General features: G+C 43.0%; 3 protein-coding genes and 1 long non-coding RNA gene across 6 annotated transcripts; 2 read left to right on the forward strand and 2 right to left on the reverse strand.

The window, feature by feature from the left end:
* Positions 1-1,431: 1,431 nt before the first annotated feature.
* LOC112983287 (glioma pathogenesis-related protein 1-like) lies at positions 1,432-9,010 on the forward strand. The gene is made up of 6 exons (XM_026100297.2): positions 1,432-1,805; positions 4,111-4,356; positions 5,543-5,655; positions 6,424-6,506; positions 7,785-7,811; positions 7,899-9,010. Exons 1-6 carry the CDS (start codon positions 1,626-1,628, stop codon positions 8,153-8,155), a joined length of 906 nt encoding a protein of 301 aa, XP_025956082.1. The 5' UTR covers positions 1,432-1,625; the 3' UTR covers positions 8,156-9,010.
* Positions 9,011-10,419: 1,409 nt separating this feature from the next.
* Positions 10,420-19,936, forward strand: LOC112983288 (glioma pathogenesis-related protein 1-like). The gene is made up of 6 exons (XM_026100298.2): positions 10,420-10,773; positions 13,873-14,118; positions 15,924-16,033; positions 17,922-18,004; positions 18,915-18,941; positions 19,025-19,936. Exons 1-6 carry the CDS (start codon positions 10,594-10,596, stop codon positions 19,174-19,176), a joined length of 798 nt encoding a protein of 265 aa, XP_025956083.1. The 5' UTR covers positions 10,420-10,593; the 3' UTR covers positions 19,177-19,936.
* Positions 19,937-23,428: 3,492 nt separating this feature from the next.
* KRR1 (KRR1 small subunit processome component homolog) lies at positions 23,429-29,572 on the reverse strand. The gene is made up of 10 exons (XM_026100418.2): positions 29,415-29,572; positions 28,706-28,881; positions 28,068-28,202; positions 27,775-27,900; positions 27,603-27,686; positions 26,768-26,824; positions 26,084-26,254; positions 25,841-25,918; positions 25,637-25,730; positions 23,429-24,091 (listed from the first exon to the last, which is right to left on the reverse strand). Exons 1-10 carry the CDS (start codon positions 29,566-29,568, stop codon positions 23,949-23,951), a joined length of 1,218 nt encoding a protein of 405 aa, XP_025956203.2. The 5' UTR covers positions 29,569-29,572; the 3' UTR covers positions 23,429-23,948.
* Positions 29,573-45,500: 15,928 nt separating this feature from the next.
* LOC112983286 (uncharacterized) lies at positions 45,501-60,464 on the reverse strand. 3 transcript variants are annotated; one of them, XR_010388453.1, is made up of 4 exons: positions 57,290-60,464; positions 55,522-55,661; positions 49,276-49,423; positions 45,501-45,830 (listed from the first exon to the last, which is right to left on the reverse strand). It is a non-coding gene; the product is annotated as an uncharacterized LOC112983286 (long non-coding RNA). The 3 variants fall into 3 exon arrangements; XR_003259202.2 differs by having other exon boundaries at positions 57,079-60,464; XR_003259203.2 differs by lacking the exon at positions 55,522-55,661 and having other exon boundaries at positions 57,079-60,464.
* Positions 60,465-70,884: the final 10,420 nt, after the last annotated feature.

Consider the following 70,884-nt stretch of genomic DNA (forward strand, 5'->3'; position numbering starts at 1 on the left):
TAGATGCAGGAGAGGGGGCCATTCACCATAACGATCTAAGTCATCATAATTAGGACTGCTACATCCCCCCCCACCCCCCCAATCCTGCCGGTGGCACCTGCATGGTACCTTGCAGGCTTCTGGAGAGCACATGGTGGAGATGAGGGTCCTTGCAGCCCAGAAGCAGGCAGCTGATAGGAAAAACCCACATCCTTGGGTAGGACAGAAGGTTACATCACCTGTAGGAAGAAAACCCCCTCCAAAATACCAGCAGGTGCCCCTCCACTTTGTTTCCTTCTACAGTTGCCCCTACCTTCCTGATATCAGTCAGCGAATCATGGCAGAGCTAAGAGGAATGTGGGGAGAGCTAGCAAGTCACAGCCATCCATACACACATCCACAAAGAAATATTTGATTATATGCCTCCTATTTATAGCTCAGATATAGTTGTGATGCTGTTGGAGGGCTACAGCTCTTTCTTAGATGTCACACATCTTCATAAATTCTCTGAGGGAAATCAAATCTACCATCAGGGAGGGGAAAAAAAGTCATCACGCAACCAGGAAAAGCAACACCAGAACAATCATTTCCACAAGTGTTTAGCATGATGAGGCCTGCTCTGAAAAAATGATTGGGGAGACAGACCCATGAATGCTATTTGCAGTCTTCCACAGATTTTCTCTTTAAACCTATCTAAGTCTGAATTACAGACTTTAGTTCTCCAACTGTGCGGCTGTTCTGATGCTTTTGTGTGTTCATACAATTTGTTTTAGGTTTGAAAAATAAACAAAATTTTATCTAACTTGTAGAATCGTCAATGAGACAGTACAAATCCCAATACAGTCCATCCCTACTGTCTGAGGAAGTGATCAGCTTTGGAATTTTACGCTAGGAATGCTCATGCTGATAGCCTCTCTCTTTCTGGGAGCACAGAAAGCTCTTGCAATAATTTCAGACTACCAGACAATTACAAATGGTTCATAAAGAATAAAATCAACACATATTCATGCTTGGGATTCCTAAATCATGCTTTTGCTGCACAACAAACTAGAGGGCCATAAGGTCTGTTCCAAGTAAGCTGCTGTCCAGGAATGTGTTTTCTGCTAGTGAAGTCAAATCTCAATATATGCACTTTTCCTAATTCTGTTTATTCTTAGAGTACTTCTGAAATGGAGGAAAGGTCCTGTAAAATAATTCTAACTTACCGACCTGGTATGACTAAGTCATACTGCAAGAGAATCAACTAACAGCAGATTTGTATTTTGTCAAAGCTACTTTTTTCATGATTGACACAGATTTTAGGAAAGCTGTTCTGCAGTACCTCTTAAGATACGACCTACAGTCCCAGAATTGCTTGGCAATTAACCAGAATGGAACAGACTCAAAGAAAATGCAAAAGTTTACCTCTGTATAACTCCTTGGTGCTATGCATGACAGATGCCTGTTTCAGTTTACCCTCTGACAGTGACTTTTGATGTCAGAGAACTCCACCTTATGAAGCTATTTCACTTCCTCTTGCCTTCAAATTTTCAAGTGTTTCCACATGTAGAGGACAACCACACTGAAGAACTGCTTGCCAGTATTATCACCAGCTAAGAAATTTTTTTCTTTCAAAAACTTTAAAAAAGTGAAAGCATTGAAGAATTATGAAATTCACATTTTTCTGTGCTGTGTTGTTCTTCCTGGATCTCTTCATTTGCTGTAATGCTTCTGCACAAAATCTCTTGCCTGACATAGAAGATGCTAAGTTTATTAAAGACTGTGTGACAGCTCACAACAACTTTCGAACCAAAGTCAATCCACCAGCCAGCAATATGCTTCACATGGTAAGGAGGTGTTTGTGATCAATTTGAAAATTAATATAGATTGTGCTGCTAAACTAGTCCATCTTCTCAATTTGCTTTGTACTTTTCTTTCCCTTGCTGTCAGTGATTTCCATAGTATATATGATAGTTCTTTGAAGGAAATAGAATAGAAAAGAAATTCATTTTCACAGCATTGTTTAGTCCTACTAATTTGAAGGGAATTCTTTGTTTAGGGATAGGTTGCTGTGCTAACCTTTAGCCAGTCTTGCTGTGTTGTAAAAATATATATATTGTTCATCTCTCAGCATTTCATTTACCACTTTTTAAAAGTGATAGTAACCTTTCTTACGTTAGTTCATGTTTCACGATACAGGGAGGCTGTTTGGTGTTAAAAAGCCCCAGAATAGTCAGTCTGCATGACAGGATTCCCCGGTGTTGAAAATCTAGCATCTCCCCTTGTTTCTTCCAATCCAAAATGTGTGTTGTAGAAAGGGGTTTGCCAGGGTGTGCATACAGGCATCTGACTTCACTTGATATAACATGGTTTGGAGAATAGGGGTACTAATACTTGGGATGGAAAACAGAGCTTCCTATAAATATAATGGATATTGGAACAGGCCATGGATAGGTCTCAGCTAATTGGAATATGTAAGGAAATGTAAGGAAATGGTAGGAATATGTAAGGGGAAATGTAAGGAAAAGGTAGATCAGAGGAGGTAACCCCTGTCAGTGAATGCCATTACTTTGAGCCCTGCAGCAGTGCTGTTTAGCTGGAAAGTTAAGTGCATAACCGCAGGAACAATGTGTGTCACTTCTGTGAAAGGAAATTCATAGAAGAGATCTAAAACTCAGACTACGTGTGATTTTAATTTCTTGCCATTTTCTTAAAATCAGTGTTTAATTAAGAACGATAGAGCACAAGAACAAACTTAGCTGGTCAGACCAAAAATCCACCAAGTCTAGAATATGAGCAAGACAATATACAAGAACCTCTTGAATCAAAATTATTGCATTATATTTAAAAGCTCTTGATGATTTTTTTCCTGTATGATTTTTTTCAGCCTTGAGCTGAAAAATGCAAATTTTTACCATCCCCTCATCCTGTAGCAAATACCTGCACAACCTAGCTGCAAGTTGTGTGAAGTGATATCTCCTTGCATTTGTTTTGGACCCACTAATTCCTAGCTTCGTTTGCTACTCTTTGGTCTTTGTATTGGAAGAAGCAAGTAATCATTCCCTAGTTACATGTTTCGATCCACACAAGATGTCCAGTTGTCTCTGTTCAAAGCTACAGAGCACTCTTTGTTGCTTCATGAAAGCTGCCCACTAGGATGATCACCCTCATCTATGGTGTCTGTGCCTTTTCCAGTTCTACTGTGCCCTTTTTAAGATGAGATACTGCATACAGTATTTAGCAGGTATAACAGACTTCCACAGTGGTGTAAATTTATATTCGGTTTTATTCTCCATTCCTCTTCAAGAAATTTTTAACACTTGATTTGCTTTTTAAACTACTACTAAACATTGATTTCCAAATGGTAACAGTCATCTCCAAACTTATCATTATGAGCAAAAAGTCAAGTTTTTTTCTTTTCTCACATCCTTCAATTTACATTTTTCTACACTGAATTTCATCTGCCATTTTATTGCCTGGTCATTCAGTAACACAAACATTTTCAGCAAGTCCTGCAGACCAATTTCTCAAATTATCATTTGTGTCACTCAGGATGTGAATAGTTCTTCCTCAGCTCAGTAGAACTGAGTGAGCTTTCATTTGCTTTGGACATGCAGAAGGCCCTTAGGAGTAGCTCTTTCAGTAGCTCTTTCACCTGCTGAGGAGGTAGAAGAGCAAAGTGGTAGAAAGAGGTAGAGAAGGGAGCAACTGTGACTCTGCTCTTTTCCATCCTGGCCAGCAGAATAGGACTCCTATCCAGTCTAGTGATACCTATGAAGTACAAATCTCTGGACAGCCAACAACTCCTAGGCAAAAAGTTCCTCAAGCCCCTCTACAGCCAGTGGTTTCACCTACTTACTTGCTCTCAGGCCTAGCCGCTTCAACACTGCAATCCAGCTCCAAATATTTTACAAGTCAAATACCACAGGACAGTGGATAGATACTACTGGTCCTGCAATACCTAAGGGAGAAAGAACTTTTCTTTTTGCTATGGGTGTAGAAATGACAGGACAGAGAAAGAAACTTCTTACAAGGATGGGAAGCAGAAAGGGAAAAAAGAATTCTTGAATGAAAAGCGTTTGCTTAAAGGTGTTTGAATTCAACTAAATCACTGCAGTGCAGGTTATATTATGCCTTCTTCCCATTCCACAGTCCTGGGACCCTGCTTTAGCTAAGACTGCCAAAGCATGGGCAAAGAAGTGCAAGTTTAAGCACAATATCTACCTTAAAAAGCCAGGGAAGGTGCACCCTACCTTTACACCCGTTGGAGAAAACATCTGGACTGGCACGGCCACCATCTTTTCTGTGGATGCAGCTCTCAGTGACTGGTTTAACGAGGTTGGAAGCTACAATTTCAACACCAATATCTGTACTGAGATGTGTGGTCACTATACCCAGGTGAGTCGTACTTGTCCAGTGGTTTATAACCTATCAGGATCAAAGTATAGGCTTGGAACAGACTGCTTTGGAACAGAAATTATGACAGGGATTTCTTTTCCCCATTTTAGTACTGGATGAGATTGGAAATAGAATATTCTGAGGAGCAGGGCTGCCTGGGCCCCATTCTCATGATGGAAAGGGATTATCCCCCCTGACAATTTCATAGTGATGTCATCTTTGAACTTTACAATTTAACAAAAATCTCGACACAATTATTTGCACCTCATTCCTTATCTCAAGACATGTCTGTGCCACAGCACCCACCCAGACACCTGGTGAAAATGGTATTTTCTGGTGTAGCTGTATTTCAGGCCAGATGCCCTTGACATATCTCTCCAGAAGTTCTCATCCTCTGGTGCATAGCCCAGAGGAGCCGTTAGAAAATGCTATAGCAACATCTTTGGTATGCACAAGTGGGGAAGGAGAAGTACATACCAGGGCCTTGCCCCCGGGTGAAGCTGGGATGTGGCCAGCAGTGTGTGCCAAGCTGGGACGCGTTTTTGGGTCCTACCACATACACTGAAGCTTCTGTGACTCTGTGCTTCTGTAGGCATCAAGACCAGGTACCTTTCAGAGGAAAAGTGCCTGCCAGAGAAAACAGGAGGCACACTTGAAGCTCACCACTAGGGATTCTTAACTTATGTTTTTTCTTTTTGATTAAACAGAACATTTATCTGAAAGATTTTTAAACTGTCAAAGAGATCCCCAGGAGACAATTGCCTCCTGATGGTATCGCCTGCTCAGTGGCATGCAGCACGGCTGGACAGCACTTACCCTGGAGGCAGGATGCTCATTACCAAGCATGCTCAACATTACATGGTTTTGGCTGTTCAAAACATATACATATGTATTGCCAGATATTAAAAGTTGAGAAAGCAAAATAATGCGTCTTTTCTTTTAATGAGGCTGTCAAAACAGCATCTATTTTCATGTTTCCAGGGGAACCAGACAGTAAGTGCAAAAAAATCAATCAATCGTTGTCTCAGCTTCCCTTCAGGCTGCTGATGTTGTTTCTGTGTTGGCTGTTTTAAACTACCACAGGAGCCGTTCACTTCAGTCACTGGTTCCTCCCCTAACCCTGTGAATTCTAGTAGCTTTTTCAGTCTTCCAACAGGCACATTACATATCTCGCTTTGCCTTTCAGGTTGTCTGGGCCACAAGTTACAAAGTTGGCTGTGCAGTTCACTTCTGCAATGCAGTTGAATATTTTCCAGGACTCTTCAGAGCAGCACATTTTGTTTGTAACTACGGACCAGCGTAAGCCAATTATGGCCTTTGGGGTTTTTTATTATTTTTAAAATATCTTCTAACTGATCTGGTATCAGATGTTACCGATAGTGGGAGCAGTCAAATTCCATAAAAAGTGACACCCAGATGTCACTGGTAGAGAGGAAGTTCCCCCAGCCACTTAAAACAGAGGCTGCTGCCCATGGCCTGAGCTGCAGAAAATCCCTTTCTGAAAAAAGCAGGAGAGCAGATCCTCACTCAGAGCACTCACCATAAGCAAGAGTGGTGGAATCATATCTATTTTGACTTCAGCCTCTGCAGGAAAAGAAGGAAAAGTGCAAACTTTCCATTTGACGAATACTCCACCCCTCTACAGCCCCTTCTAGACTCAAAACAAGGTATTTTAAATGAAGAAATGAAAGGAAGACAGTCTCTCTAGTTTATCCCATGCCTTGCAATTTCTGGACGTACATTTTACAGATTTTTTTTTAATACAGGTGGGTAATGAGGGACTAGAGGCAGATTGCTGTACCCTTATGCAGAATGGTACAGCGTTCCCCACAAAGTCTGATTAATATCAGTGGCAAGAGTCACCAGGTAGCTGCTCCGCATGTGAGTGAGAGCTTCAGTCTGACCCAAAAGCAATTTCAAACTACTGCAATGATCAGTTTTTTGATAAAGGTATTTTTCCTCCATAATAGCTTCCCATGATGAGTTATTCTAAGTTTGATGAAATAGTGTATTTAACTTGCTCTTCAAAAGATTGAGCTAACAAAATATGGTTCTTCTGCTTTTCAGGGGAAATTACCCAACAAAACCTTATAAAGCAGGACAGCCATGCAGCGGATGCAGTAACGACAAGTGTGTAGACAATCTCTGTGGTAAGACTAAAGCAATCAACTAAGGAAATTAAATATAAACAAAAGTGCCAAAATTATCAATGGAAATACAGTTATGAGTTAATTTGCACTAAGTACATAGCGGGTCTGTAGCCCACCAAAAATGCAACAGTACCAAACACTGGTAAGAACAGTATAAGAAAAAGCAATTGGAATACTCTGCTATTTAAGGTCCTCAATTACAGAAACTAGTTTCCAGTGAAGAGATATATCAGTTCAGCCACTTTCCACCTCTTTATCTGATCAAAAAGTCAAATTTAAAACATTATCCCCAACAAATATTCCTCCCTGGTTCTCTTCTCCTAGGAGAAACAGTATATTTAACTTTTGCTTTCTAGCTTTGTTTAATATGTCCTATCAAATTCCCAGAAAACTATAAAGTTCTGAGCAAGCAATAGACCATACTGAAGAACATGCCTATTTCTAACTTCTGTGATTTTCTGAAATACAGCAATCAGAGCCTGTTTTTGCAGAACAGTTTGCAGCTATGGACCTTCGTCATTACACTTAGTTCCAAATTAAAGTCTGAAGTAGTGTTTTAAATGAATGGAGATGAAATGACATGCAACAATGTCTTAAATTAAATATGAATATCATACGGATTTTTAGAGATGGTCCCTGCTAGCCACGCTCCAGATAGATTCAGCTGTAGAAACAAGCGAACATTTGGTATTCTTGTTTCCTTCTGTGATATCCTGGCTGAATCATTAGACTGATGCATCACAGGATAACCAGAAACACCTCAGACTGGGGAGGAGGAAGAGAGCTTTTAAATGCTACATGCTGGGTCCTGAAAGCAGTTCTACCATAAGGTCCCATAGGGCAAGTCAGTAATTCCAGCAGGGAGCACCCAGGAAGTCCTGCAAATGCATCATAGCTCTTAACAAAGGTATATTTCTGTGATAAATTTTGTACTTAGTGAGATTTGTCTGCCTGTAACTGCTTTATTGAAATTAGTTTTGTGTATCAATCTTAAAAAAAACCTATGTTTCATTTTTAATTGCTATTCCTTCCTCCGCATGATACAAATTCCTCCTAATGCAGCTGCTTCTTTTCTGCTTCTTTTCCAATTCAGTAAAATCATGTTAGACCCACCTAAGCTGGGAACCTGCTCTTGTTGACCTAGTTCCTCCCTGTGGGATGTTTTCAGCACTAACTGGCACTGAAGGTGCAATCAGCCAGGCAGCAGCAATGGCTACCCCCTTAATAAACATTAATGAAGGATACTCACAATTACTTTCTTTTCTGATCTCTCAACAGAAAACACAGAACGTGAGAAACTGATAAGTATGTATCAAGTTGTTCTTAATCACTTTCCTATAAGTCTGGATAGATTTGATGGGTTTTAACAGCTATTTCTTTGCTGTTTTTTAGGCTATACCAACTGGTACCCAGACTGGGATACACAGCCCCAGCCACCGCAGCCACGTACCCCCAGGCCTCCTGCCCCTCGCCCTCCAGTCCATCCACCCACTGTGCCTACGCACATCCCGCCTGCGGGGCATCCACATCCCTCTTGTGACAGCTACTGCCTTAGTGTTTCAATTTTAAGGCCATTATTTTTGGTACTGTGTGCTGGTACTTGTGCTCTAGTACAACAGTGGTATCCTCATACGTTTATATATGAGTAATGACCATTTAAGACACTAATAGTTATCCTACAGCCCTATCACTGTAAGAGAATTACACCCATTTAAAAACCGCTCATGGTCATCTCTCTCTGCTATCCTTGTGATGTTTATTCAGCACAGAGAAGGCTGCTTCTCTATGCAAGGCAGGATTCAAGTGGCTGTACAAGTCGCTAAAGCTAGTATAACTTCTTAGCACAGCAGTAGCTCTAGCCTGCTTCGATGTCTATAAGAGCCTCTTACCTCTGGCCTAATGGTGGATTCCCAGAGGGACCACATAGACTATGTATTACTATACTTACTAACAAGCCTCCTGGAAGCCTGGACAAAACCTGAAAACCAAAGATATGTCTGCAGTGGCATACTGGATCCAAAAGCAGCAATGACTGCTCTTCGTTAACCTTCAGTTATCCCAGACGAAAATAGTGACAAACATCTGAAAATGCAGAGAAAAGAAGACAGTCAACCTGAGATTGCAGGCAGAGGGGGAGAAAATGAAGATGATGATGAAGATGAAAGGGGCTCAGGACAGTCTTTGTCAGAAATGAAGATCTCAGCCTCTCTGAGACAGCCCAAATGATTGATGGATTGTTTGTTTACACATCCATTTAGCCCTCATCCACCTATTATCTATATATAGTTTACAGTTTATTTGTTAATGAAGGTAAACATCCCATATTTCAAGCGAAGAGATACTGGCTGAAATCAGAAATCCTTAGCTGTGTTTTCAGTACTTAAAGCTGTTTCTCCTCCTTTATCTTAGTCCTGTGTTTTGAGAACACAGTGACTCAAATCCTGAATCGCTCTGCAGCTCGGATTGAATGTAGCATTCAACAGAATAAATATGAGCCTCAAGTGTTCAGACTCTTGTTATATGCTGCAAAATGTCACCATGCAAGAAGATAAATATTTTCACCATTGTCAGTTCTTGTCTGCCACAATCTTTTACACCTATAGATAAACAAAGATTTAAAGATTTTAGATTTTAAAAATATGCATATATTTATGCAGGGGCAAGCAGTCTGTTTAAGGAAATAAAGTTCTGAAAAGCATGTATCAAGACCTTAAAAAATTATTATGTTAGCATCTAGCATGAGAAATAGTGACTCTATAATCCACTACTTTGGTGACACTGTAAATGGCAGAATTATCTATCTAAAAGAAAGGTGAAAAGAAGGGATTTAAAGTGACTGATTTACAGAAATATCTTAGATTTCATTGTATAGCTTTATTGCCTGATTCAGAGTCCATGGTTATTTTGATTCTACTCTAAAAAGTGGTCTCTAGGGGAGTTGTACACACAATATTTCTCATCCTCATGATTCCTTCTAAGGGCCTTTCAGCCTGTGACCAGTCTACCTAGGGATACCTGGAGGTGTGTGACCTGTAGGACCTACAGTCCTGGTGGAGCTGCTTTGGCAGGTTCACTGTACAAGCTGTGACCACCAACTCAAAAGTGGCCTCACCACCCACCCCAGCCTCGTGGAAGTGGTAACCATGACCAACATCCAGGTGTTCGAAGGATGCAGATTCCTAAAATGAAGCCTGGAGCAGAGAGAGAGCCAACCTCCTTCTCACGGAGATGCCCAGCTCTGGATCGCAGGAAAGTGCCTGAGCTTCAGCAAGAGGCAAAAGTTAAGGAACTGTGGAAAGGAAGGTAATGGTGGTGGTGGGGCTGGGCAGGAAGGGCTGGGTACCTGACACCACACATGTGAGAGGTCAGCTTTCGACTCACAGTCGTGAAGCCCAGTGTGGGAGCTGGGCACCCCAACACCAGGCAGCACCGAGCCTCGTGGCACCCAGCTCTGTTGGGGGTTCGAGTTGGTGGGAATGATTTACAAATTGCTAACACTAGGGAGGAGAAACTGATACTAACACATAGCACAGGGGTGTGATCACAGGAGACACTCGCCAGTTACTGCGGCATATTTGAATTGTAGTTCTCAACCAATCTTATCCCTCCAATAACTCAACATATTGCGGTTACAGTTCAGTTAAATAGATTTGTCACAGCATTTTGGCTCAGACTAACAGCCTTAGCAGTAAAGCTGTTTTCACAGAAAGCAGGAAATCTATCCAAAACTTTATTGCAACCCATAGCAACTGCAATAAGAGATGTAGCAACCCAAGTGTCAAACCACAGGAGAGAGGAAGCTTGCTCACCATAAAAAGCTTCCAAAATTAAAAAAAAAAGAAAGAAAAAAAGGAGAGAGAAAGCTTCTACAGCTCTGATGTGAACTTGAAGCTAAACTTCCCTATTCTCATAGCAACACTGCTGAAAAATGACTCATTTCCTGACACGAATACCATATTCAATTACCATGGCTCAAGATAAAGTCCAGCCCACAAGCCTTCCAAGCAAAAGCTGTCTGCAGAGCTAAAAGCACCTTATACAGCTAAACTATTCTGCTTTTAAAGCAGAAGATCAGAGACTGAGAATCATGGCAAGAAGACTTTTTACTCATGTGCTGGCTTTGCTGCATTTCTGTCCTTCTTCTGACTCCTATGAACCACCTACATTGCCTGATATTGGAGATCCAAAGTTTATTGATGAATGTGTGGTAACACATAACAGATTCCGGTCTGGAGTGAATCCGGCAGCTAGCAACATGCTTTACATGGTAAGGGGACCTTCACAGCTTACGTACAAGTGTGTAACATTGTGATGGTGCTTACAATTCTCAAAAATTATTTTTGTAATCAAATGTAAAAGAAAAAGGGGGGGGTCGTAACAGCAATTTTTTTTTAAGGCAGAAACTAAGACTGCAATTAGCAGACGAGTTTATGCAATCAGGTGTGTGTATAGTTTTGCCCTGTTTAATTATCTAATTTCATACTCAAGATTTCAACCCACTACCTTATGCTGTAGTTTTGTGCTGTGAAAAGCCTCCTCGTTCTAAGCCATTATAGTTCAGCTGCCCAGCGTGTAATTTATGTGCAGACCGAAGCATAACCTTTCATGCTCGAAGTGGCGAGGGCAGAGAAGACTGCCAAATCCCTTGAAGAGCTTTCCTTCAAGCTTTCTTTGCAAGGCTCTCATGGCCAGGGAGCCAAAAGAGAATTATTAACAGCCGCTCCTAAGAGCTGGGTCTGCAGAGAGGGCCGAAAGGAAAACGGAACAAGTGCAGCAGAAATGAGCGCTGAGATCTCAGGTCCCACACCATTCTGCCCTTCTGCTTTCTCACTTCTCACTAGTGTAGTATCTACAGATGCCATGCAAAAAAAAAAAAAAAAAAAAAAAAAAGAAAAAGAAAAAGAAAAAGATCTGTCATGGTTGAAAATATACCAAGTCCCCTGAAAGTGGCCACCTCGCACTGAAGACAACCTGCAGCACTTTTCTCCTTGCTATGTGACTCACAGCAACCATAGCAAGGTGGAAGCTGTAAATGCACAAAGTTGTTATATCTGGGGACAAGCCCACCTTTGATCTGGAAGAAGTTGGTCTGTTCCAGAAGCTTTGGGAGCTGTCTCTCATTTTCTTGCTCTGTTGGGTAATACTTGAGCCATAATGTTATTTGATGTTTCTTCTTGGGATCATCTCCACAGATCTTTCAGATGGATCGCAGCTATTGTCCAAATATTGATCTTCCTTCTTCCATTCCCTCTCTTAACATCCCACATGGTCACCCCCAGAAGAATACATAATAACATCCACAATTAGTGAGACCTCAAAGTTCCAAAAAAAGACCACTTTCTATTTCTGGTAGTCAAACTCTAACAAAGTAGCCACCATTCAAGAGGGGTAAGTGAGCAGCTAGTGAGCTCAAGTAACCCTGATGATAGGAAAAAAATTAGCTGCTCTTCTGCTGCTGCATTCCTAGCTGCATTTGTTTTTACTTCAGATTTCTTCAACTGGACATTAGGAAGTATATCCAGCGTTGATTCTGAACTGCCAGTGCATATTTTTCTAGACTCTATCGAGATTATTTTATTGGCCTTACACTAGGAAGATCTTGGTATGCTTTATTAAGAGGGTAGCATTCATCTTTTAAAATTACAGTAATTTTGTTCCTGATTTTTCCTTTTTAAAAGTTAAAGAGCTGAAATCCCTCCCAAAAAAGGCTTAAAAAAAAGAAAAAGGTAATTACAACTAATACAAGAATTAAAATCATGATAACTTTCATTTTAAACATTGCACAAATGCTAGTCTTAAGTATGAGCTCTCCCAGGAAAAAGTTAATGTGAAGAAAGCAGTACAATGCATGAAAGTAAAAGTATTGGAATTGGAATTATTGGAAGGATTGGAAACAGCATATTTATTAATTTTTGAATGGCTTTTAGCATTTTAAAAATGAGGAAAACAAGAAGATTTCTTTATTCCACAGGGAACTTCATTTTGCTGTAGATAATTGTTTGTCTAGATACATAAAAATGAAGATTGTGAACTCAAGGCATTTCTACCTCCAGAAAAGTATTTTTTTTAAAGAAAATATAAGACAGAAACTTGTTTAACTGCAAGTAACAACACACAACTAGTGACATTTGTAACACTTTTGTTATAAAATAAGAATGCTGATCTACAATTTTTTACCTCACCAATGTGACCCCTCTTTCCTGTTCACTATTTCACATTCTGCTAAAGTGTTTTTAGGTCTGTTCCAAACCTCTGCAAAATCAGCAGAAAGATTTGCACCAGTTTCACTAGGGATTCACAGTAAGGCTTTCATACTTCTCCTGTTTCTGCATATCCTGCTTTGCTGCTGCCTTGCATCACTATTCAGCAGTCAAATGATCAATTTTCCTTCCCTAAATCAGAGAACAGCTCATTCTAGCTGTGGAACCAACATTGAGAAATACATGGTGGAAAAAAAATGCAATTATTTTTTTCCTAAACAGCTGTGATATCTGTATGAAAACCTCCATGTCCTAAGCATTTTTTCCCTCATGCAGTTTAGTCCAATCTTTTTGCATAAATGCAGTTTCATAAGCAAACTAGGATTATGAGTAAAGTTAAATTAAAGATCAGTCTGGACTATAAATATTTGCACACCACTCTTTCAATAGCTGACTTGTTCAAGCACGCACACAAAAAAGGAAAGTATCTTGAAACTGAATTACCATTAATACTGTTATATCAGTGTCGTTAATACAGTTACAGAATCACAGACTCACAGAATGGTTGAGGTTGGAAGGGATCTCTGGAGATCATCTAGTCCAACCCCCCTCCTCAAGCAGGGTCACCTAGAGCACATTTCCCAGGATTGTGTTCAGACAGCTTTTGAATGTCTCCAAGGATGGAAAGACAACACCTACAGTGCAAACAAAGACACTCCTGTAACCCAGTTGCTTAAATGACAACTTTCTACAAGATTTGGATAGGCAAGTGAATGAGTGATTGCACAAATATGAACTCAGCTCTAACATTTGGAGTCACAAAACACAAAGATGCAAATCAATGGGCTGAGCTTAAATTGTTCTAAAAATCCCAACATGCTTCTGAACACTTTTTGATTGACTTACAAATCCTGGTATGCAACAGACCAGTCAACCAAGATCACCCACTACCCCAAAAACTCCCTCATGTTTAATGAGCAACTGAACTCAGATCAGAAATGAATCCATAAGACAATTTACCATGCAGTTCTGTAAGTCTCAGCAAAAGTAAAAACCGAGCAAACCTGCAACATGTGATACTGATACCTAGTTTCATCCAGAAAGTTGCTCTGAATTCCTGCTTTGCTAAGATACCTCTGTGATTTTTAGTTGTCTTTATTTTGCAGAGCTGGGATCCAGATTTGGCAAAGACTGCAAAAGCTTGGGCAAAGAAATGCCAATTTAAACATAATATCTACCTCAAAGAGCCAGGGAAAGCTCACCCCAAATTCACTCCTGTTGGAGAAAACCTGTGGACGGGCTCACTTTCAGGTTTTACTGTGAAAGGAGCCATCACTGCTTGGTATGAGGAGGTCAGCGCCTACAGTTATGCCACCAATAGCTGTAAAGGAGTGTGTGGTCATTACACGCAGGTAGGTACTGCATTTCACCATCGAAGCCATGAACCGGTGTTGCCAGACTGCCACAGAAATAATAGATTTTTATTCTAAAATCAGTGAACTGCTTTCCAAGTACTGTAGTTTTGTTTTGTGTCTGCATGCACAAGATGTTCTCACTTCACCATTTTAGGGATGAAAAGAATCACTGCATTTTGTTAAACACACCAATTTTGTTCCCAAGAAGAAAACCCTTTCCTGCAAAGGAGCCCAATGCCAATCTTCCCCCTTTTAGAACCAGCGCTTCTTGACATTTGCTTGGAAGCAGGACTAAATTAGAAAACAGCAACCAATCGCAGAGTCTTTCACTTTCGGGACAGCCCTCAAGCACTCACATTTAGCCAAATAGCGGCCAAAAAACCCACTAAGGGCAAAGAGCATGGGCTGCAGCCTGGGGTGGGATGAGGTCCCAGCTCTGTCAGACAGTCCCTGCATGGCACTGTGGGATGCTCGCACTGTAGCAGGACCATGCCAGCTCCTACGAGTGTCACGTGCATGTTTCCCAACCACTAGTCACACTAAGGACAAAGAAAGGGTGGTGAGCACCACTACCATGCAACCCCGTAATTGCTAACTAAGGGCATCAGACAGCAGGACCACTCGCAGCAGTGCTTCTAGGGATTAGTTTAAGTTTGGGGCTCTTAAACATTTCTTGCAGAGATAAAAATATCCATGTAGAATTGTGCCCCATGGAGGTGTCCACACCCCAGTGAGCATGTGGAAATGCCAGCAGGAGCTCGAAGGTGAGCCCAAGGCCAGGAGACCTGCTTTGCAATGCTACTCCTTGAGGGACCGAGCACCTTCAGTCACCCGGCACCTTCAGTCACCCAGCAGAGAAACTGTGGGTGGAGAGGTGACCTGAATTGCACGTGCAGGGGCTTCCTTGCAGAGGAGATATTTGTAGGTAGGAGTTGCCAGAGGTGACCACGTGTTGCTTTTTGACCTTGCTCATGAGGACGCAGCAAGATTCAGCATTGGGCCATTGCAGTGAAACACATCTCACCTGGTACTGGCACTGCCGTGCTGCTCCCTGTGGGGTTTGTGAAGCAGCAGCCCAGGCGGCAGCGGGGAGGGAAGGCGAGCATGAGACAGTTTATTTTTTTAAGGTCTGAAGCATTTGGCTGGATTGTAATCTTTCAGTTGGATATAGGATGTCAAGTTGAACTTAATGGCTTGTAATAGGCAGAAGTTTATATTAGATGATCTAATGCCCCGCCTCTAAATTGTGTTAGTCCTGTCCTGTGATGTTAAAAGGCAGGAGTGCAGCCAGGACACCTTCCTTCTCATTGCTTCTCCTGAAGCATGAGTGTCTTTGGGCAATTTGCCTACACAGCCCTATTGGAATTAGCGTAGGAGGCAATCAACCCTCACAGGAGCTGTAAGGGATCAGGTAGCCTTTTCTGCACATATTTGGTCTGTTAACACCCACTTCTCCAGGCAGGGAAGACAGAAGGCTGGTGGGTTACCGTAAAGCAACAGAGATAAACTTAACCTTCTCCTTTGCAAGAAAGGAAAACCACCTGTTATAGTCAGTTCTTCTTCTTTCTTTCACAGTCATTTTAACAGATAACTAGTCAATCAGGCAAAACAATTAGGCATTTTTCAGATCAACATACATTTGAGATATCTATCCATCACTACTGCTTTCCACTGTAAAGCATTTCCAGGGAGCACTCCTCAGTCAGTTTGTTAATGAGATGGAGGAGGGTACGACTTCCTCTGTAACTGCTCGGACGATAAAACAAGGACTTTATCATTGGTGTACATGTCTCTCTTTTCAGATTGTTTGGGCTAAAAGTTACAAAGTTGGCTGTGCTGTTCACTTTTGTCCGAGAGTGACGGGCTTCCCTGCAACTAATGCAGCACACTTTATTTGCAACTATGGACCAGCGTAAGTTTTTTCATTACAACTATTTTACAGCGTTTGTGTCTGGCTGCTTCCATCCCACAACTTGCAACCTTATGTTGTCCATCTCGCTAATATTCATGTGTTTTGTGGGAGGAAATGGTCTCCAAAATAGAGAAAGATGTACACCTCTGTCCACCCAGCTTTTTTTGGCTTAATGAGGACTATAAATCATAGCCAAAAACCAGTGGCACTGGCAGAAAAGGTAAATACAAGATGCTGAAATTAACATACTAAAGCGGTCATTTGAAAACTGATCTATTGCTCCTGAGTGCCAAGAGGACCCCAGATGGTTGCCAAGGCACAGGCCCAAAGTCTGCAAATATTTACACATTTGCTGGCATAACTAAGCCTGTAGCTCAATGATTTGGATAAATATTGGAACAGCAGTGTGCAGTGCTTGAACCTTCAATCTTAGCTTTAGTACAAGAATTTGGACTCATGGGGCTGGGGCTGCTCAAGGCAAAAGTTTATCCAGAAATCCTTCTGAAAGGGCAAAGATGCAGTGCCACTTGTTATTACATTAAGTATGCATCATTGGTAGGACATTTGCTGCATCTAGGATGGATTTTTTTTAACCTTCTTCAGCTAATTAATGCCACCACAGTCTAAACATAAGTTTAAAAACTTTGTGTACATACTGTTTTGGGCCAAGTCCATGACAACTCATAAACGCTGTGCTGGATTCCTTTCCATGCAGTGGCATGGACTGGTGGGGAAGGGGAGGAGCACGCTCACCCACCGCAGCCGGCAGTAGAGTAGACAGGGTGCTCAGGGAAGGCAAGAGTGAGGGTTAGCAGGAGTTGGCAGGAGCTGAGCGGGGCTTTTCAGGCTTGCAGTTTATGGCTTTGGCACTTACATCTTGCCAAGGATTGTTTTGAGTGCAACTTAAATTCTTTATTTATCTTAAATTCTTTATTTATCTAATCCTTAACTACTTTCAACTCTGCCAAGGGCCAGAGCAAGATGCATGCACTATTTCAATTTCTAAGGTGAATATACTCCACAGGATTTACTGCAGCTTACACCAAACAGTAATAATGCAATGAAATCCTGGTCTTGTCGAATGTAATGAGGTTTTTACCACGATGTTTACCAGAGCCAAGACTCCATGCACATAAAATCCCTCCGAGCGCGTTTACGGGCAGTCAGAGCTGCACTGTAAATCTTGCTTTGGCCATGCTCCAAGAAAAGCAGAAGCACAGAGTTGCAGCTGCTGTGGTATCACACACAAGCTGGTAAAACCAAACTCCTTCAGAGGAGTTCAGCTCAAGGCCAGCACCGCAGTAACCACACTGAGCACGCCAGTGTGTACCCCAGGAGCTGGGAGCACGGGCAGAGCTGCCTGCTGCCTGCTCCCTCACTGCTACACACCACCCCGCTGGCAGAAGAAGATGAGAAACGAGAGAGGAAACAGAGGAGAGAAATGCGCTGCTCTTAAAATATTTACCAAGGGGTAGATGAAATCACTACCAACCTGAGAGATTCTCTAGCACCAAGAATTCTGCTTTGTTTCAAGGCTCAAATACATACATATACACAATAACAGCATCTGCTTTTGCGTGCATAGCTAGAGCCAGCTTTGAGAGTCCATAGTCTCTGCACACCAGAAATTTTACAGCTCTAAGACTATTTTAATTCCTGAGTTTGAAATAACACTGTGTCCATGTTCCTAAACAAGAGGGTGCCCTTTTACACTTAACCTTTTCTGTTTCATTGCACATCTTGCACACAGAAAAGTGCCAGAGCTGCCTAATAAACAGTTCCATACCAACACAAGTGAAATAAAACCCAAGTTAAAAACAAATTAGCAGTTGATATTAATATTCTTCTCACAAGGGCAGTTTCAGAACAGTGTTACTTTCATTTGCAGTGGGAATTACCCAAAGCACCCATACGAGATAGGAGCAGCATGCAGCAAGTGCACGGGCGAGCAGTGTGCAGACAAGCTGTGTAGTAAGTACAAGACAACCAACCTTCCTCCATAGGAACATGTAGAAAAGCAAAGACCACAAAAAAGATACTGGCAGGAAACAGAGCTCAGCAGTCTCCAGTTCCTGAAAGCTGCAGTCAAAAGTCAAGTGAGCAGTGATGCTTAAAGAGGGGGGAGGAGGGCTGAAAGAGCCTGTTTTCTACCCCAAGGGATGGTGGGATGGGGTCTGCTCTGGGTGCTGCTGGACAATCTGGGACATACAGTGGCTACAGTTTAAGATGTTGTTGCCCTCATTTGTTCCCCCTGCCAGAAGTACTGAACTACGAGGAAAGAGCCAGGCTAACCTGCATACACACACCCATGTGGCAAGCCTTCAAGGGGACACAGGTGGTCAGCCCGAGCCCCTCGGTCCCCTCTACACACCTGTACTTGGTTTTCCAACAGCACACCAGGGCCAGGAGGGCCAGGCACCTTCCACTAGTTATGCAAAAACAGTATCATGGCAGTCAACCCTGGGTGAACTAACAGAGGAGGAACACCGTATTAAAACACCAGCATTGCAGACGAGAGCAGCACTTATCCTGTGATTCATGGGACTGATTAATACTAGCTACGAACTGAAAATATTTAACTCAAGGAGTTTGGTAAAAACAGTAATATTGAGACAGGCACTTCGGCGAGTGGGCTCTTTTTATGCCAGCTACTAGCAGGGGGGAGAAGTCAGCAAGGTATGAACCAGTTCTCCTCAGCAAAGCCCCATGAGTTAACGCTCTCCTGAAGCCAACAGGTCCTCCTTTCTTCCAGGAAGGAAACATAGCTCCCATATAAAGCTGCCTAGCCCATTACGAGGCTTAAAGTTAATTCTCTTTTGTTTAGACTCAAATTATTTCTAAGGTGAAAGTCTGCTTATGCTCATTTCTTCTCTGTCTCCAGAAAATGCAGAGCGTGACAAAGTCGTTAGTAAGTATTACCAATATTACTACTACAGTTTGTTGCCCTTGATGCAGATATACTTAAAAACAAGTAATTTGTTTTGTTTATAGGTGATTCCAGATGGTATCCAGACTGGGACAGACCTGCATGTGATGAGTACTGTATCACCGTTATAGTTTTAAGGCCGTTATTACTTGCACTGGCAATTCCAGCCACCTGGATCTTCCAGAAATATTGGTCTGTAGCACCTGCCAGTGAATAACACACATGCAGAAGACTGCAAGAGCAGTTAGGTCAATTCGTCCCTACCCTATGCATGTTACTGGTAGTGGAAAGAGCTGTAGAGACATCGATTGCATCCACAGATGATTTAGAAATACAAAAATATCATTTTCATTTCCAGCAGCAGGTAGGAAAGCTGGTAGCAGCCTTCTCATTGTTCAGAACCAATCATTGGTTTTAAATCACCCACTTTTTTTCTGAAGTGGAGCAGTCGGAGAAGGGGTTCAGTGGGTAACGGAGCATGCTGCAGAGGCAGTGAGACACAGACAGCTGCCCACAGCACTAAGACCGGTTGCAGGCTGACTCCAGCCCAGGAGCCTGTCCCTCGCCCCAGCCAAGGCCCAGGGCTGCACGCACACCTCTCCTCCTCCTGCAGCAGTAGCTCCTAGGATGCTCTTCCAGCAAGCTGCAGCGGCATGGTGTTGAGTAGCTGACAATTTTTCTTAACAACATTTATCAAACTGTTTTTGGATGCCTGTAAGCTCTTACATCTGCATCCTGCAGCAAGCAGTACGCTTCCCAGTCTCGCTGTGCACTGAGGGCGCTGGCACTTCTCTGTTTAGGATCTGTTTCCAGACATTAACTTCGTCTATGCCAGGAAGCAGAGTTTCACCTGTGTTTACATTTGGTTATGTACAACCTCAGCCTTTCTTCTCTCTCTCTTTCTCTCTTTTTTTTTTTTTCTCTAAATATGGGGATTTTGACTGATGTTTTGAAAAATAAACCATTGTTTCCTCTTTCCCCTGCATGGCAACTCTGTATTTGCAACCTTAACTTGGTTCACAAAAAGTCCACATTCAGCTCTAGCCTGCACAGTGCTGAGAAATGAGCTGGTAAAGATGGTATACATCCCCAGATAAAATCACATTGTGCTCTTAGTTATTTATGCACTTCGTTCAAGAGCTACCAAAGGCTGAGTCTGCTGGAGGTCATGCATCTGGCATAGGCAGAAAGCAGAAGGGACTTCTCTGTTCAACCTGGCACATCCTGCAGCCAGTCACAATCCCTCAGCTGGACGTGAGGATGGAAAGAGCAGAGCTGCACAAGCACAGAGCTTGGCCTCCCTGTGAAAGAGAAACTCAGTTCTTTCCTCCAAACCAGGCAGATTGGAGTGCTAAAACAAACAAACAAAAAATTCACTGAAGCAGCAAAGCCATGGGCCTATCTGTGCAAAAGGGCAGTTACTTTCCTCCCCACCTGTCTTTTTGCCGCTGGCTTTTGTGCAAGACCCAAGCCTCAAGCATCATGTATGGAATAGATATAGCAAAGTCTCGTTTGAAAATCCTGTGAGAACTACAAGCAGTGCAGTGGCAGCAGGACTTATTTTGTGCATGCTCTTGCACAGCCGGGCTCCCTCAGTGTACCAGAGCCTGATACAGCGTCCACCCCACTGAAGCAGCTGGATCCTACTGCTGCGAAGAGAAACGCAGGAGAGGGAAGAACACGCATTATTGTGTCCAGGGAGCGATGATGAGCTCAGCAGGAATCTCCCCTGCTAGGTTTAATCTCCACTCGTTCTCTGGGATTGTAAACAGAGCAAACACAGAGCCCTTAAAGTTCAAAACATTCATAGCACAGTCTCCTTAACCACATCCTTCACAAGCTCTAAGGAAATTCCATATAAAAATCTTCATTAAAAAGTGACTGTAAGTCACTGGGGCTCAGGAAAAATAAAAAACAACAACAAAAAAAAACCATCAAACCTTACAACATGGTATCTTTCAGTCAAAAAGGCCTGACAAGCCAAACAAATACTGAATCTCATTTTTAAGGACATCCAAAAAATCTAGATATTTTACTCCTGATGATCAAACCACTTCATAAGTTATCCATGCCTGTTTTAAGAAAGATATCCACATTTTGCGTTTATTATATGGAAGTTGAGGGCAAGCTGTCACTCTAAAAACAGCTTTCAGTTACTTTTTCACTAATGCATGAACTCCAAAATTACTTTGAGGAAATGATTCGCAGAAGTCCAAGCCGGTCCTGAGAATACCAAACGTACTTTTTCACCCTTCCAAACCCACATTATTTTCCATTCTTTAGCTTTTATACAAATAAATGTTAGAATTGTATAGCCACATTGTCTCTGAAAACAGAGGCAAAAAGCACTAACAGTAACAGCAAGCACTAAGGGCATGCAGTCAGTTACCATTTGGATGTAGTCACTAAGCCATCAAGTCCTTTTGTTTAACTTGTCTACAGGAATAGAAGTGGGTTTTCCTGATTTTCCAGTTTAACTAAATAAATGTCCAACAGACAATCCTTGAAACCTGTCAACCGTAACAAGTGAAAAAGATTAAACACAGTGTGAAGCTTTTTCACCCCATGCCAAGAGAAGGAAAAGACTCCCTGAAGTCTATAAGGGATTTTACTACAGAAAGGGATTTGATGCAAAATCTACATAGATGCTACAGTTGTGGGTAACAAGTCCAAAATTCAAAAGGCACAGTTCCATGGAAGTATAGTTGATTTAATGCCAGGCTGCCACCATGCCAAGATGCCTATTTCCTGCACTGCAACTCTGGCGACTATGCTGTAAGATGATCCAGCTGGAAAACAATCATTGTTTTGTAGAGTGTTTTCAGCCAGATCAGGTTCCTGAACTGAAACGCTGACCAGCAAGCCAAGTGAAGCTAGCAGTGCACTAGCACTCAAGCAGCCATTGGTGGTCATGGCGCCAGCCTTAACCTTGTTCTTAACTTTCACCTTTTAAACAGCAAACAGGAGAACATTTGTGCAGGTCCTTTGCAGTGAAAGGGGCCTCATCTGTTCCAGACTAGAACTAAGGATTCTCCCTCCCCAAATACACTCACGCTCCCTCCTTCAGCCAAGCGTCACAAAACCAGGTTACAGTCAGATTCTCCTTACTGGCTTCTGGCTCTGCATATTATCCTTTTGAAGCACCCATTTATGGGCAAGAAGCTATGGGATCACACTGTGACAACAGCTATCTAAACTGAGTAACTGCAGCACCTCCTTTGGTAGCCCACACCCTGCTGAAATTAGTCCTTTTGGAACATAAGAAGTCAGAAGTCCAGCAGAGAGAGAGTAGATTATCTGCATAGGTGAAAAAAAATCTAAGAAGAAAGAAGGGAAAAAGCAACAGGTTAAATGCCAAAGTTGTAGAACACCTGGTTGGGGACGGAGGACAGCAATCTGCTATTTCCCATGGTTAGCTCTTTCTCTTGAGAATTAGGAGCTACAGGTTTAAACTACCCTGCTGGTACTGAACTCAGGTCTCCCCCCTACACTATCCAGTGCTAAACAGCAAAATGTTTCTAGAAAAGTGTTTATACTGCTGGAATCAGTAAACTCACTTCAGCCCACTCCAATTTCTTAGATGGGTGTATGTGAATCATTGATCATATTCTCAGTGAAGTACCTGTTGTAGTATTATTTTCAAAATTAGATTGACATTGCAAGTAATTAAGCTGCTGTTTACAAACTATTAAGTAGTTAAGAGGATTTAGAGCATTCCTCCCCCCTCTCAACAAGAAGGTTCCAAGAAGCGATCACAAAACTAAAAGACACACCAAGGCTATATGTTGCTTCTCACCATAAAGGACAATTATTCTAGCTACTTCTCAATGCACATGCACTGGCTATTCAGCAATATTTATTTTATATTCTTGTTTGCAGGTGTAGAAGAGGAGGTGCCTCTGTTTTCACTTTTTAATTTCAAACAAAATGTCACCAACCTAAAAGCAGAGAGGTGCAGTGTTCTGGCAGAATCATTTTCACTGCATGTGCAGGCAATTGAAATTCCAAAACCTGGCAAAAAACAATCAGATACAATCATGAACTTGGTGTTGCTCTATGACACTTGTTTCTTTAATTGGAGACATTAAGCAACATCTGCTATTCTTGTGAACTCTGTTTCATCACGCACCACATTCCAGCAAACTAAAAACCTCTGAACTTCCTATAAAGAAGGGCCTAAGTAAAATAGAGTAACCCAGCTTCTTATAACCCAATCTATTCAAAAATAAATTAAAAATATCTCTAGAGAATGGTAACAATTTATGTTTATCCTGCAGCACATTCTACATGGAAAGACATCTGCTTTGTACCACATTCTAACAGACCATTAATCAGCTGCCATTTGTTAGCATTACCCTGGAGGCTAAGATTATAGTTGTTTAATTCTCACCTGAAGCTGAGAGATCATTTCCTGGAAACCAAGATACAGGTTTTGCAGTAGATGACTATTTAAAGGATTTAAGAACAAATGTATTAAAAATAGTTTATTAACACCAAGACAAGATACATAAAAAATAATTACCTTTTACAGAAAAAAGCATAACATAATAATAAATCTTGCCTGTTTTACAAGAGTTATCACCATAACTCAGGCTGCTTATAGTTTAGTAGTCTTTCACAAAAAAAAAAAAAATACCTTGGACTCCCACTGAGTTCTCAGAACCTGATGTTTAGCAGTTTGTGCCAAACTCCTAAAATGGTTGTATTATGAAACTCTCCCTTTAGAAAGATGAGTATTATCAAAATATACTCTTACTTTCTCAAACAATATGGCAGAGCAGGTTTTCTTCATCAGCCTTGACTATTTTACACAGCTGCTTTAGGTCCATTATTTAAGCATGCTTATGAGAAGAGAACAGTCTCTCTACCTTGTCTTTCTTTGTGTACATTATAATGACATCAATAAGTGGTTAAACTTTAAGTCTCAAATCTCCCAAGTATAAGAACATTTGTTAGCGTAGGAGAAAAGTGAGCATCTTGGGTGATGAATTATTTCTTTTTCTTTTTTTTCTTTTCATCTGCTGCAATCTTTAGTTTGACTTCTTCCACTGGAAGTGCTCCTAATTTCTTCTTCTTTGCATTCTTTACTTTTTCCTTGATGGCTTCAATATCAATTTTTTTCTCAGTGGAGGCTACACAATAAAAAACAAAAATAATGGACATGAATTTTACTTTTTCTAAGTTATAGCAGTCTGCAAGATGACTCCATATCTATAGACAGTACATTGTGTCCTGCAGTATTAGTTGAGACTCTACTCTATATTCACTAAAGATTTTACAAGCTATTCTAATAATTTTTATTGAAACTCATTCTTCACAAGCATCTTTGAGCAGAATTCAGAGAGTAATGTTAAAAAAAAAAAAACTTACACAGCTGCATTTGAACATGAGTGCCATACACTGCACATATACAAACTATTATCACCCTCCCCTTAGACATTCCACCAAAATTAACACAGTCTCTGTCTTGGAGATATATCTGTTGTCTTGGTGGGTCTCACAAAGAGAGAAGAAATTTATTACTGAGTTCTTACACTTGGAGAAGCAATCATGCCATTCTATCTTTCTGCATTTAATTAAGGTGATGAGCTCCCCCCCACACCTGTCCCATCCTTATACTCTTTCCCTGGCCTCCATTACTGCCTACTGCTGAAAACAGAATCAGTGGGGCAGGAAGGAGATAGACTTTTGATCCAACCCTGCATGATTATTTTTTATATGAAACTTTTTGCAGGGAGTGTCAAAGTACCTAAGTTAGATGTTTAATGCTGAGTAATGTGAATAACATTCTGCTAGTCTAGTTGTGGTATTTTCCCTTTCAGGCAAGAGTTATGGGTTTGGATCCAACTCTCTTCTCTCACACAATTAACTCCTACATCCAATAGCGGGTACCAGCTGTCCCTTTTGGATCTCAGTGCTTCTCTAAATTCAAAGTATTATTTTAATTTATTCTTGGAAGACTAAATTGTTTAAGTTCAAAATACAGCAGCTGGAAGAGCACAGTATTTGAGTATATTAAATAGCAGGATTGTGAAAATTTACTGTCATCACAAAAAACGCGTTGCATAATAAATCAGTGCCTCAGAACACAGATGCTTTTCAAAAAAAGTATATATACAATAATAGGTGTGTAGTATACCTAATGCAATAAATATGCAGTGTAATCAATGAATCCAGAAAGCTTTTCTTGAATTTTATGCACTAAAGAAATATCTAAGGAGGAATACAAGTTCTTACTCTGCATACAGTGTGAATTTTACTTCTAACTTTAAGAAAAGCTATTATTCTATCTTATACAGATACTTACTTGTGGCACAACTTTTCAAGTAGTATTGCTTTTGGGTTTCTTTAAATGAAAAGCACGCATTTGAGTGCAAAAAGCTATGCAGCTTCACTACAACTCAAAAGCTCAGAATTGATGTAATCAAAAGAACTAATTCAGATGGCCTTCTCTTTATTTCCACCAGGAAGCTGCTCCACAGTGAACCGTCATTTTATAGATACAGAGTTATGACCTGTTTAATCTTTCTATTCTCCTTGGAAACTCCAGGGATGGATTTAACTGCTAGGATTGCTTTGCATGACCTTTCTTACTTCCTGCAGCTACATCTCTGCATAATCACTTAGCTTAGGAATCAATTGCAGGAAGTTTTAGAAAAGGAAAAATAAAAGGTTACCTTTCTTCGCTTTCACAACTGGCTTTTCCTTAGGTGGGATAAAAGCTTTATTTCTTTCTTCTTGTCTTTTCTTGATCGCATCCGCTTGTTTTGCCTAAAGTTACCAATAAAAAGACCAAGTGTCAGCAGTGCAGGGCAAATGGGACAGAAATGAAAGTCAGAGCAGTCAAACACTTTTTAAATGAACAGCGAGAACAACTTTACCTTTATCTCTTCTACTCGCTTTCGTTTCTTCTGGTTTTCCTTCAAGAAGTATTCACCACTTGCCAATTCCTTATCAATCTGCACGAGACAAGTAAAGAGAAGCTTAAGATAATTATGTACTATCAGCCAAATGTGTAGTATCAGAAAATCAGAACTTAACAGAAGAGGGCTTCCAGCTTGTTGTTAGCAAGAACAAGATTCCAAATCATCTTATATTTCTGTATAATCAAACCTCCAACTGACCTGACTTTCTGGCTGTGGAGGTGGGAATGGTGTGTATTCCTTCTTAACATTTTTCTTCTTTGGCTCCTTGCGTTTTTTCAAGTTCTTCCGCTTGAACTTAGGCAAAAATCTTTCCCAACTTTGTGATCTCAGTTCAGGATCTTTTGATAATTCCCTTTTGATCATCAAAGTCTTCAGTAGTTTTAGAATGTCACAAAGAAGTTATTAAAAAAAAGAAAAAAGTATTACAATAGTAAACAAGAGCTCCAAACGGTAAGTTTTACTAAATTAGCATTCAATCAGCATCATCTGAACCTTCCATCTCTCACTACAGTAAGAGATTAGTGGGGGGTTAATTATGAACAGCTGAACCAGAAAGATAAAACACGTCTCAAGACAGGGGCAAAATCCACTGGAGGAGCTGCCTCAGTTTACAAGAGAATGTATCAGGCAATCAATCATGAAGGGAAGAAGGTTAATATACACTTTTCCTTTGGTGTTTTCTCAGATATTGTTAATGATATGATGGCAATACATCCTAGTGAAAAGGAAGATATCAAAATAAGTTGTTTTTTTTTTTTAAGCATAATCTAGAAGTTCTAAAAAATAAGTTACCACACAGAGACATATAATTATTAATATATAGCTCTACAATAAGAAATAGTACTTCCCTGGAAACAAAGAAGCACACTGGGCTGTACTCACTTTGATGTTATATATGGGATGTATATTCTTCATTGTGTCCAAAACAACTTTTCTAACCTATATTTAATAAAAGAAAAAAAAAAACATAGCAAGTATACCAAATTCCAATCAATTAAAATACCAAATACGCTACCATGCTTCCAAATTCCTCAGAATGAAACCTGGAAAAGAATTAAAAACAGCCCTTCCCAACCCCCCCAAAATTGTAGATTGCTTGAAAAAGCTAGCTTGCATAGATAACTTGAAGACACATTCATTCAGAAATATCACTATGTTGTCATATTTTTAATACACTCAGCACAACTACAAATAACACTTTTCTGTTACCGCACATTTTACAGAATCATGAGAAATTTTTGCTTTTCACAAGCATTTTGTACCTATATCATTACTAAAAAAAACATTAGATGTTCCCTCGGGTTACATATCATTAACACTGCAGTATTTTCACTCCTATGCCTTCTTATTTGAAAAGGCGCACAAATTCTGCATTGTACGCAACAGAAACAAAAGCAGAAGAAATAGAGGAAGACACAGATATTATTTAGAAACATCTGAAGGCATCCCCCCCACTTTGCTATATCTTTCTTTGCCAAGAAAGAAAAAAAAAGAAAAAGTATGCTACAAATTATCCTTTTACTTCCAAGGCAGAAAGAAGTCAGAGACTAAATGAAAGTCAGCAGCAAAGAGTATGGACATTCAGGTAAATGTAGCTTACTAACACATAACTGAAAGTCAACAAGATCCTCCTCAGGTTGTCAGATTCTGCCTCTAAAGTCTGCCCTAGAGCTGGGCACAGAAGTATGCTGCACAAAATGCTCATGTCTCTCCTTACCTCCTTTAGCCCACTGAAAGGTCCAAGGGCTGAAACAGTGTTGCCTTGCACCATAATATAACAGTTTGTTAACAGTTCCAGGGCCTATAAACACAAGAAAAAAAAATAAGCCAAAAATCTGACACAGATTCAGGTCTAAGAATTTCATGCTCACCACACCTATAGGAAATACCTTCAGAGTAGATCCTTTGGGCCCAAGAAGTCGTCCTCTTCTTTTTATAAAACTTTCTCTGTTTCTCACTAGAGATCCTATTTTAATGATATCACATGCAACATCATCCTGTAGGATACGAACTGCCTAAAGATACAAGAAGCAGATCTGAATATCATCTGAATACAGATGTGTTATCTAGAACAGTCTTCTCACTTCAGTTGACTCTACTGGCAAGTCCCACATTTTGAAAACTTAGTATAAGTATTTTGACATAGATAATCTGATACAAACTTCCATGACATGGTACAGACCTGTTCAAATGGAACACTTCTTGCTAGAAGTTTTATTAAATCTCTAGCCCTGATGATTGCATATGGATCAAAAGTCTTCTTAGTGGTAGTGACAGTCATGCTACCTTCAATTAGATCCAGTGTTGCACTCACATACTGCAATATTTGAAAAGAAATAGTGAATTAATCTCTAAATAAGAATCTCAGAATACCCCTTCAGTATTAAGAAGTTAGGAAACAGAACACTATATACTAAATGCAGATCCATTTTGAAGAAATCCTAAAATGACTTCCAGCTTAAGAAAATTCAAGAAAAACTGACTGAATATACACATCACAAGGCCTGAAACATTACCTCCCTCATCTCCTTCAATTTGAGTGCAATAAAGTTATCAGCTTCTGGATGACTAGATTCTTGCTACTGCAACAAGCTTCACTGAAAATTTAACAATCATAAGGAATTGTAGGTCTGGCTACACAGACTTCCACTGATATCAATGGGAATGAAAAATAACACTATGAATTCCAAATGTAAGCATATTATAAATATAAATACATGCAATAATGCAAAAGTGACCCACACTATTTTTACTAGCTTATGTACTACCTGTATGTCCCAAACAATAAAATATAACATTATAATTAGCAACTATTCATACATGTTCACTCAAGGCTTTCTGGACTAGCGGCCAGCATTCTTTCAGGTATGCTTCTCTATACTTCGGGAATAATGTTGCAAAACTGCTTTCTTCCAGAAGCCCTCTAGGATTATCTTCTCTTGTAAAGGCCGGCTCTTTCCATCCATCTGGGACTGTGAGAAGTTCAGATTCATCAACTGTCAAAAAAAACCCCAACATATTTAATTGCTTTTTGTCTTTCACTAGTGACTAATCTCCCTCCTCCCTGTTTAACTACAGAAGACTAGCAGAAAACAGGTACTCAGCCAGCTTCATTCAACACCCAGTTATCCACTTGTCCTGCCCTTGAAGAAATTATTGCTCTAAAGAGAGTTACTCAAAAGAGTTCCACAACTGACAGACATGGTATCATACGAGAATCAGGTACAACACTTTCAGACGAGCAATCAAAGTGCTTTGAGGAGGGGGGCACCACAGTAAAACCACCGCTGCCCACTTCCCGCACTGAATAACTACATCCAGCTCATCTCAAGCGACGCAGGCCCCAGGAAGCCGCCCGGCTTTCACGCGCTGCCCCGGACCCTTACAAAGCGGCTGCCGAGCTCCGAGATCTGCCGTGGCGGCTCCCTGGGGCCACCGCAGGGACCCGCGGCGAGGGCCCAGCACACGCCGGCTCCGCCGCGCCCGGCCCTCCGGCCAGGCCGCTGCCGCCCCGCACATCCGCCCCCACCTTTCGTCGCTTTCTTTTTGTGAAAGCGCTTCGGTGGCGCCACCGGCTGCTGCTGCTCCGCCGCCACCGCCACTGCGTCTGCTCCCCTCGGAGCCGCCATGCCAGTTGGCATCGGACCTTTCACCCGCCGCCGGAAGAGGGCGGTGGGGTGCATTGCATGCCGGGAACTGTAGTCCTCGGTGTGTGGCCGCGCTGCATGCCGGGATCTGCGGTCCCCGCTGGGAAGAGGGCCGCGCTGCATGCCGGGATCTGTAGTCCCCAGTGCGTGACCGCGCGCTGCATGCCGGGATCTGCGGTGCCCAGTGCATGGCCGCGCGCTGCATGCCGGGACCTGTAGTCTCGCCCGCGCCCCGCTGTGGGGCCGCGGAGGCAGCGGCGCGGGTGGCGGCCCGCGGCCTGGCGCCGGTGGCGGATCTGTCCCGCACCACCGCCCGTGGCCCCTCGCTGTAAAACTGAGGGGGTCCTCACAGCGGAGCGGATAGAAAGGGTCTTTTGGTGTGCTGTTTCAGCCCAGGGACGTGGGGCCGAGGCGTTGTCCTCGTCCCTGGCCAGGAAGGGCCTGGGGGGGAAACGGAGTGGAGCGGGGGTACCCCTGCGACGCCCCAGTTTTGTGTTTGCGGGCAGCAGATGCACAGCAAACTGATGAAGAACTCTTAAAAAAAAGAATAGATGACTGGAAGTAAAATGGAAATCTGTGTCACCCCCACTCTCCAAATATATTAACCATATATTAATACCAACCTTCATTTTGAAGATTGTTCGTTGGAAAACGCCACTAAAAATGAATGAGAAAAATGACCGTGAAATCCATGTGTTTTAGAAGGTCAAAACAGTAGGCAAACGTTTTCCATTAACAAAATTAAAAAAAGAAAAGCCCACAACTCTCGGAGACGTGATTGAGACAAGCCACATCGCGGCAGTGGGCAGGCGTTGGGCTGGAATGTGGCCAAGCGCGCTTAAGTTAATTAGCACTCCGGTTGGTCTCTGACATTTAATTATAAAGGCTAACCAAGCTTTATCTACCAGCAAAATGTTAGTGGGTGCGGGGACGCCTGTGGGACGCGGTGTCGCGCTTGGTGCAAAACTGATGTGCCGGACCTCACCTCACGGGCACGTGTGCTGCCTGCTCCGGCTGGGTAGGGCGGCTGTGTGTTGCTAAAATTGCACCTTTATTTGGTTTAAATGCATACCCGCGTGCGCACAGCACTTTCCTCTCAACAGTTAAATCTTGGGGGATATGGGTGAGGCTCAAGGGGATGCGTTTAGGAGGTGCGGACTCGCTGAAGCAGCTGAGCGATGGCTGCTAAGCCTCCAAAAGCCTTGGCGTTACAATTTGTATGCAGAGCAATACACGTTTCCCTATCGGGTTGTCCTTCCCCAAGAGCAGGAAGGTGAAAATAAAGTCAATGCAAATCAGCACAGGCGTTCTACTCTGTTTCCCAGGGATAAGCAATGCTGTTTTCCACTATTTCCACCATGGTCAACAGCCAGGTGCCAGGTATTTCAGGCCACACATCAGATTTACTTGCTATTTGTGAACACAAAAACCCCCATAGTTTTCCATTGTAATTACTTCATTCTAATGTGTGCCTGCACCTTGGTGACAGTGGTTCCTACTTCTAACAGAAAAATTAACCTTAAACTGGCTAGACTGGGTGAGTAGTCACGCTACCAGAGCACTCACCCAATTTCCCAGCATAGTTTTGTAGCCCCTTCTAAATTCTCTACCTACTCAAATTACAGTCACCGACTTTAATAAATTTAACACTGCCATTAAGATGAGAGGCATATATCAAGTGTCTTCTTCCTCCTCTTTAACGTGAAACATATTTTTATCCACGTTTTTCATCTTTGATTTTTCTATTGCATTATGCAACACAAAGGAAAAAAAAAACCCAGCATCAAAATGTGAACTGAAGAACTTTGATAAATACTTGAAGCACTTTAGTGCTCATAACTAAAGAAAATGTGTGTTCCTGATGAGATCCAATTATTCAATGAATAATGTAATTTAGATGTTCTGGCTGATTCTCTGCATCCTCATAAGTCCCCTTTCCTGTACCTGTAACTGGACATTTTCTTCACTAAGAAAGCAAGAAAAAAAAAGCAAGTACTTCACCCTCTTTTATGGAGACCATTTAAAATCAATGAAGTGAAGAGCTGGACAAGACCATTAAGCGAACACCTGCTTCTCTGAGGAAGGACGAAGCCTACCTGAGTCGTCCTTGACAAATGTTCATCAGCGTCACTCATAAAAGCCTGCACCGTGGGGTGTTTCCTAACTTGCCAGCGTGGTCTGTTCCAGTGTTTAACTATCATCATGATGAGAAAGATTTTCCTACTATCTGACCTGCATGTAAATAAAATAGTTATTCGAAAATCAGTTTTAACCCCAAAGAACTTTCCTTCTAACCTGACTGTTGAATGTAACTAGGAGCCTCAGTTTTTCTGCAAAATTCTGCTCCCTAGACCTGACTGAGGTTACTCTGCCCACAGCACCTCAGTTATATGAGCAGTGTTTGCTTTCCGCACTATTAAGGCTTTTTTAGTCAATTTAGCCAACTAGCAGAACAATTTTACTTTCAAAACAAAACTATCGTAATTCTTCCTGTATTAAGAAATACAAGTCTATTGCGTCAAGTCTCGTATTATATTGTGTCCCTCTTGGACTATATAAAAAATACTAAATATGTGTGCATGAATACTCAGTGAGATCTGAGACAAAATATGCTAATAGCAACTTGCTTTATGCAGACAGAAGACATGTGAGGAAGCGATGGCTGCGAGGAGCTTACCAAGTATCTCACTGGTTTTTGGTCAGGCCCCGGGGCGAGCTCAGGGACCCCAGCAGCTCTGGGTCGCCCTGTTCTTACTCCCTGCACTGCTGCTACTCCCTTCGCTGTCCTCCAGTCTTTCCTGGCTTGCTCCCCCCTTCCCTCTAGCTTGCTCCATTTCCCAGCTCTGCTCCAGTCTCATCTCCCAGAGCGAACAGGACCGCAGAATCACTTCCGCTTGCAAGTTTGCTGTTGACTTGATGCGTGTTTTTAGGAAATTTATTTTAATGTCTGTCTGTCCACATCCTTAAAGCAGGGATGCCAGGGTACGAGTGCTTGCAGGCCTGCTACGGATGAACTGTGGGTGTCTCCAGGGCTGCATGGGGCAGTCTCTGCCCCGAAACACGGGGCTCTGCTGCATCCCAGGCTCCCTTGAAGGAAATGACACATGAGGCTATTGCATTCTCCTCTAAGAGTAAAAGGGGGGAAAAAGAGGAAAAAGGAATCCCCGAGGGTCCCCGGAAGAGGGCTGCTGTTGGGTCCCTTCTGCATTTTAAGGCGATTTAGCTGATGGATGGTTAGTTATCCTTCCTCAATCCCGCTAGATGGCAGTGACCACTGCTCCTAAACAGAGTATCCCAAACTGAATTGTCATATGCCTCGTGGTTTCTTGTGGAGGGAGGACATGAGGAGGGATGGAGGCCACAGGGAATGTATTTGCACTGCTGGGGCAATTCCTTGCATATCTGCTCCCACGGAGCAGCTGGGCCCGCTGCGCCTCCCTCATTTAGGACCAGACTAGGGATGCTGCACATGGTTCACTGAAAGATGCAGTGCCCTGAGTGAGCGCAAGGAGGCAAATTCACCTCACCCAGCTCCCCGGCGCAGAAGTCTCCTTGTCTCCCGCAACTACTTACTGGCTGCGTTATCGCAGAGCCTAGGCGCCAGTCGGGGACTGGTGTCCCTTGCTAAGCAGCTGCAAAAACGGCACGGGAAGGGCTGCAGTCCTGGTGCCGGCACAGGTGAATATGCAGACACGGCTGGAACGGTGCCGGGGGGAAGGATCTCTCCTCGGAGAAGTAGTGCATGAACTGCGCAGTGCACCTCTGGCCTAACAACTGGCCAGGTACTGCGGAAGCACAGCAGATTTTGGAAGGGTTTGAAGGAGGGTAATTAGTTAAGTTCAGCACTTATTCATATGCCAGCTCCTCCTACACATGCACTCGTCCTACACAAAACTACACACCGGAAAATCACAGACACGGGTGAATTATGTGTTCGCCGTAACGGAGAACCGGGAGCCCAAAGGAGGGATCCAGGGAAGGAGGCACCGTGGCCAGAGCAACGGGGGAGGCAAAGGTGCGTTGCAGCCGGCTCTGACCGGCGGTGAATCGGGAAAGGCTGCGGTTTCTAAGGTCAGAGCTCTCCCTGGTGCAGCATAGCACGGACGTGGTTTTGCCCCATTCAGACAGGTCTGCTAAAAGTAATAGCGAGCACAGGCAATTGCGCTAACAGACGTGGAAGATAGTGTTCAGGGAAGTCCCTCAAATCCCCTCCAGTCTGATTCTTTGACAGAGACAGTAATTTCTCAACTCTTCTCTTACCACAGGCTCTGTGGTCTGATCGGTTATGAGGAAGCCGCTTCCCTAATTTTTCACATGCGCAGGATGTCCGCACAGACCTCCCTCCATTCCTCGGTGCGGTCTTCTGAGACTGTAAATGACAGCACATTTAAATCACTGCTGTTAGTCACCGCGCCGATGCAATAACCAGGCGTGCCTCTCCCGGTGGGTTAGGAGTGGGGAGTCACTGGCTGCAGATGGGACGGTGCGCAGGAGGCTGGTGGCCAGGGTGACCCTGCCGCTGTGCATGGTGACGGGATGCTGCAGCCCCAGGAGCACCAAGAGCTCCCCAGACCCCAAGTGAGCTCAGCAGCAGACGATGCAGCACCGAGTACCCAGCGCTGTGGCCAGGCACGGCTCTTGGCACGGCTCACAGGCCACAGTGAGGGCTGCAGCATCCTGCCAGAGCTGCAGCTCTCTGCTCCGTCCCAGCTGCGCCAGCACGGAGGAGCAACGCATTTTCCTAAAGCTGCTTGCTTTGGCAGCGCTGAGCACATACCCTATTCACTGCTACAACAGCCCAGGATACGACGGAGACATCTGGGTGCAAAACGCCCCTTGGAAGACTTTGGTGTGGATAATTCAGATTCCAGCCTAGCAAGGCTCCTGCACCCGCTGAACCAGCTGCTGGGCTTCAGTGAAAAGCTGGGGCCTTATTCAGCTCTATAGGTACACATATATGCATAAATTTTTTCTTATTAAAAACAAACCAACAAATGAAATGGCACAGCTGAGCAACCTCCCTTAAGTGCATTTTGGGATATATGATAAAAAGTGCAGATCATTGCTATTAGAACAAAGTTGCCTCTTCATTATGCAGCACAGGAGTTATTTCCCAGTCACTAGATAGGACTCCAGCCACTTGGCACTTTCTTACATGACATTTTCAAATCCAAAAGAGCAACTTGGGATTTTGAGATAATTCAGGCAATCAGATGAGCTCATGTGCATGGCATTCATTCACTAGAAACACCACACAGATCCCATTCAGCCTCACCACTCGTAAATCCATGTGACACTTTTATCTATTTATAAACTTTTAACAGCAGGTTATGATTGTTATGCAAGCCATTTTCCAGGGATTAATAAGCAGCTTGTGTTGATGGCAGAGAGAAGGGCCATTAACTGCTCTGGGACAGTCATTAATCTGTAGTAAATGCTCAGCATCTGGATCATTTCTACGTAATTAAATAATCAATACTGCCTTTAGATTCAAATAACTGGAGAACTGTATTTCAAATTTATCTTGGCTGAGAGTGTGCTTAATTCTTTTAGTTTACAACAGAGCAGGAAACAACCACATGGGCAAGTGAAAACTGCTCTCGGTGTGGCTGGCTCTTAAAATACCATCTTTCATACAAAACTTCACAGGTAATCAAGGCTAGATGCAGGAAAAAAATCAAAATTTTGTTATCTTTTTTCTGTTAATATAGAGATCTTTCTTTAACTGAATAAAATTAAGGCTCTGAGTGACCTGACGCTGAAAAACAGCCTGGCAGAATTAAAACAATGGAAGAGAAACTCCCAGCCACTTACAGAAAAGTCCCTTTGATTCATTCATCGTTCTGTTAATATGACCTTTGTACCAGTGAGCAGACAGGGATTTGGTCATATGCTAACTCCCATTCTTTGGAGCTATCTTTTCACCAGATAACAAATCTGCGCTTTACCACAAGCACACGGTGGACCAATAACAGCTCATCTTCCCTGTTAGTGGGGTTGAGCCTAGAAACAAGCAAACACTCACACAGCTGTGTATCTGTTAATATTTTGAGACCAGAAAAGCAGGAGAAAGGAAGATTGTGCACGAAATAAAGGGGACTATTACTGAGCTAGTAGCAAAACTTTCAGATGTGGCTATCCTGAAGACTTGTGAAGTTAGGCATGAAGACATAAAGAAAGGGGGACATTGGCCATCATGAGTTCAGCTCTGCTAAGGGAGAGCTGAGTTTGTGAGCGTGGACAGGGCTTCCCTTTGAAAGAGAGCAGAGAGGAAACCACATGCTAAACCTTGAGGAGGCATATGGAGGTGGGAAATGAGAGGACTAGAAACCATAAAAGCAGCTGAAGGGGTTAGATGGAGAAGCCAGACAATGAAAATTTGTGGAAGAAGGATGATGTCCAGGAAGAAACGATAGATAAAAAAGGTGATAGCCCTGTCTGGGGAAAGACTTGCTGCATTGAAACTATTGTCACTAAGAAAGGAATGAGAGCCAAACTGTGAAAGGCATTTAATATTATGAAATCAAAGCAGCAGGTTTAGATCAAAAGGTCTTTAGAGCAGGGGATGTGTACTATCATGTATTCATACAGTGATGGATAGAGTGAGGCTTTTGTCTTGACTTGTGCCTCCAGGGGTTGTCAGAAAACAAACCACCACACCATGGCAAACTGCGCCAGGACCTGGGTATACACTAGGAAACAAAAACGGGAGGGCGAAGTTCAGTACTGATCAGGGATAGATGTAGCGGAAGCCAGACAGGAGGAAGGCGGGGGGCTGAGAAAGTGAGGAAGGAGATGGAAGAAAAAGCCTAAGTCAGGATATTGACCTAAAGCCACGGAAGGGAACAGAACCAAGTGAAGGTTAGAAAGCAATCTCTCCTTTCTGCTTTAGAAGTTCTCCTGCCTAATGCAGAGAGCAACCACACGTTCCCCATGGCCCAACAGAGACTCTTAGCAAAGTTTGCTCCGGCTGGTTTACAGTGCATCCTGTTTAAGTAAAGCAGTAACTTCATTTTGCCATGGATTTTATGGAGCTGGGCTAACAGGCTGCTTGCTCCCGAGAGGAGGAGATGTCGCTCACCACCTCTCTGCTTGGCCGGTCCCGGGAGACCCCACGGCTGGCTGCCACCCGTGGTGAGGAGCGAGGCAGGAGCCGCACTGCACCGCAGCTGTTGCCTCCCGCATGCACCTCTCCAGGCTTCTCTACAGTGGGTGTTTTGGAAGGAAACACCCTCCAGAGACCCAGGGAAGGGAGCACTTGGGGCTATTTCTCTCAGCGCAGGAGCAGGGAAGGTGCCTGTGAGTCTCTGTTACTGAGCCCAGCCCGATGCCAAGGCGCTGGGGAAATGGGATGGGGTGAGTCGCTGCCCTGTTCTTTATAAAAGTGCAAAGCACTAATCCGTAATCACACTGAGCAGATCCTTTTCAAATGTGTACAGTGCCTCATGGGCTTTGGACTGAAGCTGGGATTTCCAAAACAAGGTTGCTGAGATCATTTTAGAGTCACACCTAAGCAACCAGCCTCTGGGCAGCATGACTTTTTTAAGAATTCGCAACAGTGCTCATGTGTGCTATTCTGAAACGCACAGATAAAATACTCCCTCCATCTATTTTTCTCTTATACTAGAATCTGGGCATTATTATGCAGATTTCCACTATAGCAAAATTACAGCAGAATAAATAGCTCTGCGATACACGAAGGGGAATCCTATTACATCTTCAGTAACTCTCAGTAAGCATCATCGCTATTATACCAATTGAAGAGACAGAAAACAATTTTTAATTAAAAATATTTATAGCAGGCATAATACCAACTGCCAGTTTCACTATCCAGTGAAAGCATTTTGCAGCTGGTACTAATTCTCTCTTATTTCCATGAGGTTAGCCAGTATCAGCTGTTCATTAAACAGAGGACATTTCAGGAGTATCCGTATTATATGCTGTAACTAACTGAGAAGTCCTTCTTTGACAGATTGTAGGAAATCAAGGTTGCTTTGCTACATTATTCTAGGATTTTTATAATGAAGAGGTCATTTCCCAGTCATTTGAGTTGGCTGCATCATCGGTTTTATTCAAATCAATCCTACAAACTGCTTAAGCTTTCCAGTAGATAAGAAAATTTTTATTAGTGGTATATATTTTCTCTCTTATCTGCCATGGAGTAGGGGGTGGGAAATGGATTTTAGTACATCCTTTTTTTTCCTGGGACAGCAGCATAATCAAAAGGTGTCAGCAGACTCACAGACAAATTAATTTTGAAATATATAGCTTCCTAGAGGCAAAGGCACTGCTCCTCCTTGCACTGAGATCTGCCTTGCTTTGTAGGCAAGCTCGCTGCTGCCTACAGGGCCAGGCAGTTTAAGCGGCAAAGTCTGATCCAATTTTGGGGGGCTGAGGATATAACAGCAATCAGCTGTCTCACTCTGGGACACTCTCATGCTTTTTGTGCCAGAAGGCACGTAAGACCTCCTTTCTTGTATGTATCAGTAAATGTGCTCATATGTAGTTATAGACGACAGTCAACGGGTCCTAGCAGCTGTAAGAACAGCTCTAAGCCTGTAACTCCTGCTGCAGGCATAAGTCAAACTTGCAGGAAATAAACAGGCGGTGGGTCGGACACAGAGGAGCCCTATTCCCGCATGTCTCCATTCCTCCTCGTTCTTTACGCCAAAGGACACGTGTCTGAAATCCAAAGCTGGCACAGGATCTCCACCAGCTTTATGTCCGTGGAGAACTCTCTCCCCATAAAAACAGTGATTCAATGGAGTCAGTTTATCCTTGGTTCACATCCATGTGACTCACAGGGAACTCAGCAGATTGAAGACTCCAGCCCATAAAATCTAACATGAAACTTTTTGTTCTCCATAGCCACTCCTGGAATAGCCAGCAGCTCAGCAAGTGAGAAAAATCCCCTGTGATTTATCAAAGTAGCAGCTGGGAACTGACAAACAAAGCAGCTTATCACAACCTGGCTTGTGACTTGTTAAATCCCATATGGCCATTGTTTTTTCACTTTAAAATATTAGGAGCAAGTTTCAAAAGCCACTCTTTAGCAAGATGTATTTTCTGCTTGGAAAAATATAAGCCCATTTGAATCTATAAAGTCATTTAGGAGATGCTTATCCTTTTCACCTGCAATAGATTTTACAGATGTTTCTTCTGGCAGAGACCCACAGTGACAACAGAGGAGCCCAGGGGACACAGCTGGGAAGAGAAGTGATGTGCAGTGGTGGAGAGGGGCATTTGCATGGGTAGCAGAGGCTCTACCAGGAGATGATTCAGAGCAGGAGCTTAATGTAGGTGCCCCGAGTCACTCCTGGAGAAGCTTCTCTTCCTTCGCTGCCTGCAGACAGACCTGTGAAGAGCAGCTGCTGTTGCTTAATTAGCTTTTGTGAATACTCTGCTTAAATCCATCTTAAAGCTTACAAAAGCCTGGGATGTCCATGTGCTGATCTAGCTGTAGGCCAGCATTGCGCCATTTGTCAACAGCCTCAAGAAGCCAAGCTATGTCAGCTCCATATAGGGTTGTCTGAGCTGTTAAATAGATTTTCTTCTAGCTACAGGGAAAGAAGTCTTTCAGGCAATCAAGGAGCCAACCCTTTTCTTATTTCAAAGATGGCAATAAAGGCTTTCAGAGCACTCTGGGCTGAGCATATGGAATACAGTCATCATAACAGCCCCAGAGCTGACTTTCTCAATAGTCATGCTGACCCAGGCAAACTCTGATTTTAGCTATTACCCTTGATACTCTGTATAGGTGAACAGTGTGCATTTGGGAGTTGTGTTGTTTGCTTCCTAATGGTAGCTAGTGAGATTTCACTGAAAATTTATACCAGTCAATCCCCTAGAAAGGCAGCTTCTCAATGAGTACAGCAGTGGGGCATGTAGCAGTCTTTCTCTTGCTGTTCATCTTTTGGTCGATTGTTCATGAAATAGCATATGGAAAAAGCAAACAGTTCTCCCAGATGTTGTCTCTGGGTTTAAATATGGTTCATAGGCTGAATATTACTCAGTTTATACCAGACCTGACAAAAGGGAGTCGGTATACTGAAATGTACAGTGAGCAAGGAGACCTGGGGATCCATTATCAAATCTGCTACTGAGCTTGGACAAACTGCATTCCTTGCCTAAGCTGTAAATATTCAACGGCAAAAACTTTCTCTAAGTATGTGTTTGTACACTAGGGCAATTGGAGATGATCTGGTAGAAGGTAACGCAAACTGCTAGCTGCTGCACATCAAGTTTGTCAGAAAGTCACATCCGATGTGGAAGGAAATACAGTGGAGCTGGTGGGTGGCAAAGTAGCTGTTAAAACAACCATTTCAGATAAAGTATCACAGACTGAAGTTTGATTGATAAAATTTCATTTCTGCATGCCACTGGGAGGAAGAAAAGAGACCATCTGTTCTTCAAGCATTCCACATTGTTAAGCAAACCACTTGCAGCTTGGCAGATCAGACCATTAGAAGAAAAAAAAAAAGCCAACCATAGATAAGCATGAATACAAGATGAGTCATTGAAGTTTACCCAAAAGCAACATAAAAATTATGGTTCTTGCCAGGAAGTTATGCCAGGGTATTCTCTTCGGCTTGGCTCACCCATGCTGCCAGGCAGAGAGACAGAAAGTGCCCCCGAATAGTAGCGCATTCTTCTGCCGCCGAGCCTGGCGAGGGCTTGTTTGGCTTGCTGGCCGCTGGAAGAATGCATGTGTTTGTCTTAGCAGACAAGGGACACCATTATCACATACCTCAGCAGGGTTGTAGATGTCAACCAAATAATTGGTTTTATTTAGAATATGACGTCCAAATGGTGAATGAGGCATTTCTGGTGTCCTGGAAAGATTTTATATACAAACCAGCTGGAATCCCATTGACAATAACAGCCTCTTCCTTTCCCTCTCCCCCCTCCCCACTACTTTCAGCCAGACAGAGCTTGAAATGACTGAGAGGAGCTTTAAGAAGTCTGCGCCTTTGAGCAGTAAAGTCTACTGGTGCTAAACATCTGACAGTTGTTCATTAAGAGAGACCCAGGCAGGCATTTCATCACTGAGATGAGTATTTAATACATGAATGGGTAGCAAGAAAACATATTTGTGGACATTTCAAAAGGCTGTCATATGAGGAGACTCCAAGTCTGAGCAGGTTCAGAGCTGTGCTGCAGAGCCCTTTGGAAATCTCTCAATTGAACTGGCACTCTTAAAGCAAAAAAGTTGCTGTTGCAGCTTCCAAAGAAAAGCAAAATTAGACTTAGAGGGCAGGAGGGGGGCAGGCAGAGGGTGCTGAGCTCGAGCCTTCCTTTAACGCAACTCCTAGGTTATATGGGGGGCTCAAACTACTGCAGTTTCCTATCAGCGGCATCACAGCTGCTCTCAGAGCCCCCAAAACATTACAGCTTTAGTATCACCAGTTCACAGTTGCACATGTGATGTACTGGGGCTTTCCAGACACTCAGGAAAGGACAGCCAGTCCTGGTAAGGCTAATACCTCCCCCAGCCAATGCAGGAGTAGTACATGTTCTAACTGTTGGAATTACTGTTTATTCAAGGACGGTTATCAAATGTAAATACATTCAAAACAAAACCTGAAAATGAGTGAGGACCTCCCATAGCTGACAATAGAAAAATGTTTAAAATGATACAAAAAAGGCAAGAACATTCATTCATTGATCTGCTTTTGGAAGATGCAGGATGCTGTGCTCCTGTAACAGGAGCAGAGTCATCTTGTGCACCCCAAGAGTCCCGAAAGGGTTGGTGGAGATGGTAATTTTTCAGTAGCTTCTGGAATACCAGGGGAACTCCAAAAGATTTAAGCAAGATGCTGATGCTGTAATTGAAAAGGACAAGTAGGATGTCACTAGCTGACAGCTATAGGCTAGCTGTCTGACTTCCATCCTAGGTGAAATTATAGATAAGCTTGATGTGAGATTCAGTTATTAAAAAGATGTACATTTAACTACTGGCTCCAGCATTTTATGAGAACAAATGTGCACTATTTAATGCACCTTTCACTTTTCAGGTTTACAAGTTTGACTGATAAAAGGCAATTGTGAAAACACAAGAGACTTCTAAACTATGCACTTTATAACAGGCTGCCTGTGTGATATCTCAAAAAAAAAGAAAACCTCCTCCCCACAACTACATAGTATAGGACACAGCCGGTGGGTTAAGATCTAGCTGATTAACAACAAGGAACAGTCATAAAATGAAGGATTTGCAAGATTTCTGATTCAGTCAGGATGGGACCAAGGCAACGTTTCTGTCAAGCACCTGAAAGCTTGACAGAAGAGGAACACTGCAAAGCCAATGTGTGGAAGATGCCCAGGTTGCCAAGGGGATAGACAGTGATACGACAGTCATGCGGAGTGAGCTGGGTCGCTTGCTGTACTGGAGCTACCCAAAAAAAGAAGTATTTTAACACAAACCAATGCAAAAGCATATCTGTAGGAAGAAGGAATGCTGGCCGCACTTGCACAAGGGGAAATAAGGTCCTGGAAAGGACTGGCTCTGTGTAGGATTTAGGAATTAAGAGGACAAGCCAGGCTGCTGAAGTGCTCGAAACAACGCTGTGACAAAAAAAGCTAAATGCATATATGGACAAGAAAACAGCAATCAATGCTGTGATGTGATTTTGGTGTACAGCATTGGCATGGTGATCCTGGAATGCAGTGTCAAGTTAGTGACCACATTTCTCGCAGAATTAAAATTAACTTGCAGAAGAGATCCACCAAAATAATTGGAAGACAGGAAAATTGCCAAAAGCTCCAGAAAAAATGTCATTTGCTTATCAAAATTGCCAGAGATTGCTTCTATAGGATATCTACATACCTGCTATTAGAAAGGTATTAATTCAGATAAAAGACTCGGTGATAATTGAATCAATAGCAATAATAAGAAATACAATTTTTACACAAACACATTTTCCTAAAGAAGAACGAGTATCAAATGTTTAGGATAGAAATGGATTCTCTGATTTTTGATGGCTTCTGCTGAAGACCTGGTGCCTTTCTGGATGACATGCTTTAATTTTACACAAGTTATTTAGTTCATTATATGGACACTCAAACAAAATGTAATGATCTGTTCCCTGCAGGCGATTATGCTTGATCTAATGGTCCTTTCTCACCTTCAGATCTGTGACCTTCTCAGTTCTTTCCCCACATTGTTCTGCACATTAAGGCTTGCACTGGGGAAACCACAAATAGAGTAGAAAATATCCTCCTAAATCACCCTGGTTAAGCAACACTTCTTATTCTTATTAGCATTTGGGACCTTCTCTAGATCAGGAGAGAGGAAATAAAGGGAGGCAGCAACGAAGACAAGATACGCCAATAGCCATAGTAAGCCAAGGGATTATTAGGGGCGCAGGCACTCAGCAAGGTCACCCCAGCTGACCAGGACCGAGTGACACTGCCAATCACCCAGGTCAGATGACCCCATTTCAGCAGGTGCCGGATCGAGACATTCTGCCTAAGAGCTCTCACAGCCTTTTACTGTGGGGCTGGGCTGCGTGCTGATCCCTTTATCATGTTCAAGAGCAGGAATTGCGGTCCTGCCAAAATTAGATAAGGGCTGAAAAAAAAAAAAACAAAAAACTGGGCACCAGCAGACACTGCTATCAAACAGAGTTCTCACTTGTACTCTTACACAGTTGGAAATGATCAGCAAATTAGGTATAAAGGGACCAGGCAGCATGTTTCCAGCTGAACTGCTATAAAGGTCACAGCACTTATATCGACACCACAGGCTTAAGAGGAAGGGGAAGGAAAAGGGAGGGAGGAAGGAAGGAAGGAAGATAATGCTGCAGAGATGGCTGGATGGCTGTTCAAATGAGAAAAGTCAAATGTATTTAGCAAAATCTACCCTGCAGGAATCTAATAATCAGACTGTAATTGGGTCACGGTCAAAAGCTGATCAGAGCAGAATAATGAAATAGTAACTCTACTACATTGCTGACAAAAAATACTTAACACATGTAAAATATTTTCTACCAGAAAGTAAATGGGAAATGGGATAAAGATGTGGAAGTGCTTGGACCATTTATTTAGGCCAATGCTTACTTACAATACCTACAACTGGAAGAAGGCTGTGCAAAAAAATTTTGCAATGCAGGGAAAGGTACTGAGTTAATACTCTTGCATTATTTTGAGAGTCTCCTTATTCACTGCTGGAAAACACACAACTGTTCCTTACATCCAAAAACTGCAGTTTCTCTCTTGCTGCTTCCTCAGTATCCAAAGGAGCAGTTAGGCAGCAACCGTAAGTGGCAGCTATTTCAGCTGATTATTTTTAAAGGGAACATTACATTTTGAAAGTTCCTTTTCTGTAGCTTGGCTGGCACATGGCTTTCTACAGACAGACTTATCCAAAGTGTTCACAAGCCCCCCATCCCCGCTTCCCAAATGGAGGCAAAATGCTCCTGGTTTCCCTGCATTATGAATTTAAAAGTTGGGGCAGGTTTGCAAAGCTGTCCATGCCCCAGGCCGAACACCAGGCAAGCACCATGTTTCAGGGCAGGCACTGAGTGATGCCCTGAGAGGCAGGAGTCATTCCAACTGCAAAATCAAAGGGATAAGCACCGTGGGAAATACAGGTAGGTCAGGTGAAATGGTTTGCTTGAAAACCAGCAGTATCCTGCAGTCTCTCAAAACACTGCAGGATCTTTTGGCATCTCTTCCTCTTTTGATGAACAAAAAAAGCAGGATGAGGCTGGTTTCTGTGTATAGCAGTGCAAGTCAAAAAAGGACTCCCAAGGTACTAAAAGGCTTTTACGAAATCTCTAGGAGGGAACATCTGCCCATTCCACAGAGCTCTACACGGAAGTGCTAGAAAGATTCCTACAATGTTTTGAATACCACATTGCCTCATTTATTCCTTTTCTTCTCCCCTTTCTCAGTCAGGAAAAAATATCTCTCATTATCATTTATGAGATTGCATTTGGTAACAAACAGGCTGTGACCTCTCTACTAGGAATGAGGAACCTTAGAGCAAATAGTATATCATGATTTATTCCCCTAGCACATGAGAAAGAGCAGCAAGGATGTTTTGCATAACCCTTCAACCTTCCCTTACAAAGGGACCGCAACTCTCACCTCTGCCTCCGAGAAGTAAAGCTGGAACATACGTTGCAATAGGACTACAGCTTGACAGAGAAATATCTTGATATTCCACATTAACTGGGAGATGAACGTCCAGCTGTGCCCATTCACTCCTATGGCAAGAGAGTGTTTTCTTCCCATGATGTCCAGTTTCATCCCCCTGCCTAGCTAGTGGGTCATACTTCACATTTGGTCTTCAAATTCATTCCACTTTCATCAGTGCTCATGTGCAATCATGTTTTCCTGAAAGTTTCTTTCCACCTGGGTATGTGACAGCTAGCTGTGGGAGACAATGAGACACATCTTCACTGTGCAGAGCATACGCATGCATTAATTTCAGCCAGAGTGGTTATAATAAGTGGTTTTAATTGCAATATAAACCCACCAGCAAGACACCTTCGTTTAAATAATTGATTTGAGTCTTGTTCTGCATTTCTACTCTTCAATTCTTTTGCAAGGGAAAGGGAGATCTCACCGATAAATACCATGAAGATGTGTTGATTTGAAACTGTATATTGTCTTTGCACAAAATTCGGTGTTTGTTTATGCTGACAAGGAAGATATGTGATGAACATATTTAAGCCATTACACAATTTAACATACACTGTTTGGATTCTTCATTATGTATGATAGAGAACAGTAAATGAAAACTAAAGAAAAAAATTTTGTTTTTTTATGCCTTCTTGTTTCTGGATGGAAAGTGCAAATCAGCAAAAACATAGAAATCGTAAATTTATGGTAAATTTATTTTCAATGTATCATTATTCTTCTCAAAATAAGTATTCCACTGGAAATTAGCTGCTTTGTTGCCCAAGGAAAGTCCCTTGAATTTAAGCAGTTGCTTTTAGTCACCTTCAAAATTTAAGAGCTGAGCGTCTCACACATTGTTTTTATAACGACACTAGAAAATAAACAGGTTTCCCTGCATTTTTTAAAATCACAATTCAGTTTCCCAAATTTGAGTGAGCCCATTATTGACCTGAAACTAAACAAAGCAAAACAAAGCAGATACTGTTTTTGTATTTATGGAGGAAGCTGCTGCTGTCAAAAGCTGGTACATTTCCTCGGTTGAACCTTGGTCCAAGGGGTTTAGCTGCGACTTCCTGGGGTTTACAGCTCCAGCTGTCTTCAAGACTTTGGCAGCAAACAAGTATTGCTCAAATATTATCTATCGATGTTTGTTGAATTCATGCTATTTTAATGTCCTATGGTAAATTCAAAACAGGTCGTCATAATTTTGAATTAACTTTCAAATCTACTTAAGGAAAAAATTGTTAAGTTAAAAATCATACTTTTTTCAATATTTAAATCATAAAGCTTATTTATTTAGTAAGTAATAGATAGCAAGCAATATATTATATTTAAACAAAAGTCACATTTAATATTTGTTATCTCTCCATGGTAGCTGTTCCATTGCTGTGTAGCTCCACTGCATCTGCCTGGCTTCCCGTAATGAAATTCATGACCCGGTATGATCTAAAATATGGAGGGTGCCAAACCTGGGCTAGCAGAGCATTAGATCAGTAGTTACAGTAATGACGCTGACTATGTGCATGATCCCAAATGAGAATCTAGGTATTATGTTACGGTGGGCATCGCCTTACCAGCAGCTTTCCCCAGCTGACTCAGCTCTTGTGTCGGGCACCTCTGAAGCGGGAGGAAGGTACCTTCGTCCCCTGCCCAGCTGTGGCAGCAGGCCCTCTGCTCTGGCAGGGCTGAAGGCAGCTCATGGAGTATTAGAGGCATCCAAGGCTACTACTACCCACTGAGAAGCCTGATGGCCTAGGATTTTTCTGAATTACGGTGCCAGAATATACCAATTCACATGCGTAAGAAATCCAGAGCAGATTTGCTGCTTCAGTACTGAGAAATCTGATTATGTTATCTGAATAGAGCCGTTTAGTCTCAAAATTTACAGTCCCATTTCACCAGGACTTTAGGTTACGACTGTGCTGTAGCTGCAAAAGGGGTTGTGTAATCACCACGCCATAACAGCATTTTATTCTTACAGTCATTTACTATCGGCTGTAGCCACTTTCACAGCTCACATGTAAAGTTAGACTAACACACTGCAGAAATAGACATTTTTTTTCAAGTAGTCTCAGAAATCACCTGAAATGAGCCTCCACACATTTTACACATGGTTAATATAATCTTTAATTTCTGCTTAAAAAAACAACGGCAGCAGAAGTTATTTTATTCCTTGTAAGCTCCTAATCCAAATACACGAGTAAAATAATATCTCATTATGACAAAAACCTCATCAGTAGAGATGCAGCATCAAATAGAGCCTGAGGAGATCAAAGTCCCATCCGAGACAGTTCATATGCATTGCTGTTCCCTTTGAGAAGATTTTTTTATGTTCCCCTACTTCTAACGCTGTCAGTTAGCTTTACTGCAGCATGCACTTAACCTCCCCCTGAACACCAACTTCAAAGCTTCAGTGCTTTGCAGGCTCCATCAGTCTTTCAGATACAAAAAATATTGCTTTTTGCTAAGAGATGTGCTTTGTTCCTTTTGTTGGATAAGCAGAATGAGCTGCATTACGGTTAATGATGAAGTGCTAAGACTGCCGGGGCAAACACAGCTTAGGAAAGAACTGGAGCAAAAAGAAAAATGCTTTCGCCTTCCTGCCCCTGACCCCATGCCACCTGTTATTTTTCACAAAAACTCTAAAACATTTTTGAACATAAATCAGTATCATTCCAAAAAAAAAAAAAAAGAAGAAGAAGAAGAAGAAGAAGAAAAAAAAGAAAAAAAGAAGGATCTTCAGGCAGCAAAGGAAACAATACAACTGCAACGGTTTTATGAATGAGGGGGATTGTTCTGCCCTGCTGGGCTCAGATCAATGCAAAGCTGGCAATGTAAGCCACAGCAATGAAATAAATGTTGCCATCTGCTACTCTTAAGCTCTCAGAACATTTGAAAGACACCAGTGAAGATCAGCGACTCCCCGACGCGAGGGGCTCCCGCGGCTTGCTCCCAAACACCGGCAAGGCGAAGCATGAGGCTTGTGTGGCGCCGCCGGCTCCCACGCTCGCCCTGGGGACCCCTGGCTGAGCTGCTTCACCCCAGCAGAGCCACGCGGGGAAACGTGCTGGGATGCTGGGGCCGGCCTGCCGCGGGAGCCCAGGGGCGCCCCGTGCCACGGGCTTGGCAGAGAGCTCCGCTGAGCTCACCGCACCCCAGCCTGAGGTCCACCTCTGCTGTTGCACAGTCTCTAAGGTCCCCCCACCTGAAGTCCCTTAAAGATCAGCTCCTCCAGCACAGCTGGACCTTCCTTCTGCCCCCGCGGAGGAGCCATACCCAGCACCCTGGAAGCACTGCCTGCATTTTTGGCGGCTGTATAAATAAAGGAAGCAGCTCCTCTGTGGCGGCTCACCACACATTTGAAGCTTGCTCAGGAAAGCGTGCTGTGCAAGGGGGCTGCTTCCCATCCCCACTTCCGCCCTAGGCTCACTTCTCCCCAGGGAATATCTATAAAACCTCGAACAGATGGCACATGTCTCAGGGGGGCGTTTGGGAAGCCTGCTGCACAAGGTCCCACCATCCCTCGGCGAGCATTACTCTTCATTCCTGCCCTACTGCAAGGGGAGGGAGGTGGGGGTAGGGCGAGAGCTTCCTTTTGCCTGCCAGTAATCACATCTCCAATGGTTAGTACCTGTAACTGGACGGGAGCAAACCATTTCCCACGTTCCCCCCGGGTTTCTGGATGCCTGGCTCAGCCTGTTCCAGCGGGTGGGGAGCATTCGCACTGTGTTATAGCTTCTGCAGGCATGGGCTCAGAGCATTTGGGAAAATTTACACCCAAGACATCTAAAGCTGAGCTCTAAGCACGGAGGCATGCCTCGGGGAACAGTGGCTTTTTATCTTTTTATGTGCAGATACTAATGGAGCTGCGTGACAGAAACAAAAAGGAAGGGAAGACACCCACGTATGAAAAATCTACTCCAAAACTACTGTTATTTTTAGTGTGTAGTACTACTCATATTTGCAGCAGTGTTTTTTTTTTTTTAAACACACCCTGAGTCAATGCAGAGGATGGGATAAATCTCTTTCTTTACATTTGAAGTATGTATTTTCAGGTTGAAAGACTCAATGGACAATATTGGATACACGTGCAACACTGTTGGAAATGGGACTTGTATGTGTAGCTTTGAAAATCTGGCCCTTGGGGGTGTCATAATTTCCCGCATTAGTCTAGCTGTTCCTCTCAAATGCCCTTCCCCTTCCAAGCACACAACTTCTTAAAGCTGTAACCGAATCCCTTATGAATGCATGGGGAACTACAAATTTATTATGGAGCTTCAGGAGTGACCAACTGTGCCTAACTACGGACAGTAAACCACCAGTCCCAAAGCAGGGACAAGCATACAGATGAAGCTCGCAAAAGATTTAATCATGCAGAAGTCCACATGAGATTTCTGTTTTGAAAATTAGCTACCAGAAGAATGTTTTTCCTGCCTATTCGTGTCCCTCTTATCCTCCCTCCTAGCTTGCTTTATATTTATGGAAAATGGTATGTACATCATGACATTGTAAGTATTCTGAGCAGCCTTTTTCCTCACAATAGATTCAATGATAACGATTAAACTGAGATGTGCCTGAGTTTTCCACTGAACATGAGTAAAATGCAGCTAGGTTACTTACCTTTGAGCTCACCAAACGGGGGTGGTTAACAACTTGGAGAGATGCAGCCAGCTAGAAATTTATAAGACTAAATAGAACAGTCTCATAAGCTGATTTTTAGTTTAACTGGTTTTCATCTAGCAAGAGCTTCACCAGGAGCAAAATAATGCTAATCAGAGAAAGAAAAGAAAAAGTTCATGTTAAAAAACAACCCATTAGCCAACTGGGTTTCAAAACACTATTAGAAATAACTGGCAGGTGCCTAGAAGACAGCTACATTTGATAAGTGATTAGTTATACAATTCTGTGCTCCAACACTTATTTTTTGAATGGTTTACTACATTAGCAAATAAACATGTTTGATAAGAGCTATTTACTGGTTTAGATAATATCTAACTAAACATTACACTATAGTAAGGAGCAAGCAGATTTACACTGCATTTGTTTGATTAGGGACACTGCAGTTAAAAATCACAGTGTGATAGCTGAAATATAGTATTATTTTAAATGTTGTAGACTACTGGCCATACCACAAAGATTTCAAGGGCAAAATTTTGAAATGCTGTTCTTTCCTCTCAAACTGTGGCCAAGATGATCACCAAAAGAATATAACTGAAAGACAGATGAAAAGACTTCTTATATTGAAAATTAAGAGACCCTAATTAACAGTAAAAATAGGTAATTGTGTTTTGGGGGGATGGAATGGGGAAGAGCAAAAAAGAGTTTTTTTTAAAGGAGATTTAAAATCTGAAAAAGATCAACTCTACTTCAAGCTGGAGAGCAGGGAGGTTAATTTCCCTTTGGCCCTGTGCGCCAAAACAGTTCTTCCTCCATCAAACATCATTTCTCCAGTCCTGGCTGCCATGAAATTTTCATATTTTATTGGAAAACAGCTGTATACAACTTGGGAATGAACAATCATTCCATACTGGATCTTTTAGGATTTTTTTCTGTGGCATGCGCAAGTCATTAGCTTATCTTCATCTACACACTTTGAAGGGAGCGGTGTATCCTCCTTGGGGAGGTTTTCTCACCGTGCCAAAGTGCAACAGCCCTTGGAAATCACTCACCCCCTCGGAAAGTGTTGAGGTCCATTTTTGTGTCCCACAGCAGTCAGAGTCTAGCATGGAGCCCTGCAAGGAGCAGCGTCCTCGGGCTGGAGGGGTCTCCGCAGCTGGCACCCCGCCGGGGCACGCGACCCCACGGCTGGAGGAGGGAATGCAGCACCCGTGCTCCTCACGCAACACGCAGGACCATCGGGGCAGCAGTGTCTGTCCTGCTCCTCCTGGGAGCGGAGCAGCCATGTGATGCTGCCGCCAGGATGGAGCCGTGCATCTGCACGTACAGCTCCTGGCCTAGCGCCCACCCCACTTTGGCCCTTTGTATCAGTGTGGTGGATCAATGATCAGTCCCAGTCGCATCTGAGGCGAGAGACCTGCAGACGGACAGCTGGGCAACCCCAGCCCTGGCCCCTGAGAAGGAAGAGGCTGACCACCCTCGGTTTCCTTTGCTTTTTAAGGGCTGCTGAGAGCCTTCAACACCTTGCATGTGCGGTCTGTTTAGCTTTACCTGGCCGCTTCCATGTGTGACTGTTAACACGCAGAGAAGAATAAAGAAAAGTGAAATGACCGTGTGGGGCAGATGGCGAGCGCTTGGAGCAGGTGGATGCACCCTTTCCATGTTTCAGCTTTCTGAAGTGCCGAAACAGGCAACATGGATTCACCCCGACTGCAGAGGAAAGGATGTGATACAGTGGGAGCACAGGCTAGCCTGCAGATCTGTTATGATCCTGAAGACATCTGTGCCTAACCTCTCTTGGAGATAATAACACAGGGTTATTCTAGTGAAGGAAGAGGTTAACCACAATGTTTTGTGCCTCAGAAAGCAAAGTGTGTTACATAACAACATGAAGAATAAAGACTACAGATTGTCTCCACATAGCGGCTACCTGTCTCAGGTTCCTTGAATGACTCTTGTACTGATTTCTAATGTTTATTGGGACAATCCTGTCTCACTTTTGATAGCAGATAGCAAGTCTAGATCTCAAGCTGTAGAAATCCATCAGAAGACACAGGCCTGGATAATTTTCCTGAACTCAAATGTTCTCTTTTTCCTTTTGTGCACATCCAGAAGCGGTACAGGAGAGCGGCAGATTTTTTTTAATCACAAAATGGTGATGTAGAGGCAAACTTGTGGCCAAAGGCACAAGCTGGGAACAGGCCAGAGAGCCAGATAGGCTCAGTCAGGCTAGTGGGAGCAAGGACTCGTGTTCCTGACCAGTCCTGTTTTGGATTATAGGATCATGGGATAAGGCAGGTTGGGAGGGACTGCAGGAGGTCACCTAGCCCAACCTCGGCTCAAAGCAGGATCGATGAATCTGCCATCGGTCTTTGTCCTTGGCCAGTTCTGCTCCTTCACAACTAACTGCGAAAAATATATACTCTCACAGCAGACATAGTGCCTGCAAAGGTATATCACAGTCGGTGTAGCTGCTTTCTTCTCTGGACTCCTGCTCGTACCTCTGGGCAGTGAGAGCCAGTGCGAGGCTGCTGGGGGGCCACGTTGTTTGGGGGGTGATGGCTGCCCTCAGCAACTGCCCTGAGGACTTTGCTGCAAGCATGACCTGAACTGCCTTGCCAAACCCTTGCACTTTTCATCACTGAGGTTTAAACAGTTTTAAAAATGAAGAATTTTGTTTTTATTTAAGAATTAACTTAAGAATTTTATTAAATAGTCTGAGTTAGACACAATCTAGTATCCTTACTAATTCAATCAGAAAATAGATATAGACATATTTATATTCAACATGCTGCAGAATTTTGTAAAAACATTATTGTCGTAAGTCTGCATGCAGAGGTGGGTAGGGGGACGAAGGAGGATTGCACAGGCAAAGCGGGAGCAATTGCAGTGCTTGGCTTGGGTGAGGGAATCATCCAAAACCAACAAAGGACAAAGGGCTTGGCTCTGCCTTAGTAACACTGAGTGGCTGCGACAGGAACCTGTTTTGTTACTAAGACACGTTACAAGTCAGCAGACAGCCATGTTTTTCTGACTCATCAGCTGATATTAATTAATGACTTGGGAACACAATAAAAATTCCCATCAGACTTCCTTCCTTGAAAGGTTGTGGTGGCTTTTTTTTTTTTTTCCTTCCCTCCCCTCCTGGCTTTAGAAAAATTACATTGACAAATCTATAAATTTTAAATATGGGCAATGACCAAAATAGCTTCCTTCCAGAGCAGCATCCTGCCTCCAACGGGGCCCACTTCCAGCTCCTTCTGAAGAAGGTGCAAGAACGGCAGAAGGCAGGACACACAAGCCTAATAAGGAACATAAAGGATAATACCTAGCATTTGTTTCTTTTCTTTCATTATTATGAAAATCAGCTTCACATGTTACCAAAGCTGCCTGTAACAAAGCAAATGGCTATCTCTGTGGGCTGCTAAAGCTCCCTGCCAGCCAGAACAGTAATTCTGTGTGGCAGCATTTCAGGTAGATACATTCACAGTATCTTAGTTTCTCTCCAACAAAGGAATGAGGCAACTCCACCTAACTAGCAACCGCAAAAGGAAATGGCATTGGCCCCCTTCAAAGAGGGCCGCCACGTCCCTTTGTCTCCCTCTGGGGCCCAGCCTCCTTTTCCCATTCCTAAAACCTCACTGGGGCCAGAACTGGGTAAAATCCAACCTCTGAGAATCAGGTTTCCAGGCTGAATCCCATCATCTGCATTTGTTTGTCCTAGCAAACAGGGCCACTTATCTTACAGTGCTTGGGATCCTGTATCCCTTCCTGTAATCTCCAGTTTCTCAGTTAAATAGCTACATTGATATGAAGCAAATTTTTCCCCAATCCCCTGTAAATATTAATCTTTGGAGGAGCATATTTACACAAAATGCAAATAGTTTTCTTTATATAATTTTCTTTGGACAGAACAACTGCCACCAAGATATCATGCAATCTCTAGGGCATCATGAATCATGTTTTCCTGCTTTTCTGTCACTAGGATGTAATTAAAAGAATTTTTTCTGTCTTGAGTCAATACCGGAAAAATAAAGCCTCCTTGTGAATTATCTCCACCTCCTTCAACATAAATGCTGAAACAGAACAAAGCTGTATTTCTAAATTCTGTCTGTTCTTAACAGATATAACTATGTCAGTAACAGCTTAACAAGCCTTTACAGACACAGATGGTCAACCATGTCATTACCTCAGTTCTAATGCTTGTATGCTGATTTTTCAAGCACCATGAGTATTAAATGCATTTTCCAAGATACACAGAGGCTGTGCTTTAGTGAGTGTTAGTCATTCTGATGAAATTATCCAACTTTCATCATGGATATACCTAACACCAAACAAAATATTAACATGTCTTAGGAAGTAACAGCTGAATAAAAGAGGCTGAAATACTTATTGCCTGCTGATACCCTCACAGTAAATGACAGCATCCCCAATGGAAAATTAGATAAGGACAAGTTGAGTCAACCGCGCATATGCAAAACAAAGTCATGTGCAAATCATACTTCCAAAACACATTAAGTATTACTCCTATTTTTTATATTTAGGAGTTTCTCAAAGTAGAATTTCTTGGTACGGCATTTTTGTTTGATCCTGCTGTTCTTCCTGTTTTCGCATTTCTATTTTGATCATACAAAAACCATCCCACACCCTCAGAACAGCTGAGTGCTAAGAAGCCAAGCCCAGATCTCAGGGTGAACACAGTAGAAACATATGAAAAGAGCTGCTTTACTGATTTAGTGGTCTCCATATAAGCTCACAGTAGTAGTATAAGCATAAGTAGTATTAATAGCATGGTTTGAGAAACTCTATTTTGGCCACATCTGAGAATATTGGTCTTTCCTAGAATTTCTTCAGTGGATACATAGCTTAGATATGTGGTATTTGGTTGACTGGAAATATGTGGCAACAGGGCAAAACAGAGAGACACCAGACCTAGGAAAGATGTACGGGCAGCCCAGGGCGATTCCAGGCAAATCCCTGCCTAGGCCATTGCTGCCTTCCTGAGCAGCTCGCGCACTTCCCCGTTCGGGCAGGCTGTCCAGGAGGCACGTTATTGCGCTGACGGTAGCGTGACCTCTGCCTGGCAAAATCAGTCATATTACATAAATCAGCAGATCCCGAGAATCATCTCAAGGACACTGCACTGACACCAAAACCTTGCAGCCTCAACGTGCAGAATTAAAGCCTGAGGCAGCTGTACATTGCACCTATTGTAGCTGTTCAGACAACAGATTATAACAAACATGATATGTGAGCCTAGCTGCACCCTTGTTTAGAAAATTATGTTTGGTGGCCTACAGGATTGCCAAAGAGTGACCAAGTCAAGTAAACCAGCAAAAATTCATCCCTTCTCTTCTGGGATCCCAAGATAACATCTGCTTTCACATGCAATAGTGATGATCAAATATCACTTCTACTTTTTCTCCTGAGCACCAGATGGGACATCACTAGACTCAGGTATTCCTACTTTCACGTCTGCATCTGCCTCTCCTGCGGCTACTTTTGAAGTCGCTCAGGGAAACTTGTTTTGACTTCTACATAATACCACACACACATGCCCTTTCACTGAAATACCTGGGACCCACAGAAAAAAAGCTCACTGCCGCTGCCCGTTAATGGAGGGGCCATCAGGGCATTTATTTCCTCCTCCTAACACGAGGGGCAAATACATGCGTGTATGATGTGGGCTCTTGAAGAATGACTCACATGCATTCAAATTCTAAGCAGGGCTTATCGTTGCATTATGAAGATTAGAAAAGCAGTTGACGTAAAACAATGCCTTCATAGGGAAATTTAAAAGAGCTACTAAGTGCCCAGTATCAGAAATAGGGAAATTAGCCAGAAGGAAGGCCAACTGCTTAAGCTATTCAGTACAGAGTAACTTCAGAAATTTGAATGCAGCTTCCAAGGCCAAGAACTGAATTACACCTCCTGAAGTTTTATATTTGTAATATTAACAGCTTCTCACGTGATGCTCAGAATTTAAGTCTTGACAAATGAGAGAATGAACACAGCCAGTTATTGACTTCATCCCTCATCACCGTTAATTCTGCAGTGTATTTGTTCCCTTGCTCATTCATTCAAACTCTACCCTTAATTGAGTCTTTGCATTCTTCAACTTGGCTCAAAAAAGTTTAAGTAATTAACACTAGTAAAAAGTTTTCTAGTAAGTAGTCTTGCTTATGAGTTTGCAAGAATGCATATGATTGTTTTAATTATTTTATTTTACATTCACAATGGGTCAGTCACCTCAGGGGAAATAAATTCCAGTTAAAAATTCCAGATCATTTTCCATATGCACTACAGGACAGTCACAGCTAGTCTTCTTTCTCAGGGATGACCTGTAGTGGGGAGTGTTGCTTTGAAATACAGCCATAGACATGAGTCACCTTTTATAAAAAGGAAAAAAATGAAATGAAAATAAGAAAATGGAAACAACAACAAAACTACATATGCCTTTATATGACAGGACTGGGAAATCTGTTACTGACCTAGCAAAACCAAACTGATTTGTCTTTTTCTGGCAGAAGGATCAGGGTCAGCCTCAAATATCAGTAGACCAAAGAAATAATTTGCCTCAAATTCTGATTTAGGGCGTACGTATTTTGAACACTGTCAAGATTGTAGATTTCTTAGAAGACCAGAAATGTAAATCTGAGACAAGACTTTTGGTAAATCTCTAAAACAAGTATGAAAAAGAAGTATCTAAGGGCTTTAGAGTAGAATTTCTTGTCTGTTGATGATTGGTGCCTAAAATTATTATTATTTAAACACAGGGGATTTGTATTAAGTGTGTTTGTTCATGGTGAATCAGAAAATAATGCTTGATTTTAATAACAGAGCTGATAGGACTGAAACACTGAATCTAAAACCTTCAAAATATTCAATCCTTTTGTGTGTGCGCTGAAAGCCCAGATCGTCATCCATGCTGTTTGTATTAGATTTTCCCCTCTGCTTCCTGCACTTCGAAAAAAATTATATGGTTAGCTGGTAAACAAGATGCCCGTGTGCCAGTATGGATCAGCTTCTTGGGGAAAATGCGCTCACCTGAGTTTAGTGCCATCAACCTGATCTGGGTTACGAATGTGTGTGTCTGCACATACCATACTATTTAGAAATGGAAACTAAAAGAGCTTCTAACGGCTCCACATCAGGAGTAGAAAAGTGAGCCGTACAAGTCATTCAGAAAGATATCTTAAACTAACCTAGCACCTTGGAATAAAAATGTTCTTTCCCCAATTTTTCCTTGCAGCATTTGGCAACATTTTCTCCTTAAACACAGATTCAGGTTTCTGCTTTTTAATGATTGCTTTAGTATATACATATGGTCAATTTATAAATTAATGGTGATGAAAATGCTATTTATTGTGGACACATCTGCAATGGCACTGAAAACTCTTTGACTAATATCAACAGTAGTATTTTGTAACAAGTCATTGTAATGAAACAATAACAATGATATACTAAAACTACAGAACGTTCTCACCCAGAAATTCCTCAAAAAAAGGAAATATTTTTGCTCTCTTAAACACATGGCATAGACTAGGTATGGCAAATAGTAAAATGAGTGAATCATGGTAGCTGACGAGTCCTGATTTAACCAAAAGTACCCTTCAACCCACATACTGGCCCTGCTATCCCTTCCCCAGAAAATGAATGTAAAATATCCCTCCTGCGGCTTAGTAGCATTTAACCTCCAGCTGGCATGGACTTTACAGGGTACAAGGCTTGGCAAAATGAGATGAGAGATATGTATTTCAGCAAGCACCACATTTAAACAAGGTGTCACATCACGTCAAAAAATACCTCCAGTCCTTGATGCCATCTGCAATCGCCCTGCTTCGCTGAGCCCGGGTCCTGCCACGTTTCCTCACGCGCCTCCCCAGAGCTGCTGAGTGCCTGCGACCCTCCCGGAGCCGTGGGTACCGCTGCAGCGCACGGCTTCCAATGGTCGCAGCACTGGTGCTCGAGAGAGCAAGCTGGTATCTAAAACGGCTGGTGCTATCACCACACTTACCCTCTTTAGCGCCTCTCTCTCCCGATGCCACCCCGCTGCTCACTTTGGCCTTGGCTCTTTGCAGTACCCTGTGCTGGCCTGATCCTGCGCCTTTAGAAAACAGCCTTGGGAACCTTCCAGCCTCGTAGTGACGTGGTTATTGAAACAAAGAGAGATAAAGGCCTTGAAAAACTAAAATCTCATGCACAAGCTAGTAATCGAAGATTTTTTTTTAATTATGCCATCCTAAATATACACCTACGATAAACACAACTACAAGAAAAATACTGATTGCTCGTCATAGGAGATACACTCAACCAGCTGGTTTTCTAATCGCCAGTTCACAAGTCCTTGGAGAAAGGCCCATCCGTTCTTCTTAAAGAGGGTAGGATTTTAGTGACATTCCCTCAAGATATAAAAGCAGATTCCCAGTCTAATCATTTCTTGTCACAGTTGCCTGCTATGCTGCGGAATGCTTTTGCATGTTGCGACCCAATTGGGAAACAACTCATTACACATTATCTGCCGTGGTGGCAATGTTTATGCAGAAAGGGGTAAAGACCAGCCAAAATTTCATTACAGGAAATTGAAAACACTGGAAGATAAATGCAAAAAGCATGTGGTGGAAATTAAAGGTACTGAAGTAAAACCTTCTTTTTTTCCATATTGAACTAGGAACAAAATAGGTTACAAGAATCAAAGATAAAGCTAGAAAAGATCACCAAGATCATTTGCTGTGACATTTTGTAGAACATGAGCCTCAGACTTCCACATTAACCCCTGATGGAGCCAGAGAATCTTTTTCAGGAGAAAAAAATCCAATCTAACATGGCTATTAATGCGGTTCATTATTAATTGCTTTTATTGTTGGGCATTTGCACCTTATTTTTAAACTTAGGCGTGCCAATCTTCAGGTCTTCCTGATGGATGATGCTATAACTTTATCTGTTAGGCTGAAGAATTATCTGCTAATAAATTTATGTTTCCTCTGTAGATACTCACAGACTGCATTAGCCACCTTTGTGATAAGATAAGCAGGTTGCTCTCCTTGAGTCTTCCTCATGTTTTCCAAATTTTTATCATCCCACTAGTTCTTTGTTGATTCCCTTCCAATTTTTCAATATCCTTTTTGAATTGCTGATGCTGGCAATGGACTCATTTGGCCGGTACGCTGCTGCCAAACATGGAGGTAATATATCCTACTTACTCCTACTCAATATTCCCCTGCCTTTAATCACTTGGCAGAAGGGCTGGGTTAGCGGCTAATGTTCTGTGTGGCCTCCAGCTCTTCTCCAGGCAGTCGGTGCTCCCTCCAAGCAAGCGCTGCCCTTCCCCTAAGGATGCCCCGAGCCCCATTTCCTCTGTGCCTGGAGCTGTGTTGGGCTGTGCTAAGCACGTGTTGTCTGGCTGCAACCAGGCCATGAGGTGATGGGGGCTGCTGTGTGCCACTGCCCTGGCTGTTGCCTTGCTTGCCGTTCCTCCTATTTGTACAGCTCTGTCAACCTTCAGGACGATGGCAGAGCTTTAAGACTTATTTCACAATCCTTCAAAGCAAAGACTTGTATTTTAGTTGCAGGCACAAGCACAGGTTCTTTGTTCAGGGATCTTTTCTCTCCCAATTTCTCCTCTGTCTAGCAGCAGGTACATTGCCACTCAACTGTATAATGTCACCAAATGGCAATAAGCAAACCCACCAGTTTACGTACAAATTAGGTTTAGTTCTGCAAAGAATCCACTCCAGTTAATGAGAATGCTTAATCACAAAGAAGTGTCTAGCAATCACTGGCCGGGAGGTTAAAGAATAAAAACAAATGACGCCTCATTTACATCCCACAGAAAGGCACTGCCAGCACGATGGCACCAGCGCTGCGAGGGGGAAGATGAGGCGCGGGGCGATAGCAGGCTGGTGGGGGACCCCACGCGGGACCTGGAGGCGCAGTGCGGCTCTGCAGTGAACTGGACACGCTCAGGTGTGCGCAAGGGCTCTCACAGGATCAAGAGGCTAATGGCAAGTTTAAAGCTGCTCGCTGTGGTTTGGAAAGCCAAAATGATAATGCCCACAAAAGAGTGCCAGAGGGATAGGGAGTAGCTGGAAGAAAGTAATTATTGATGAGCGTATACGTTCTCGTTTGCCGCATTCACGCTGAGGGGATTGCAGGTGCCGCCACGCCGCCTGCCCCCACGCCGGGCTCCCGGGGCTGCAGTGCCGGTGATGGGCCCTGGGGCGGGTGCTCTGCGGCGAGGGTAAATCTCACAGAGCAGGATGAACCTCAGGGGCCGCAGGTGCCGGGACAGCGGTTCAGTGTCAGCGGCAATTTGCACGATGTGTTTAGGCAGGAGGTGCTGGGGTGCCTTTGGTCTGCCCCTGCCTGCGAGTGGGGCGCGTGTGCACGGCACCGGCACTCGCTTGCGGCCACCGCTCTGCGCCAAGACTGCTCCAGCCGGTGCTGTTTGAAATGGGTTTTTTTGGCTGTTGAGAAACCCACCTTGCAACTCCGATGAGATCACAACATCCTCGACTCCTCCGGGGACCAGACATTTCAGTACGGGATGACGAATGGAGCAAAAGGCTTGTCTTCTTCGCACATGCAGACAAAACTCACGTCCCCAGAGACTACCCTTCCTGTCCCCCCACACACATCATTTTATACTGTATTTTGAACTACCGATTCTTAGGGGAAAAAACACGTCTGGCTGCAAGCTTCAGTGGGAAACAGCAAAGCATAGCTGCCCCAGGCCATAGGAAGCACCAGCACACGGGAGCACCGGCACCAAGGAGCTGCTGATACAGAAACAGCTTCCAAAGGTGGACACAAAAACGAGACAGCCACAAAAGCAGAGCGCATGTGCAGTCTGGGGAAGCGACACTACAGCAGGCAGCAGGAGACAAGGAAACGGCAATGCACCTCCGAGCAGGCTGCGGGGGTCTGCACAGCCTGCTCTCCGCCTCGTCACGTCCCACGAGCGCTGAGGCACCCCGGGGACGGGGCACCCGGCCGGAGCCGGCTCCCCGTGGAGACCCGCGTCGGCAGCGCCCCTCCGCAGACGCTGCTGAACCGGGGCTGTCCGGGGGCTGCGCTAGCGGCACCGAGATGGAGGCAGTCTGCAGCTGATCCCGAGATGAGGAGCAGGCTAAAGTGGCGTAGATGCAGTCTATGGTCTACAACATTTACATCAGGACTCAAATCACGCGGGTCAGACCCTACAAGGGAAAAAAAAAAAAACTTAGTTGGATTTGGTATGCCTGAAGTGTCTGACATAAAACCGGGCTGAATGAAGTACCCCACAGAGCTGAGCTAACAAATACACGAGCTTTCCGCTCCCTTTCTGCCAAGCCTACCAAACGCATGTGCCGCTCCAGCTCTGACCCTTTCTGCCGCCGTCCCCACGACACCAACGAACGAGCGGCTAATATCTAAAGTGACCCCTATTCTTAGGGAGCTGTAAAATTGCGTTGTAAAGCAGATTTATTCTTACTCGTGTGATAGCGACGGCATATTACAAGCCCCCTTTGTGGTACACTTGGAGATCAGTGCGTGAGGAGCACTGGGCACGCCGCACGGCCCGGCTCACCCACAGCAGGCAGGATGCCGTGGACCTGCTGCTCAGTCCGTGCCCTCACAGGACAAATACACTGCCCTTTATATATATAATATATCCTAGATATAGTAGTTTTTACTATTACCCTGCATATACTACACAGAGACACTCCTCATAAGCCTCCATTAAAAACCTGATAATTTCAAGAATTTTTTTAAGGTAATTATTCTCAGCATAAAACAAACAAACAAACAAACAAAAAAAACCCAAGAAATCAGGCTCCCCCCTGCCCCCAAGAAAACAGGCTGCCTCCTCCCCTTCTCTAGTTCTCTCCTGCACTCATTCCCTTCCTTGGGTGTAGAGAGGTTTAATACCTCCCTGGCTTAATTAGGAGAGAAAGCTGCAGGTTAAAGCAGATGAAAGTGACTGAAATATTACTAGAGCTACAGCAATTATCTTTTTTTTTTTTTAACTATCTTTCTCCTTTGCCACTGTCCTTTATTAAAAGCTTGTATTGATTTTTATTATCTGTCCCTCTGCGTGCTCTGCCCCTGGTTGCTCAGATGCTTACAGGAATTTCAACAGACTTTCAGAAACAGCGCTCTCAGTTCTGAAGGTTGTTTAAAAGGACACTGTCAAGACATCTCAGTTTTTATTTAAAAACTTGCTCTTCTAAAATTTGCAGATATTTTATTTTGACTGGTTTGATGTTTAGCCAAACATAGGTCAGATTCACATTTCACTTATTACCTGGGCTATAACTGAACTAATATTTTCCTTCATCAGAGAACTGCAACCAATATAAATATTCCTCGCACTGTAGCATAATAAATCAGGTCTTCTAAAGAAAAAAAAGGTGACATTAACTCACTGTTTTATATAGTTACAGGAATTGGTGCTAGAGTGTTGTATAATATATTTTTCTTTTTATTCCCTTCATACCAAAATGAATGGTGAGAAAGGAAAAAAAATCAGCAGCAAGAATCAAGCTTTTGTTCCCTGCACCTAAAGAAGCCACGTTTTCCTGATTATATTCAGATTAGAAAATTGTACTCTAACAAATCACAACTGAAAGCTATCTTCTCATTCTCTACTACAGAGTATGAAAATTGTTTTCCAATAAAAAAAAAAAATCAAGCATTATCTTTGACACAGCCACGCTGAATGATGCATCTTTTTCCTTTTTCATTTGTTTTTGTTTTGTTACCAGGGTAATACTGCCCACAAAGAATAACTCCTGAACAACTACAGAAGCATATGGTAATTAGATAAGAGCCATCAATGGATGCAACAGAATAGAAGGAAATTTAGAAGGAGATAACTAGATGAATAGGTTTTACACAACTGACTGATGGGTGAAGGAAATGAAATTGGACTACAGAGCTTGCAGTATGTGACCCCATTATCCAAGTTTATCTACAACATACAAGACCAGTTCCCCTTTTCTCTGTACTCATCATATATTTCTGCAGCATTCTACTTAGTTCCTCGGTGACCCATTTGCTACCGCATAGCTCAGTCATTTCAGCTTTCTGGTGGGTCCGGAAAAAAAAAAAAAAAAAACAGTAGCATGGTTTCTTCTTCCGCCTAGCCCTGTTATGTGCCCCTTTTCCTTTTGGAAACTTCTCTCCTCTGTCATTTCCGCAGTGCATGCAGCAGCCTGGTCTGACAGCAGAGATTTTAAGACACTGGTCACAGACGCTTCTTCACTGCTGCACCGTGCTCCAAGAGCACTGTGCTGCTGTGGGTTGGGAAGGAAGGTCAAACGCTGCTGACATGATCTGGAAGTATTTAATACCTTTACTGCTGTCATCTGTACAAGACTTAACCCCAACAGAGGAAGAAAAAAGCTTGCTCATTTTTTGTGGCGGGGAAGGTGGCAGTCAAGAGGACATGCCCGTGGCACGCAGAATTGATCCTGAGGGACAAGCCAACGGCAGCACCACACCGAGATGCTCCAGGCCGCGCAGAGCAGGCGGGCACCTCTGCTGGGTTCAGCGTAGAGACGCCACAAGTAACACTGCCGCACTGGGAGGGACTGTCTTGGGCCCCAGACATTCCTGTTTTCTCCAATACACTTTCCTTTTTCACCTGGAAGTTCTGTCCTTGCAGGAAGAAGAAGAATTTGGCCACTTCTCTGGGATGTCCAGGAAGTCTCCAGCCTGCTTAGAGTAGTATTTCCAACTAGCTGTCAGAAGCCTGCAAGCCTGGACAGAAAGCCTGGGCAAGCAAACTAGCGATGGGTTTGAACTCCAGTCCTATCTTCATTTCCGCAGAGAGAAGAAAGAGATAGGAAGCACAACACAATGGGTTTTATAAAATAGCTAATGGCTTTTAGAGTTAGCAATGTACTTTTCTCTCTGTGATCCAAAAGAGCTAAATGGCAAACAAATCATAAACACCCAGAGCCCATTTATGGTGTCAGGCTTTGCAGTGCCTCTTTGATGAAATACTCAGCGCAGCATGGTCAGTCAGCTTTGCCCTTGTTCATCTCCTGCTTTATCAGGGATCACATTTCCTATTTCAAAGGCCACTTAGCAGTGACAGGTCTATGACTGCACAACGCTGATTTTAAAGTGTGGCTCCTGTCCAAGGACGGACTGTAAAAATGACGACGTTGGAGTCAGTGCTTGTCTCTGTGACTTTTGATCAAAATTTATTCAGTATGCAAATAAAAAAAGCATGCATTTTTCCAGTCTTTCAATTCTGCTTCTAATGGTAAGCCCGGGCTCCCTTCTGCATGTATATCACTAGTTATAGAGAAGTGTTTTGACAGCCAAGTCCTCCATTTAATTAAGTGTTCAGAGGTAATTTGATGGTCAGATTTTTACAACCTCTTCCCTATTCTCTCCACATCCCTAACTATACCCTTCAGTTGTAAACAACTATACTCCATGAATTTAGCGAGGAGATGGAACATGAAGAATTATCCTGAATCAAGCTCAATAAAATTAAGGGCTCTCCCTGCAGCTTGCTGGCTTGGAATAGTTACCAGAGAAAAACTAGTACCAAATAGGGCTTGGCATATTTATGCTCTGGTCATCATGTCTATTGATTAAGAGGACAGTACTACTTAGGGACACACAGTCCCCTCTCTGAAAAGACAATATCCTTCAAAAGTGGCAGGTCTGCTGAAACAGTGAAATGCCATGTGCATCTGCCTCTAAGAGTAGCTTCTACAGACAGAAATGTGCAGTGGGCAGAGATTCCCCACATTTGCTGTGAACATGCAACTCTGCCTTTGAACAAGTGACAACCCCCTCCATCCTCCTACAGTGCCCCAAAAGGAAGTGAACTTATGGTGCTAGCTGCTCAAATTCAAATTCATGCAGGAATTGTCCACAGGAACTTTGGGCTGAATCATAGTTTTCATGTAAGAAATGTTTTCCTCAGGCAGCCACAGAAAGTAAAAGAGAATCCCATAAGGATCCAACCAAATTAGGCTGTAAAGAAAGCAGGGGTATTTTGGATGAAACCACGATTTTGGTCTTGGCCAGCAAGCACAAACATTAATTACATGGCAAGTGCTTGTGGATCCACTCAGCTGTCTGTCCTAGAAAATGCAATAATTAACAGAGGCAGAGTAGAAGAAACTGGGAGAAAGGAAGGAGAGCCAAAACAAGACAGTAGAGAGTGCTTTCCACTTTTAATTCGCCTGGGTCAGCAGGTTACTTGCTTGCTCCTGGAAAGCTTCGACAAGTCACAGATGATTGTCTCTGCATTTCTCCACTGATGGACTTCTTGACACATTTGTTGCTTTTATGTCTGTCCCTAAGTCACAAGGCATAAAGAGCAACATGAGGATGCTAACATTTGAGCACCATGGTCAAATAAGAGTATTTTTCTAGGACTTCACTTAGACATTGAGTGGGGGCTGCTTTGATACAAGCACTGTGCCCGCATATAGTGATCTTGCTGATTACCTCCTCGCTGCTGCAGTTTGGCTCTGAAGCACTGTCTCTGCAGAGCACATCTTTGAAGTTATCCATTTAAAGGGAACTGACAGGAAAGCGTTGATAAAATCTGTTCTTCAGAGAAATCAACAAGACTGTTGCAGCTCTTGCTTTTATAGAGCCCAATTATTTTCCTTTTGACCTGAGTCCTTTTGAACTTTCCTTCAGTAACAGTCCTTCTTGCCTCACAGTTTGAAGTAACCACAAAGATAATCTTTAAAATCACTCCTTTCCAGCTGAGAAATACTAAATTCTCCCCACTGGCTAGAATAAGGTTATTCTAAATGCTATGAAAGTAAAGTTGCTCCAGTGTCTCAACAATGGTATTTTACTACGAGCGTAGTCTCTTCTCAGGCACCCAAGAACAAAATAAAAAAAAATCAGGACAAAAAGCATTGTTAAGGTGAAATAAAAATAATTGTATAGGGTTTCACATATACGTTCATTTCCATGTATTAGCAATGTAAAGTTTAGCAGACAAGTAGAGGTGAGAGATGTTTAAGACAATAAGATTCAAGCAAATTGGGTTGCCTCCAGCTCTGCCACAGGCTTTCTGTTTAAAATGGTCTCATATCCTTAAATCTCATTTTCCCATCTGTGAAAAGGAGACAATACTAATTCTTTTATTTGTCCTAGCCCCAAAGAGTTTATAATCTGTACTCAGAAGACAGTCTCTTACACTATATGCAATGCCAAGTGCCGGGGGGGGGGGGGGGGGGGTCTTCCAGAATTGGGAACCCACAGACACTAAGCTAATACAAATAAGAGATTATCGTTGCAATGACTAAGTTTTTATTAATTCAGCTGAAGGATTACTCAGTGTAGCATAAAGCAACTATTCTGTGAGCTGTTCCAAGGTATTACATGTTTTTTAGATGTTAACAGTAAAAATTGCCATAGTCTACAGTACGCTTGAACGGCACAAGTGTTATTCAGTGCAATTGTTATTAAGCAGTTGAAAGTCAACTGAGCAAGCCCTGTCATTTTCTCACTTACTTTGAAGAGAATTTTGCCTACAGTGAACTCTGAATTAAGCCAACAAGGGGTTTCCAAATGAAAAGATACCACCAAGTGTTGATAGTTTCTAATACACAATGTCTTCCAGTAACAGCTTTGAGTTTCATTTCCACCTCACGGAGAGCTAAATGGGCCAGCAGGGATTTTAGCCAATACCAGCGTAGGTCAAACAGAGAGATGGAAAATTACAGATTACTTAAAAGAAAACAAAGGCAACATGCAGAATCTTGAGATGCTGTAGAAACACAAATAGTTGCTCACGTAACCACTGCAGAACTGGCACTGCAAAGCAGTTTCCTTGAGCAACAATTAAAAAGCCCATTTACTCTTGTGAAGAAATGTATTCAAAGATATTTTCTTCACTTCCTTCTGTGGGTCATTATCTTTTATGAAGTTTTGAATTAAAACAATGTAGAAAGTAAAACCCAGGAAATAATATGCAACTTCTAGCAATACTGAGACTAAAAACTATTTAGGGCTCTTTTAACAGAAATGACTTCCGTGAGGTTTCAATCAGTTCTGGTAAAGAAGCAGCAAAAGGAATTTTCTGAGCTCCATCTTCATTCTCAAGCACAACGCAGGACAGGCAGATGATGTACCCCAAGATGTGCACATTTATAACTTTGGATCCATTTGTGTCATCCTTCCTGACAGGCAATTTACTCTGTGACTGCAGCTATTTCAGTAAATGGAGCTACCTGCGACAGCTGAGTGCTATGAGAGCAGCACAGAGGTATAAAGACCAGATACAGACTTTGGGCAGAGCCCCCGCAGGTAGCTTTTAAGAGGACACTGGCTACTTTTATGCTACTAAAGGAAACAGGGCCACAACACAGGCTTGAGTATTATCCTATGGTTGCCCATAGTCTCTGTCTGTCTCTAATGTAAAATGGAGAGACTGTGCTCATTACAACCAACACAAATGCTTCTCCTTGTCTCTCACCTGCTCTGAAGAGAGGAGACCCCTGTCCTGGGCAGCTTGGCCCTCGTGGGCACGAGGAGCCGTGGAGGTGGCACTCAACCCTCCTGCCATGGAGGTGGCCATGACACTCTGTGCTGGGTGTGCGGGGTGGAAAAAGCTTCCCAAGAGTCTTCTGCCTTGTTCTAACACCTCTGAATGGCTTCTGAAATGTAGGGCTTTTAGCCCTGGAGAGCAGATACTGTTTTGGCTAGCTCAGGAGACTGTTCTGTAACTTCATCTCCTCCACTGAACTAGATGTACCCTGTGTGGGAGGAACTGGTATCTGAATTTCAAAGCAGTTAATAGTCTTACTTCCACTTTCGCAATATTTCGAAAATTGTAATTAACTAGCTTAGCTAATTTACGTTTTTAATATTTAAATGTTGCTTGTTACACAGAAGCTGATTGCTATAGTAGCTTCATTCTGAAAGCTCATTAGAACTGCTAAAAGGTCTAAATACACACAGCTGAAGAAATACATGCATTTTTATAAGGCAGGTATTATGGCAATACTTTGAATTTCATTGGCCTGGACAATATGCCAGCCTTCTGCAGGAGTTTTTAATCAAGTTCATTTGCATTCGCTTGGAAAGTTACATTGTTATTTTTCTCTGCTAAATACTGTGCTAAATACTTAAATGACACTAGCTAGCAGGATTTTTAGTTTTTTGTTTTTTGCTGTCATCAACCTTCTATTATGAGAGAGCCAAAGAAGATGTGAGGGGTGCCTTTTGTGCTGCTCGTGATGCGCGCATGATGTAAATGGTACGCGGAAAGGAGGCATGAGACTGGAATCTGGAATTTTCTTTTAAGCCTTACCAGTATTATTTAAATATGGTATTTCTTTACTTAAAGATATATATTATTATTCCTAAACTGGGAACAGATGAATTCCTGTGCAATGAAAAGACCAAGAGTTACCTGCCCGTTGGAGAAGGTAATGCAGATGAAAGGATAAAAAGAGGTGACTAGAGGGAGAAATTACGTGGCAGGGGACACGCTGCATGTGTTGGGTGATGTGACATGGCCTGACACAGGGTGTGGGAACAAGAAAGATGTCTGGGACAAAACAGCTTCCAGCTATTTTCACAGTCCTGTAGTCCAGGCCCATCCCAGCCAACCCAGGGTACCGGGTCACTCTGGGAGAGGGGCAGTGCTGCTTTTAAACTCTTTCACCAGCACATGTGATAGAGCAGTTAGCTAGTGCAGGCTGTAGCTTTCCCTTATCTGTGCGATTTTCAATATAGTTAGCATTTTCTTTCTATTTTTTCCACTCTGTCATATTTTCCTCTTTCATGGTTCGTCCTCCTCTCGTAGCTCCCTTTTCCTAAAATGTAACTGAATCCTGTCCATAAATATCACACAAATGTGCACAGTGCCAGACAAACGATTAGGAAACCGTCAGTGGGCACATCTCAGTGTGTAAATGCCCCTTTGTTGTTAGGGCTTTTCTGTCTGCTCAGCTATTTGGGAAAAACACCCCAGAAGCCAAAAGCTATATATACATACAGAATTCTCCAATCAGCAAATCTTGTAAAGAGACTGGCATTACCCTGCCAGCATAAACCGCGGCGCGCCCAGCGCAGTACGTCAGAGCGGTGCGAGCCTTGCTGCCCTGCTCCTCTCCCTGGCACTGCCTCGCTCGCTCCGCTGCCCCTCACGCCTTGCCCAGTTGTCCCCAAACCTTGCATCTCTAATTTCCCTGCAAGCCCTGGTACAGAGCCCGAGCTAACGAGTCCCGAAGCACTGACAAGACTGGGATTTGCTCCGTGCTTTGCTCATAGCCGCACACTCCCCGGCTGGAGCTGCTGATCTCAGCAGCTGACAAGTGATGCAGCGGAGTTCAGCTATTTATTGCAGCCTTCAGTCCCCCATCAAGCTGAAAAAGAGGGAGTAGAGATGCCCTACAGGGTCTACATCAGTCTGCCCCTTTCTTGCCATTTTGTTGGGCATATGGAGATTCCAAAACTACTGAGCTGCAGCTCCTTTTTCCAGTTTTCAAGAGGAAAAGAGAGCTGTGTTGGGATCCTGTCAAACAGCATCTTTAAGAGAAGCAAAGGCAGTTATTTTTCCTTTCTACTAATTTTCCATGAGAACCAAATGCCTTCTAAGAGCTTGAAGAACTTTGGGGGGAAACACCACAAAATCAGATGCTTTGGTCAGGGGAGATGAATGCTGCTGCCTGAGGCAATTTCATAGGGCTTAGGCACTTCTCAGATGCTGGCCCACAAAGAAGAGGTGGGAAATAGCAAATAGGCTGGAAACAACCAGAGCCCAGGCCATAAGGTCGTCCATCTGCGAAAAGCTGTACTGAAGAGCAAACAGGTTTTCAGAAGGTCAAATTCTGCAGTACTGCCTTCAGTTGTGAAAGGATCCCTCTTTCTTTTTTTTTTTCTTTCTTTTTTTTTTTTTTAAGAGCTAATTATTTGAGCAAGGTCAGAAAGGAACAAGCTGTGTCAACCCTAGGCAGAAGTCCTGGTGACTACAAATGATCCTTATTGGAAAATGGCCTGAACATGCAGTGTTGGAAGGCTGGAGATAAGAGGAAGGGAGGTCAAAGAAACCTCTCTAAGACACACGTTTTTGTAGGAAGGTGCTCTTTTCTGGACAGTTTAGTCTGGAGCAAGACCTCCTCAGCTAATTGCAGAGGGGAGAGTCCACTGCCAGACCCCCAGTTCACAACACCCTGGAGGAACCAAAGCTAAAGCTAGAAAGCAATCAATGACTCCTACTTTCCAATCCTCTGAGAAGAAGGGTGGACTTTATCTGGGTAAAACAGTTGCCATCCCCTTGCTACTTTGCTTCCACAAACTGGAGTCTCCAGTTTCACTTCTCCTTTGGATTAGAAAGAAAAGACAGCCTACAGTCCCCACAGTGCAGCTACAGGGCCCGTTTCCCGGGATCTTCGTACCTTCTAGCTTCCTCTCCCTAGATGGGAAGAAATGGCAAAGAGGCCCCTTGCTTTTCAGCAAAAAGCACTGCAGTGGCTCCTCAGCCCTGCGTCCTGTCCCTTCTTCTGTCTGAAGCCGATCAGCCCCTGGGCGCACACAAATGGGGCACTCGGCACTGCCCCACTGCTGCACCTGAGTTAGCTAGATGAAGCCCGTTGGTGATACACACAAATGCTCCATCCCGGCCCCTGACAGCCAGCATGCTTGTGGCAGGTACGGTGGAGGTGTCTCCCAGATCATCCCAAGAGAAAGTAGGCCACCATTCATTTTTTATACTGCTTATCATAGCTGCTGCAATGCTGTTGCTGAACTTGAGAAAGCCATTGGTCACCCACACTGATCATAAAGCTAGAATGAGGTTAGGAGAAAGTAGTTCAAACAAGTTTTCTCTTTTTCTGGCACACTCTCAGGGGTGCTGTTTTGCACAAGAATTGAATATAGAGCTCCTGCTTGCTGACAGTGGCACTGGGTAAGCAAAATCATGACTGTGTGGGAATCCTCTGAAGCAATTCTGCATGTGCACACAGAGAGCAGGAACACTTTCCTTCTCACAGTGCTCAAGTAGCAGGTAGTAACTCCTTAAACCAATGATATTTACGTTTAGTCCTGATATTCCCCTTCCTGGTCTCCTGCTTTGGCGCGAAGAAGATCAAATTGCTCATCAGGGGGTTCTCAGTACTTCCCGTATCGATACTGTCTTTCCCACTGGGAAGATCTCCTCTCATCTAGCCAGCAACTTGCTGGTACCTTCCTCACACTTAGTAACGGGGAAATCAGACAGGGGATGAAGCCTCTTGATGGGTTCTTTGGTTGAGAGACGTTCTGCTGTAATAGATACCTTGGGATCAGAGAGGCGCAAATCTTAACAGAATACGCACTGTAAGAAATATTGGTGAGAAACCCAGAGTTCCCAACACACAATTTCATACTTTTCAGTAGCCAAAAAGATCTAAGGATAGGGCCTTGGCCCTGCTGAAATGGGAGATTTCCACTGATCTCAAAGATATCAGGATTTCAACCAAAGTTTTTTGGGTGCTTACTTACCTAAAACCAGCTTCTGAATTTCTGAAGACACTCACAAAGGTACAAGCAAGACATAAGCAAATCTATGTCTGCCCCCAGATTATGACAAAGCATTACAGGAAAAGAGGCCCTCATTTAAATAATCAGAAAAGCCTAATAAATAGGGGGATT

The sequence above is a fragment of the Dromaius novaehollandiae genome, chromosome 1 (genome assembly GCF_036370855.1).
Source record: "Dromaius novaehollandiae isolate bDroNov1 chromosome 1, bDroNov1.hap1, whole genome shotgun sequence".
In the NCBI taxonomy this organism is placed as follows: Eukaryota; Metazoa; Chordata; class Aves; order Casuariiformes; family Dromaiidae; genus Dromaius; species Dromaius novaehollandiae.

Excerpts from the sequence above, each read along its gene's own strand:
- LOC112983287 (XM_026100297.2), top strand. The coding sequence starts at position 1,626 with ATGAAATTCACATTTTTCTGTGCTGTGTTGTTCTTCCTGGATCTCTTC. Across the intron at positions 6,507-7,784 it reads GTGTGTAGACAATCTCTGTG|AAAACACAGAACGTGAGAAA; the intron begins GTAAGACTAAAG and ends ATCTCTCAACAG. Across the intron at positions 7,812-7,898 it reads AGAACGTGAGAAACTGATAA|GCTATACCAACTGGTACCCA; the intron begins GTATGTATCAAG and ends GCTGTTTTTTAG.
- LOC112983288 (XM_026100298.2), top strand. The coding sequence starts at position 10,594 with ATGGCAAGAAGACTTTTTACTCATGTGCTGGCTTTGCTGCATTTCTGT. Across the intron at positions 16,034-17,921 it reads ATTTGCAACTATGGACCAGC|TGGGAATTACCCAAAGCACC; the intron begins GTAAGTTTTTTC and ends TTTCATTTGCAG. Across the intron at positions 18,942-19,024 it reads AGAGCGTGACAAAGTCGTTA|GTGATTCCAGATGGTATCCA; the intron begins GTAAGTATTACC and ends TTTTGTTTATAG.
- KRR1 (XM_026100418.2), bottom strand. The coding sequence starts at position 29,568 with ATGCACCCCACCGCCCTCTTCCGGCGGCGGGTGAAAGGTCCGATGCCA. Across the intron at positions 28,882-29,414 it reads CAAAAAGAAAGCGACGAAAG|TTGATGAATCTGAACTTCTC; the intron begins GTGGGGGCGGAT and ends TTTTTTTGACAG. Across the intron at positions 26,825-27,602 it reads CTTTCAGTGGGCTAAAGGAG|GTTAGAAAAGTTGTTTTGGA; the intron begins GTAAGGAGAGAC and ends TATTAAATATAG.